The sequence below is a fragment of the Zea mays genome, chromosome 5 (genome assembly GCF_902167145.1).
Source record: "Zea mays cultivar B73 chromosome 5, Zm-B73-REFERENCE-NAM-5.0, whole genome shotgun sequence".
Lineage (NCBI taxonomy): Eukaryota > Viridiplantae > Streptophyta > Magnoliopsida > Poales > Poaceae > Zea > Zea mays.
In genome coordinates, this window is record NC_050100.1 from 193,751,089 (window position 1) to 193,823,177 (window position 72,089).

General features: G+C 49.8%; 1 pseudogene; it reads right to left on the minus strand.

Annotated features, from left to right (window-relative positions):
- Nucleotides 1-29,464: 29,464 nt before the first annotated feature.
- Nucleotides 29,465-42,322, minus strand: LOC109939846 (uncharacterized; annotated as a pseudogene).
- Between the last annotated feature and the right edge of the window lie 29,767 nt (nucleotides 42,323-72,089).

Consider the following 72,089-nt stretch of genomic DNA (forward strand, 5'->3'; position numbering starts at 1 on the left):
ACTTTACTTATGTGCATCTCGACTAGATATCATGCTTTCTGTATGCATGTGTGCAAGGTTCCAAGCCGATCCTAAGGAAGTTCACCTTAGGGCCGTGAAGAGAATCATGAGATATTTAGTTTATACTCCTAAGTTTGGGCTTTAGTACCCCAAGGGATCCACCTTTGATTTAATAGGATATTCCGATGCCGATTGGGCAGGGTGTAAAAATGATAGGAAGAGCACATCAGGGACTTGTCAGTTTCTGGGGAGATCCTTGGTGTCATGGGCTTCAATGAAACAAAACTCTGTAGCTCTTTCCACCGCTGAAGCCAAGTACATTGCCGCAGGCCATTGTTGTGCGCAATTACTTTGGATGAGGCAAACCCTCAGGGACTATGGCTACAAATTGAGCAAAGTCCCTCTCCTATGTGATAATGAGAGTGCAATCCGCATGGCGGATAATCCCGTTGAACACAGCCACACTAATCACATAGACATTCGGTATCACTTTCTAAGGAATCACCAACAAAGGGGGATATCGAAATAGCTTATGTCAACACCAAAGATCAATTAGCCGATATCTTTACCAAGCCATTAGATGAGAAAACCTTTAGCAAACTTAGGAATGAGCTAAATATTCTTGATTCTCGGAATTTTGATTGAATCATTGCACACATAGCTCATTTCTATACCTTTGATCATGTCTCTTTCGTTTGGTACATATGCATATTTTTTATTATTCATGTACCAAGGCTACGACTAATGTGTTTCCAAGTATATTTCTATACTAAGTCGTATATTGAAAGGGAAATGGAGTATTCGGCAAAGACAATGCTTCCACTCAACTCCATCGGTATTGTTTACCCCTTTTCCGGTATTCCAACATCACTCGCAATTGGTATAATTCTTCACTCTTATTTACTTGTACCAATGGGGAGAAAGTATTAAAGGGCTCTCAACGTCTCCGTTTTTGGCGATTAATGCCAAAGGGGGAGAAAATATTAAGCCCAAAGCAAAAGGACCGCACCACCGATTTCAAAAATTTCAAAATAAAGCTTTAATTGATATTTTTCATTGGTATTTATGTCATAACAATATATCAGTTGATATTCTTATCTTGAGAAAGCAAAATCTCAATTGCTATTGTTTTAAACTTCAATTGGTATCTTGTAATGACAATCTCTTCAATTTGTATTGTCGGAGAGGAAATTCTCTGGCCGGGTGGCGGAACGCACCCGCCCTAAATCCTTAGATGAGGAGGGGCCTAAGCGTTTTGCATGTCTACTAGGTGATCGATGAACACAAGAACACACAAGGGTTTAGAGTGGTTCAGGCCACCGGAGCGTAATACCCTACTCCACTGTGTATTGTATTGAGACTTGAGAGCCCGAGAGCTTGTATGAACTCATGAGTCTGAGTGAGTGTGAGAGCATCTAAGTCGGTCTATGTGAGCCTGCCTTGTAACGTCGTGTGCCCTCCCTTTTATAGCTCAAGGGGGACACGTACAAGGATACTGAGCCCCGACATGTGGGCCCAAGGGCAAAACGGAAGGAAATAGCTAATGCCTGTAACGCCTGGGCGATCTCTGAGCGCCATAATGTCCGTAGTGCATATAGTATTGGTATGTTGCGCTGCTTCCTCGGTAACGCGTGAGTCATGATGAGTGTAGTACACGCGGCAGCATGGGCGTACTGCCTGCTAACGGAATGGACAGGCACGCCACTTGCTGGATGGCCTGGTCGCCGCCCGTCAGCGGAGTGGACAGGGCTCATTAAATGCTGAGGCGGCACATCACCTGCCAGTGGAATGGACATGGCTCATTAAATGCCGAGGCGGCACATCACCTGCCAGTGGAATGGACAGGCGGCACGCCTTATCCACAATAAATGCAGAGGCCGCGCGGCCTAGAGGCCTTACGTCAGGCTCCGCTCGCTGGCTTACGTCACGGGCAGTAGGTCACGTGGCAGCATCGGGGCTTCGCCTGAGCGGGGAGCAGAGGCGTACACGGTATAGCCCAGACACGTGTCGGCTCCGGACCCCCGTCTGGCCTTGATTAAGGCCTGGGTATTCTTTGTCCCGGAATCCCGGGACCCTGCTGTGAGTGGCCTGGACCCCATACAGAGGGGTCCGGAACCCATCCTAGGGGTCTGGTTTGCACCCGTGGAGGTCCTGGACCTTACCCTAGGGTTTGGTCTGTATACACAGGGGTCCGACACTTTCCCATGGGGGTCCGGACCCACGGTTGATACCTTGGAGTATATCGTCTTCTCTGGCCACGTGGCGGCCCTGGAGCCGTCCACGTGGTGGGGTCGGGTGCTGTTCACCACGCGACTAGAGATAGCCGTGTGGGTACTGCGTCTTCATGCTGTAGTAAGGGGTACCCCTGTTTCAGTGTACCGACAGTGGCCCTGGGCCCACCTCAGGGGAGGATACGAGCCTGCAGGTGGGGCCAAAGCTTGATTGGCGATTGGCGCGCCGCTTCCGTGTGTTTGCTGACGTAATCACCGCCAACCCGCCTTCGGTCACGCCAACTGCCATGTCTGTCCCCACGGATGACTGACCCGCTGCCCCCACGCCTGATGGTTTCACTGGGCCACGCGCGAGGCGCCTCGATAACGCTGCATTGATTTAAAAATTCTCTTCTCTGTCTTCTGCGGTGGCCCCGAGGAGGCGCAGTACTGGCGCGAGCGGCGGTTCGCTCTTTCTGCACTCAGGAACCGACGCCCAAGGAGTATGACTTGTGGGCCTGGGCCCCCATGTCATAGATTGGGTCGTTGTTTTTGGCGGAGATGAAGAGGCGCACTACCGCAGGCGGCGGTTCGCTCCTCGTGTGGCGGTTCGCCTTCTCAGCACTCAGAGGCCCGCACACCAGCTGTATGACTTGTGGACCCGGGCCCCCATGTCATAGGCTGGGTTGCTTTGGTGCGCGTCGGGCGAGATTTTCTGCGGCGTCTCGGGGCGCGAGCGGGAGAGTCTTCCTTGAAAAGCGATTCACCCCGCGTGCAACAGTTACGCTTTCGCATTCTCTCCAACTATTGCGCCCTTTCGCCTTTGAGCTCTCCGTGCCCCTTTGCATTCCACCGCCGTAGTCGCCATGGCTTCGCTAGCTCATCCCGAGCGCTTCCAGTCCGAGGGGGCACTCAACCTAGTGCGCAACCTGCTCAGATGGGGCGCGTCGACGTTCGCCGGAAGGATCCGCGCCGGCGCCTCTCCCCTCGGCGATCTCGCCGCCGGGGAGTTTGTGCTCTTCGTCTCCTACCTCTCCTGCGGGTTGGCACTGCCGATCTCGCCTTTCTTCCTACTGCTGCTGGAGGAGCTCGGCCTCCAACTTCAGCACCTCATGCCCCACTCCATCCTCCAGGCATCCATCTTCGCCCACCTGTGCGAGATGTTCGTGGGGGTGGTGCCTAGCACCTCCCTTAAAGCGTCTCGATCCTTTGGGACTCAAATGTGATACAATTACTAGTCCTAGGAGGCTAGTAACCACATTCCTTACTTCAAATAGTACAAAGTCTGAGTAAATGTTATTACAATACTGGGGTACAAGCTCGAGAGTGAGCCGAAATTATAAAACACAATGGAAGATAAACTAGCCCAGGCCACAGGCAGAACTGGGTGAAGACACATCCCTCTCAATCAAGCATAGCAGAAAAGAAGTCTCCAGCTGCTGAAAAACATAAATAAATCTGGGTGAATACACTAGGTATTCCGCAAGCCCACCCGGCTCCCGTAAAGAGAAAGAGACATATAACATACATGCTTCATATGGTGGAGTTGAAGTCACTCTTCTTTTTCTCAGAGAAAGGCAGTACTTGTTCTTAGGGTTTTCCCGAAACAATAGAAATAACACTTGCTTAACCACCACTGAGCTTCCCGCTCCCGTGGCACCATTTTCTTTTCCAGAGACACACTTACACACACACATATTTCCCTGTTCCTGGTTGTTGTAGAAACACTAATTGTCATACCACACCAGACTTGTCCATACCAGTGGACACGGACTATTTGAATAGGTTTAAACTCTGTGCAGAGGGGTACACTTTACCCACTAGTCCGGCTCTGCGATCTCATGGCCAATAAGATTCGAATCCGAATCTCTTTCCTTCCTCGCACGTCCTAACCTTAACGGTTATACCGGAAGGAGTCAGGCCACCACCATGTCCAAACCGGACAAAACTTTCCCCCTCCTTATCCTCCCGGTGCTCCCCAGCCTTCATAACCCCGGGGTTGGACCGTACGAGTTCAGATCGAGTGACTGCCTACACAGCCTCGAGTGGTTGTACTTATCATGAGTACAGGTAGCGAAAAATGACAAACCAGTCCTTATACGAGGGGACAATCCTTCTGCTCACGCCTAAACCAGCTGAGCCATCACCTTAGGCCCTCCCCTAAACCAGGGAGTCCCTGGTCATCCCACTTGAGAGGACCTAGAGGGGGGTGAATAGGTGATCCTGTAAAAACTTAAACTTATAGCCACTAAACTTGGTTAAGTGTTAGCACAATGGAATCAAGTGGCTAAGGATCGAGATCTTGTGAAACACAATGGTTACAAAAAAAACAAGCACAAGAGACACGATGATTTATCCCGTGGTTCGGCCAAGTATAACACTTGCCTACTCCATGTTGTGGCGTCCCAATGGACGAGGGTTGCACTCAACCCCTTTCAAGTGATCCAATGATCCACTTGAATACCACGGTTGTTTTCTTTCTTATACTCTTTCCCGTTTGCGAGGAATCTCTACAACTTAGAGTCTCTCGCCCTTACAACAAAGATCAAAGTGAAAGCACTAGAGTAAGGGAGGGAAGCAACACACACAAATCCGCAGCAATACGCACACACACAGCCAAGACTTGAGCTCGAATGAATCGCAACAAGTTCACCACTAGAATAGAGCTCAAATCACTAAGAAAGTCAATCAAGTGCGCGGAAACGGAGTGTGGAAGATTTAGAATGCTCAAAGTATGCTTGGATGTCTCCTCCATTCACCTAGGGGTCCCTTTTATAGCCCCAAGGCAGCTAGGAGCCGTTGGAGGCATTCTTGGAAGGCAATTCTTGCCTTTTGTCGGGTGGCACAACGGACAGTCCGGTGCACCACTGGACATCCACTGTTCATTGTCTGGTGCGGATCTCCTTCCATTCCTGGCGCAGCCGACCATTGGATCTTCGGGCTGGTTGGCGCACCGGACATAGTCCGGTGCACACCGGACAGTCCGGTGCCCCCAGCCGACCGTTGGCGTGGGCCACGCGTCACGCCCGGATTGCGCGGCCGACCGTTGCTCTGGTGGCCGTTGGCTCACCGGACAGTCTGGTGAATTATAGCCGTACACCGCCGACGAATTCCCGAGAGTGGCCAGTTCGCCAGAGCTGGCCTGGCGCACCGGACACTGTCCGGTGCACCACCAGACAGTCTGGTGTGCCAGGCCGAGCTGAGTCTTGGCTGCTCCAGCCAAGTCCTTTTCCTATTTTTCTTTTCTCTGATTCTAGCACTTAGACAAATATATTTGTCGGGGACCATAATTAGGGGTACCCTCAAGGCTCCTAATTCTCAGCTGGTAACCCCCATCAGCACAAAGCTGCAAAGGCCTGATGGGTGCGATTAAGTCAGGGATCAGTCCAGTCAAGGGACTCGATCACGCCTCACCCGAGCCTAGCCTCGGACAAGGGCAGCCGACCCCGGAGGATTTCCGTCTCGCCCGAGGCCCCCCTTCAGTGGCGAACATGTTTTCGGCTCGCCCGAGGCCCTGCCTTCGCCAAGAAGCAACCCTGACCAAATCGCCGCACCGACCGACCAAATCGCAGGAGCATTTAATGCAAAGGTGGCCTGACACCTTTATCCTAACGCACGCCCCCCAGCCGGCAGAGCCGAAGTGACCGCCGTCACTTCGCCGCTCCACTGACCGGCCTGACCGAAGGACAGCGCCGCCTGCGCCACTCTGACTGCGGTGCCACTTGACAGAGCGAGACTGACAGGCAGTCAGGCCCTGCCGAAGGCACCATAGGAAGCTCCGCTTCGCCCGACCTAGGGCTCGGACTCGGGCTAAGTCCCGGAAGACGGCGAACTCCGCCCGACCCAGGGCTCGGACTCGGGCTAAGTCTCGAAAGACGGCGAACTCCGCCCGACCCAGGGCTCGGACTCGGGCTAAGTCCCGGAAGACGGCGAACTCCGCCTGACCCAGGGCTCGGACTCGGGCTAAGTCCCGGAAGACGGTGAACTCCGCCCGACCCAGGGCTCGGACTCGGGCTAAGTCCCAGAAGACGACGATCTCCGCCTCGCCCGACCCAGGGCTCAGACTTGGGCTCGGCCCCAGAAGACGACGAACTCCGCTTCGCCCGACCCTAGGGCTCGGACTCCGCCTCGGCACCAGCCGGCGATCTCTGCCTCGCCCGAACCTGGGGCTCGGACCCGACCTCGGCCACGGAAGACAGACTCGACCTCGGCTTCGGAGGAGCTTCCACATCGCCCAACCTAGGGCGTAGACCAGCCACGTCAACAGGAGGCGCCATCATCACCCTACCCCGAGCTGACTCGGGCCGCAGGGAACAAGACCGACATCCCATCTGGCTCGCCCCGCCAGATAGGCAATGATGGCGCCCTGCATACTCTGTGACGACGGCGGCTCTCAGCCCCCTTACGGAAGCAAGAGGACGTCAGCAAGGATTCAACCGCTCCGACAGCTGTCCCTCCGCAAGGCTCCATCGACGGCCACGACATCACACCAGCTGGGTGCCAAAATCTCTCCGGCTGCCACAACGGCATGTACTTAGGGAGCTAGCTCTCCTCCGCTAGACACGTAGCACTCTGCTACACCCCCCATTGTACACCTGGATCCTCTCCTTACGCCTATAAAAGGAAGGACCAGGGCCCTCTTAGAGAGGGTTGGCCGCGCGGGGACGAGGACGAGACAGGCGCTCGCTGGAGGCCGCTCGCTCCCTCTCCCGCGTGGACGCTTGTAACCCCCTACTGCAAGCGCACCCGACCTGGGCGCGGGACGAACACGAAGGCCGCGGGATTCCCACCTCTCTCACGCCGGTCTCCGGCCGCCTCGCTCTCCCCCCTTCGCGCTCGCCCTCGCGCTCGACCCATCTGGGCTGGGGCACGCGGTGACATTCACTCGTCGGCTCAGGGACCCCCCGGTCTCGGAACGCCGACAGTTGGCGTGCCAGATAGGGGCCTGCTGCGTGTTGACGAACAGCTTCTCGTCAAGCTCCAGATGGGCAGTCTCCAGCAACCTCTCCAACCCGGGACGGTGCTCCGTTTTGGGAGTCTTGAGTTCATGTCCCTCGACGGTAGCTACGATATGATACTCCTCCCACCGCCGTGCAACAACGACAGTGGCGGCCGACAACCTGCCCGCCGGCGGCGGAATCGGCGATGTCTTCCCTGCATGGTGGAAGAACAACCTTCGAGCTCACCCCGTCCTCTCCCCCGCTGACGGAGGAGGAAGCGAGGCAACCAAGGCCAAGCAGGAGACAGCGCCTCGTCGGCTGTCGAGCGAGTCGGTGGCCCCAGCGCCCCAACGGGGGGGGGGGGGGGGGGGCGCACCGGGCGTCGACCTCGCGTTTGAGACGAAGGCGAGCGCCATCTCCCCGTGACACGCCAATCCCGAGCAAGCGGACGACGCCAGCACGCTCGCGAAAAGCTTGCTGGACGTCACCCTCGTACCTGAGACGACGGCGCAGTCAGTCCCCGACGTGACCTTATCGCCACCCGTCGACCAAAAGGTACCGACCGATCCCCATCCCACGTCTTTCGGATTCAGCCTCAACCCACCTAGCGACTTCGCTTTGGTGGGCGCTCTCGTAGAGGCAAGTCCAAACCCTCTGGGGTTTCGTATGCGGTCACCTTGGGACCGGCTGACGGACGTCTCGACCTACGGGCCCTCTGGGTCCGAGGAAGACGACGAGCCCAGCATCTGTTGGGATTTCTCTGGACTTGGCAACCCCAGTGCTATGCGGGACTTCATGACCGCATGCGACTACTGCCTTTCCGACTGTTCCGACGGTAGCCATAGCCTCGACGACGAGGACTGCAGCCCAAGTCGCGAATGCTTCCACGTCGATCTAGGGGGTCCCCCCAAAGGCAACCATCTCGGCATGCCGGAGGACGGTGACCTCCCTAGGCCGGTGCCTCGCGTTGACATCCCACGGGAGCTAGTTGTGGTCCCCGTTCAGGCGGGGGGCCATGACCCACAGCTCGAGCAAATCCGCGGGGTGCAAGCCAGGCTCGACGAGGGAGCAGGAGTGCTTGAGCCGATCCGTCGGGACGTCGGGCAGGCATAGGCGGGCCAACCTCCGGCCGGAGAAATACGTCATCTATCCCAGGGCTTCTAGCACCGCATCACCGACGACGTCAGGGTCAGGCCACCACCCGCATCCAGTGGGGTCGGCCAGAACCTGGCGGCAGCAACAATGCTTCTTCGCGCGATGCCGGAGCCATCAACCACCGAGGGGCGGCGAATCTAGGGAGAGCTCAAGAATCTCCTAGAAGGCACCGCGGTCCGACAGGCCGAGAGCTCTGCCTCCCGAAGGCAGGGGTACCCCTCGGAACCTGATGCCGTGACTTCCCGATTCATGCGGGAAGCCTCGGTCTACACCGGGCGCACGCGCAACACCGCGCCTACGGCCCCGGGTCGCCTCGGCAACGAGCACCATCACCGCGACCGTCGGGCCCACCTCGATGAGAGGGTGCGCCGAGGCTACCACCCCAGGCGTGGGGGACGCTACGACAGCGGGGAGGATCGGAGTCCCTCGCCCGAACCACCCGGCCCGCAAGCCTTCAGCCGAGCCATCCGGCGGGCGCCGTTCCCGACCCAGTTCCGACCCCCGGCTACTATCACAAAGTACTCGGGGGAGACGAGACCGGAACTATGGCTCGCGGACTACCGTCTGGCCTGCCAACTGGGTGGAACGGACGATGACAACCTCATCATCTGCAACCTCCCCCTGTTTCTCTCCGACACCACTCGCGCCTGGTTGGAGCACCTGCCTCCGGGGCAGATCTCCAACTGGGACGACCTAGTCCGAGCTTTCGCCGGCAATTTCCAGGGCACGTATGTGCGCCCCGGGAATTCCTGGGACCTCCGAAGCTGCCGACAGCAGCCGAGAGAGTCTCTCCGGGACTACATCCAGCGATTCTCGAAGCAGCGCACCGAGCTGCCCAACATCACCGACTCGGATGTCATCGGCGCGTTCCTCGCTGGCACCACCTGCGGCGACCTGGTGAGCAAGCTGGGTCGCAAGACCCCCACCAGGGCGAGTGAACTGATGGACATCGCCACCAAGTTCGCCTTCGGCCAGGAGGCGGTCGAGGCTATCTTCTGAAAGGACAAGCAGCCCCAGGGCCGCCCATCGGAAGATACTCCCGAGGCGTCAACTCAGCGCGGCGCCAAGAAGAAGGGCAAGAAGAAGTCGCAAGCGAAACGCGACGCCGCCGACGCGGACCTTGTCGCCGCCGCCGAGTACAAGAACCCTCGGAAGCCCCCCAGAGGTGCCAACCTCTTCGACAAGATGCTCAAGGAGCCATGCCCCTATCACCAGGGACCCGTCAGGCACACCCTTGAGGAGTGCGTCATGCTTCGGCGCCACTTCCATAGGGCCGGGCCACCCGCGGAGGGTGGCAAGGCCCGCGACGACGACAAGAAGGAAGATCACCAGGCAGGAGAGTTCCCCGAGGTCCGCGACTGCTTCATGATCTATGGTGGGCAAGCGGCGAACACCTCGGCTCGGCACCGCAAGCAAGAGCGCCGGGAGGTCTGCTCGGTGAAGGTGGCGGCGCCAGTCTATCTAGACTGGTCCGACAAGCCCATCACCTTCGACCGAGACGATCACCCCGACCATGTGCCAAGCCCGGGGAAATACCCGCTCGTCGTCGACCCCATCATCGGCGACGTCAGGCTCACCAAGGTCCTCATGGACGGAGGCAGCAGCCTCAACATCATCTACGCCGAGACCCTCAGGCTCCTGCGTGTCGATCTGTCCTCTGTCCGGGCAGGCGCTGCACCCTTCCATGGGATCATTCCCGGGAAGCGTGTCCAACCCCTCGGACAGCTCGACCTTCCCGTCTGCTTCGGAACACCCTCCAACTTCCGAAGGGAGACCCTGACGTTCGAGGTGGTCGGGTTCCGAGGGACCTACCACGCGGTACTGGGGAGGCCATGCTACACGAAGTTCATGGCCGTCCCCAACTACACCTACCTGAAGCTCAAGATGCCGGGCCCCAACGGGGTCATCACCGTCGGCCCCACGTACAAACACGCGTTCGAATGCGACGTGGAGTGCGTGGAGTACGCCGAGGCCCTCGCCGAGTCCGAGTCCCTCATCGCCGACCTAGAGAGCCTCTCTAAGGAGGTGCCAGACATGAAGCGTCATGCCGGCAACTTTGAACCAGCAGAGACGGTTAAGTCCATCCCCCTCGACCCCAGCGGCGACACCTCCAAGCAGATCCGGATTGGCTCCGGGCTCGATCCCAAATAGGAAGCAGTGCTCGTCGACTTTCTCTGCGCGAACGCCGACGTCTTCGCGTGGAGTCCCTCGGACATGCCCGGCATACCGAGGGATGTCGCCGAGCACTCGCTGGACATCCGAGCCGGAGCCCGACTCGTCAAGCAGCCACTGCGCTGATTCGACGAGGAGAAGCGCAGAGCCATAGGCGAGGAGATCCACAAGCTAATGGCGGCAGGGTTCATCAAAGAGGTATTCCATCCCGAATGGCTTGCCAACCCTGTGCTTGCGAGAAAGAAAGGGGGGAAAAGGCGGATGTGTGTAGACTACACTGGTCTCAACAAAGCATGTCCGAAGGTTCCCTACCCTCTGCCTCGCATCGACCAAGTCGTGGATTCCACTGCTGGGTGCGAAACCCTGTCTTTCCTCGATGCCTACTCAGGGTATCATCAAATCAGGATGAAAGAGTCCGACCAGCTCGCGACTTCTTTCATCACACCCTTCGGCATGTACTGCTATGTCACCATGCCGTTCGGCTTGAGGAATGTGGGCGCGACGTACCAGCGGTGCATGAACCATGTGTTCGGCGAACACATTGGCCGCACGGTCGAGGCCTACGTCGATGACATCGTAGTCAAGACGAGGAAAGCCTCCGACCTCCTTTCCGACCTTGAAGCGACATTCCGATGTCACAAGGCGAAAGGCGTCAAGCTCAATCCCGAAAAGTGTGTTTTCGGAGTACCCCGAGGCATGCTCTTGGGGTTCATCGTCTCCGAGCGGGGCATCAAAGCCAACCCGGAGAAGATCGCAGCTATCACCAGCATGGGGCCCATCAAGGACTTGAAAGGCGTACAGAGGGTCATGGGATGCCTCGTGGCTCTGAGCCGCTTCATCTCACGCCTCGGCGAAAGAGGTCTACCTTTGTACCGCCTCTTAAGGAAGGCCGAGTGCTTCACTTGGACCCCTGAGGCCGAGGAAGCCCTCGGGAACCTGAAGGCGCTCCTCACAAAGGCACCTATCTTGGTTCCCCCAGCTGCCGGAGAAGCCCTCCTGGTCTACATCGCCGCGACCACTCAGGTGGTTAGCGCCGCGATTGTGGTCGAGAGGCAAGAAGAGGGGCATGCGTTGCCCGTTCAGAGGCCAGTCTACTTCGTCAGCGAGGTACTGTCCGAAACCAAGATCCGCTACCCACAAGTTCAGAAGCTGCTGTACGCGGTGATCCTGACGCGGCGGAAGCTGCGACACTACTTCGAGTCTCATCCGGTAACTGTGGTGTCATCCTTCCCCCTGGGGGAGATCATCCAGTGCCGAGAGGCCTCGGGTAGGATTGCAAAGTGGGCGGTGGAAATCATGGGCGAGACGATCTCGTTCTCTCCTCGGAAGGCCATCAAGTCCCAGGTCTTGGCGGACTTCGTAGCTGAATGGGTCGACACCCAGCTACCGACGGCTCCGATCCAACCGGAGCTCTGGACCATGTTCTTCGACGGGTTGCTGATGAAGACAGGAGCCGGCGCAGGCCTACTCTTCATCTCGCCCCTCGGGAAGCACCTACGCTACGTGCTACGCCTCCATTTTCCGGCATCCAACAATGTGGCTGAGTATGAAGCTCTGGTCAACGGGTTGCGGATCGCCATCGAGCTAGGGGTCCGACGCCTCGACGCTCGCGGTGACTCGCAGCTCGTCATCGACCAAGTCATGAAGAACTCCCACTGCCGTGACCCATAGATGGAGGCCTACTGCGATGAGGTTCGGTGCCTGGAAGACAAGTTCTACGGGCTCGAGCTCAACCACATCGCTCGGCGCTACAACGAGACTGCGGACGAGCTGGCTAAAATAGCCTCGGGGCGAACAACAGTTCCCCCGGACGTCTTCTCCCGGGATCTGCATCAACCCTCCGTCAAGATCGACGACACGCCCGAGCCCGAGGCACCCTCGGCCCAGCCCGAGGTACCCTCGGATCACCCTGAGGCACCCTCGGCTCGGCCCGAGGTATCCTCGACTCAACCCGAGGTACCCTCGGCCCCCGAGGGCGAGGCGCTGCACGTCGAGGGGGAGCAAAGCGGGGTCACGCCTGATCAAAACTGGCAGACCCCGTACCTGCAATATCTCCACCGAGGAGAGCTACCCTCCGACTGAGCCGAAGCTCGGCGGGTGGCGCGGCGCGCCAAGTCGTTTGTCTTGCTGGGTGATGAGAAGGAGCTCTACCACCGCAGCCCCTCCGGCATCCTCCAGCGATGCATCTCCATCGCCGAAGGTCGGGAACTCCTGCGAGAGATACACTCGGGGGCTTGCGGCCATCACGCAGCGCCTCGAGCCCTTATCGGGAATGCTTTCCGGCAAGGCTTCTACTGGCCGACGGCGGTGGCCGACGCCACTAGAATTGTCCGCACCTGCGAAGGGTGTCAGTTCTACGCAAGGCAGACCCACCTGCCCGCTCAGGCTCTGCAGACGATACCCATCACCTGGCCTTTTGCTGTGTGGGGTCTGGACCTCGTCGACCCCTTGCAGAAGGCACCCAGGGGCTACACGCACCTGTTGGTCGCCATCGACAAATTCTCCAAGTGGATCGAGGTCCGACCCCTAAACAGCATCAGGTCCGAGCAGGCGGTGGCGTTCTTCACCAACATCATCCATCGCTTCGGGGTCCCGAACTCCATCATCACCGACAACGGCACCCAGTTCACCGGCAGAAAGTTCCTGGACTTCTGCGAGGATCATCACATCCGGGTGTACTGGGCCGTCGTGGCTCACCCCATGTCAAATGGGCAAGTAGAGCGTGCCAACGGCATGATTCTACAAGGGCTCAAGCCTCGGATCTGCAACGACCTCAACAAGTTCGGCAAGCGATGGATGAAGGAACTCCCCTCAGTGGTCTGGAGTCTGAGGATAACACCAAGCTGAGCCACGGGCTTCACGCCGTTCTTCCTAGTCTACGGGGCCGAGGCTGTCTTGCCCACAGACCTGGAATACGACTCCCCGAGGGCGAGGGCCTACACCGACCAAAGCAACCAAACTAGCCGAGAAGACTCGCTGGACCAGCTGGAGGAGGCTCGGGACAAGGCCTTACTACACTCGGCGCGATACCAGCAGTCCCTGCGACGCTACCACGCCCGAGGGGTCCGGTCCTGAGACCTCCAGGTGGGCGACCTGGTGCTTCGGCTGCGACAAGACGCCCGAGGGCGGCACAAGCTCACACCTCCCTGGGAGGGGCCGTTCGTCATCGCCAAAGTTCTGAAGCCCGGAACGTACAAGCTGGCCAAAAGTCAAGGCGAGGTCTACGACAACGCTTGGAACATCCAACAGCTACGTCGCTTCTACCCTTAAGATGTTTTCAAGTTGTTCATATACCTCGCGCCCAGCGAAAGTTTAGTCGTCAAGGAAGGGTCGGCCTCGCCTCGGCAAAGCCCGACCCTCCCTCGGGGGCTAAAAGGGGGGAACCCCCTCTGCGTCGAAATTTTCCTCAAAAAAAAGATCTTTTCTGCCAGAAGGTCTTTCGGGCTGTTTGACTACTTCGAAAGTGGATCCTGAAAACAACGGAGTACACGTAAGCAGCCAAGGCTGACCGAGCCGAGGGACTCCTACGCCTCCGGGATACGGATACCTCGCTCATCACCTTCTGCGATAAGTAACTCACGTTCGGATAAGTGATCCCGCGGACCGAACAAGTCTTCACGTTCGGAAGCTCTTCTGCCGAAGCGATTTCTCGAGCCTTCTCGACTGCGTCGGGAACAGAGCCCTTTGGACGGGTAAGAGTGCGCGTAAGCGGCAAGGCCGACCGAGCCGAGGGACTCCTACGCCTCCGGGATATGGATACCTCACTCGTCACCTTCCACGAGAAGCAACTCTCCCTCGCACAAGCATTTCTGTTACCAACAAAAAGGTCCAGATACTCGAAACAAGAGGAAAGGAGACGCGGCTTTACAACACGGCGAGGGTGTGTCTTGGCCTCGGCGGCCGCAGGGAACACACGCTACAAGGCAATCCGATCCTGCAGGCTCGGGTCTTAACGCTGGAAGGGAGCAGCATCACCCTCGGCATCGACAACACCTTCGGCAAGGGCCGACCTAGCCTCGGACGGCGACGCGATCCAAAGATCTCCACTCTGAAGGACGACGTCATCGCCACGCCCAGGCCATCGCTGCCAAGGTCTTCTCGGGAATCCGGCCCGAGCAGGCGGCTCGGCCGGTCACCCCGGGGCCTCGGCCAGCTGTCCTCCAAGGACGTGAACCCGACCCGAGGCCTCGGCTGGTCAATTCCGGCGTCGGTCCCGCTAACGGACGACTCGGCCAGGCTCCGGCCAACCAGGTTTTCTTTTCGAGCCAACTCTGCCTCTATTCATGTTGACGCCGCTACCCCTAGCCTCGGCTCACCGAAGAGCGGCCGAGGAGTTCCTTTAATTAAGCTAGAGAAGCCTCGGACAACAAGGCCGACCGAGCCGAGGGACTCCTACGCCTCCGGGATACGGATACCTCACTCGTCACCTTTACACGGGGCGACTCACGCTTGGTGAAGCGGTTCAGACAACCAACAGGCGAGTCTTAGTGCTCGAAAATGAGGAAAAAACACGGCTCCGTGCCGAAAATACATACATGTTCAGGCCCCAACAGCCACAATGAACAAAAACACTGGCATCCAAGGTGCCATTACAAACGGAACTCCGGTTCCACCTCCGCAGGTACGAACAACCCCACTCGATGGGGGAGGGGCCTGCGGAGCAACAGAAGACCGACGAATGGCTCGCCTTCGCCCGCTCCAGCAGCAGCGACAACGACCCCCTCTACGGGTGGCCAAACTGCAGCGACGATGGCCTCAGGGCGAACGCTGCTGCAACCTTGCCCTCGCCCACGCCGACGCTCGAGGGGCGAGGACAAGTACAAAGAGCCGGAGGCCCGGAGCGCGGATGGTGGCGGTGATCCCGTCGGCGACGGGGACTTCTCGAGCCGCCTCCGCCTTGGCACTGACGACGGGGGCCGTCAGCCCGCCGGCAGATCCCCACTCGGATCCTCCCGGACGAGCAGGGCACCGACCTCCCCGTGGAGGCACCGTACCGGTGCAAAGGCAGGACCGCCCCAGAACACGAACGCCGCCCTAGCAGCGCGTGACATCTTGGGCGGTCCTCCCATGCACACGGCGCGGCAGCCACCTTCCGGCGGGAGGGGGCACCGGGGGCCAACCCGACGAGCCCGACGCGCTGGGGCTGATGACGCCTGCCGTCGACCGGCCCCGCGTTGTCGAAGTCCGACCCGCCCGCAGGGCCAGCGAGCGCCCTCTCCCTCGAACGCCGCAGGAGAGGGTGACCCACGAACCCGCGTGGGAGGTAGAGCTCCAGCTCAGCCCGGCCTCCACCCCAGCAAGGATGATGAACATCCTTGAAGCTGAGGGTGGGACCAAGATCGCAGCCTGGCTTGCTTCTCCCCACCTAGGGGCTGGTGGTCACCGTCTGGGGTGACCGCCGGTGGGGGGATGCAGCCGGGCTGCATGATGAAAATCCTTGAAGCCGAACGATGGCTGAAAGGTGCCAACTCCCACGGAGTTGTGTTCCCCCAACGACGAGGCGGAAAGACGGCGGATCTCCCCCATCCGGGGGCTTGGAAGGTGGAAAGACACGATGCATAAGGGAGCGCGAAGACATGGTCGCCTTCCAAGGGGGTCACCCTCCTTTTAAAGGCAGTTCTCCCTACTTGCGTCCCCAGCCGTCATGAGCTGAGTCTTCTCCAACACACTCCAAGGTCCTCCCCTACGGCGCGGGGGCTGGGTCCCACGTGTCATGCAAGCCAGCTCAGAGCAGAAGAGGCCGAACCGCCGTGCGCGGTGCGTACAACCGCCCAGCGGTTACAAGCGACTCTCCACTTTTGCCCAGACCAACGGGCGAAAGGGCGGGCAGCCGTGCAGGCGGCATGCAACCGCGCCAAGTGGGCGCACTTCTCTGACTCCCAACACGCCCGGCATGGAGGCCCAGGCCCACGCGTCATGCAACCGGTGCGCCGGTTGCTACGTGTGAGTAACTGCACCGCCACCTGCGCCGCCACCGCGCCTCCTCGACTACGGAACCAATACCGCGACTCGAGGCCACCCAGCGTACGACCCAGCGGCTCTAGCCTGGCACGACGGTCAATACGGCCGAAGACGGGCTGGCAGTAATGGCGGTGGCAGGCGGGCAGGTGCAGCGGTCACGTCGTCAGCCAAGCTTACGTCCCATCCGGGGGCAGCGAGAGAATCCTCTCTCACGGCGTGAAGACAACGCGCCCGTGACCCGTTCCTCGAACGGCTCACGCACGCGCAACGGCTACCCTGCGAACTACTCGCCCCGTCGCATCAACTCTGCGGCGGGACACGCGGCGCCTCTGGCAGGAGAAGCGGGCGACGCTTCGCCTTCGCCATGATGACCGCGTCAAAAAAGGTACGCCGCGTCGTTCGACTTCGTATCCTTTTCCTTTTTTCCTCTTTCTCTCTCTTGCAACAGGGACCGGGAAAGGGGGATACCCCGAAAAGGATCCTTCCCCGAGAAGGAACCAGGCTCCGAGCCCCCCTACTGATCAGAGGTTCGAAGGCTGGCCCCCCGGAAGGGTTCGACAGCCGCCTCAGATCGCGTGGGCCCTACACCCACTACTGGTCAGAGGTTCGAAGGCCGACCCCTCGAAAGGGTTCCACGGCCGCCTCAGGCTACTCGGGCTTCGCGCCCATTACTGATCAGGGGTTCGAAGGCTGGCCCCCGAAGGGTTCACAGCCGCCTCAGACGCCGAGCGAGGGATGACCATGGGTACGTTCGATACATAACCGAGGCTCGGGCTGCGCTCCCGAGGTACCCTAGGACATTTCCGAGACCAGCGGGAACGATCTTGTAACGGAATCCCATCAGAGGGAGGCATCGAGCCCTCGGACCCCGTCGCCAGGGGACCGGGTCCGGCAGATCACCCGCAGGTACTTTTGGGCGTGCCTCTGGGCCCCTAGCCGACCCCTAACGAACGGGGCACGGACGTCCACTCGGATTACCCGCTTGCAGCTCATCGGAGACACCATGTTCGGCGCCCATCGAGGGCAACATGGCGCTTTCCCCCCTCCTCCTTGCGGAAAGGCGACGCAGGGGCGTATGTAAAAAAGCCGAGTCTGCCCCTGACCGCCCTCTCGCTCTGTGCAGAGGCTCGGGGGCTGCTCTCGCGAACCCGGCTCCGGCCGAACCGTTGACAGCGTCAACATACCAGCCCGAGAACTTGGGACCCGACCGTGCACCTGGGCTACGACCAGCTCGCATGAGGGAACGACCAGACCAGCCGAAGCACTACGTGAGGCAGTAAGACCTCGAAGGAGTGAAACCACTCCTCCGAGGCCTCGGGGGCGACACCCGGCGGGTGCGCTCGCGCGCACCCACCGGAACAAAGCGCAACCGAGAAAGGCTGGTCCCCTTGCAAAAAGTGCGACGAAAGCCTCCAAGCGAGTGCAAACACTCCCTTCGAGGCTCGGGGGCTACTGTCGGGGACCATAATTAGGGGTACCCTCAAGGCTCCTAATTCTCAGCTGGTAACCCCCATCAGCACAAAGCTGCAAAGGCCTGATGGGTGCGATTAAGTCAGGGATCAGTCCAGTCAAGGGACTCGATCACGCCTCACCCGAGCCTAGCCTCGGACAAGGGCAGCCGACCCCGGAGGATTTCCGTCTCGCCCGAGGCCCCCCTTCAGCGGCGAACATGTTTCTGGCTCGCCCGAGGCCCTGCCTTCGCCAAGAAGCAACCCTGACCAAATCGCCGCACCGACCGACCAAATCGCAGGAGCATTTAATGCAAAGGTGGCCTGACACCTTTATCCTGACGCACGCCCCCCAGCCGGCAGAGCCGAAGTGACCGCCGTCACTTCGCCGCTCCACTGACCGGCCTGACAGAAGGACAGCGCCACCTGCGCCACTCCGACTGCGGTGCCACTTAACAGAGTGAGACTGACAGGCAGTCAGGCCCTGCCGAAGGCACCATAGGAAGCTCCGCTTCGCCCGACCCAGGGCTCGGACTCGGGCTAAGTCCCGGAAGACGGCGAACTCCGCCCGACCCAGGGCTTGGACTCGGGCTAAGTCCCGGAAGACGGCGAACTCCGCCCGACCCAGGGCTCGGACTCGGGCTAAGTCCCGGAAGACGGCGAACTCCGCCCGACCCAGGGCTCGGACTCGGGCTAAGTCCCAGAAGACGATGATCTCCGCCTCGCCTGACCCAGGGCTCGGACTTGGGCTCGGCCCCAGAAGACGACGAACTCCGCTTCGCCCGACCCCAGGGCTCGGACTCTGCCCCGGCACCAGCCGGCGATCTCCGCCTCGCCCGAACCTGGGGCTCGGACCCGACCTCGGCCACGGAAGACAGACTCGACCTCGGCTTCGGAGGAGCTTCCACATCGCCCAACCTAGGGCGTAGACCAGCCACGTCAACAAGAGGCACCATCATCACCCTACCCTGAGCTGACTCGGGTCGCAGGGAACAAGACCAGTGTCCCATCTGGCTCACCCCGCCAGATAGGCAATGATGGCGCCCTACATACTCTGTAACGACGGCGGCTCTCAGCCCCCTTACGGAAGCAAGAGGACGTCAGCAAGGATTCAACCGCTCCGACAGCTGTCCCTCCGCCAGGCTCCATCGCTCCTCCAACGGCCATGACATCACACCAGCTGGGTGCCAAAATCTCTCCGGCTGCCACAACGGCATGTACTTAGGGCGCTAGCTCTCCTCCGCTAGACACGTAGCACTCTGCTACACCCCCCCATTGTACACCTGGATCCTCTCCTTACGCCTATAAAAGGAAGGACTAGGGCCCTCTTAGAGAGGGTTGGCCGCGCGGGGACGAGGACAAGACAGGCGCTCGCTGGAGGCCGCTCGCTCCCTCTCCCGCGTGGACGCTTGTAACCCCCTACTGCAAGCGCACCCGACCTGGGCGCGGGACGAACACGAAGGCCGCGGGATTCCCACCTCTCTCACGCCGGTCTCCGGCCGCCTCGCTCTCCCCCCTTCGCGCTCGCCCTCGCGCTCGACCCATCTGGGCTGGGGCACGCGGCGACATTCACTCGTCGGCTCAGGGACCCCCCGGTCTCGGAACGCCGACAATATTAGTACACAGAAACCAATGTACTAAGTCTAGAATCATATCTTCTTATTGATTTGCACTTCATTCATCATTTGGCATATAATAACTCACTTAATAGGTGTTGGATACTTAATCACCAAAATATACTTGAAATGGCCCAAAGGCACATTTCCCTTTCACCACTGACCAGGTGATGAGGGTGAATACCCTTCATTGCACACTTTTGAAAACATCATTGGTTACCACCTTTTCCCATCCCATATCTTGTGATCAAAAGGTATTTGTTAATGCGGGCTCTCTCATGCTCACCATGCAATTAGATTCCATCCCTTAGTCCCAGCTTAGGTAGTGGTAGAGAGAATAGGTAAATTATGCATCAAGGGAAGGATGGACTTGCCTTCGTCGAAGCTTTCCTGGCACAAAAGATTTATCTTGGAGGGGTCGGGTTCCTGCCCTTCTTCCGGAGCTACAAATTCCGGAGGATCGGATCCCTCTTCCGCTAACAAACACAAATAAGAACAATACATCAATCATGGTGACTTTAGTGGGGTGTGCCATTTCTTATTTCTTATTATTTTTGTGCCCTATAATTTATTTAAACTATTTTTGGTGCATAAAATATCAGCATATAATTATATATAGGAAAATGGGAAAACGAAATGGGAAAAGAAAAAAGAAAAGGGAATTCCTGCTCGCTGGGCCGGGGGGAGATTTTGGCCCACCCGGGCGCGAGCGCGGCAGGCGGCCCACGCGGCCCATCAGCGGAGGAGACGGCGGGGAACGACACCATGGCGCGGGCCCACACGTCAGCGAGAGGAGGGGGGTTAACGGCGCGGAGCGGGCGACGGAGGGGGGGAGGTCGACCGAAGCCCGACCACCGGTGAAATCCTGTGGCGGTTCTCCGCCATGGGTCCGGTTCTGTGGCGGGGGAGCGATGGCGAGGCACGGGCGGGGGTAGGGGATCATAGGGGTGGGGTCAATTTGACCGGCGGGGACCTAGGGTGGCCGGTCCACGGCGCGATGGCGGGTGCTCGCGGCGGTGAGGTCGCCGACGAGGTAGCCAAGCGCAATAGGAGGTGGGAGAGGTGCCTTGCGATCGTGAGTGTGTGGTGGAGCTCAAGCACCAAAGTAATTCGACCAAAAGCTACCAGAGAGGCGAGAACGAAGCTCACCGGAGTGAAGGGGGAACGCGACGGCGCTAGCTCAATTAGGCTCAAGGAGGAGTGGAGAAGATGGCCGGGGCTGGTGTGGAGGAAACGGAGCTCGGGCGATCCCTTTTATAGGCGCCCAGGAGGGGGAAGGAAGGGAGGGGACGGCGAGCGCCGACGAGCTTGCCATGATGGCGGGGATGGAGCAAACGGCGACGAGATGGCTCGGGCAGGCGAGGGGTGAGGGGACGGCTCGGGTAAAGTGGCGGGGTGGTCGCTGAGGCCGGTGCGAGCGTTAATGGCGAAGCGACGGGGCGAGAGGTGGTCGGCAGCGAACGCGCCGGTGATGGCATGGGCGGGACGATGGTCCTTACAGGCGGGCCTGGGCTGCCAGTGGGAGAGCGGCGCGAGAGGGAGATGGGTGGAGTCGCTGACCGGTGGGGCCGGGCTGTCAGGCACGGCGCGGGCGCGTGCAGCTAGGCCGCTTGGGCCGTGGGAGGAGAGGGGGGAGAGAAGCGCGGCACGGCGCGGTTTGGGCCGAAAACAGCCCAGCCGAGGGGGGGAAGGGTTTTTCCTTTTTCTTTTTCTGTTTACTATTTCACTTTTCCATTTTCTATTTTTGTTTCTTTTTATTTCCTTTTCTTTTGAACCAACAATTTGCTAAATAATCTTAAGTGTTGAGAATAATCTATGTGAGGTGTTCCTAACAATCCAAGTGTATGCATATGATGAGATGACCTAAGGATGGAGTTGAGGGAGAAAATAGAAATAAGGGGGGTTTAGGAGATTAGGGTTCCAAACCTTGGGTTGAGATTTTTGGGATGTTACAAACCTACCCCACTTAAAGGAATCTCGCCCTCGAGATTTAGACTGAATTTGAGAAAAGATAAGGGTATTCCCTCCTAAAAGTTCCCTATGCCCGGGAATAGGATCTGGATGTCGCCTAGAGGGGGGTGAATAGGCGAATAATAATTATCACTTTAAAACTTAAATTCTTACTCTACTTGAAGGTTGGATCACAGTGGAATGAAAAACCCTTCGAGTAGGTTGTAGTGGAATAGAAGATCCTGTCTTAAAATTCCCTGCACTTCAAATATAACTTGTACCACAAATAAGTATTGAAGTGCAGATATAAAAAGTAAGAAAGACAGAGAATCAGCACACAACACAGAGCAGAGCACACAGACGCAGGGATTTATCCCGAGGTTCGGCCAAGCCTGAAATGCTTGCCTAGTCCTCGTTGGAGTTAGCCACACCTGGGCTTGGAGTCTATTTCAACTCCTTCCTCCGTTTGCTCAGATCTGTCAGTATGACAGATAGAGCCTTCCACTATGTTGATATTGGTTACAACAACGTCGTGGCTGCTTACAGTCTTCTTGACAACACTTCGGCAGAGTAACAATGCGCTCAAGACTTTGCTCTAGCTCTCAGCAGCACTTCTCCACTCTCTAAAGGTTTATAGCTTTGCCTCTACACAAACTAGAGAGATATACACGAGAGGGAGAGAGAGAATTGATCCAAATGATGTATACAATTGTTGGCTGCACTTCTGTGATTGTTGGAGGCGCCTAGGGGTACCTTTTATAGACCCAAGGGGCCTAGGAGCCGTTGGAATTCCTTTTGGAAGGCAATCCTTGCTTTTTGTCGGGTGGCGCACCGGACAGTCCGGTGCACCACCGGACATGAACAGTGCTTGTCTGGTGCCTGATCTCCTTCCTTTTCTGTCGAAGACGACCGTTGTGCCTTCGAACCGCTTGGCGCACCGGACACTGTCCGGTGCACACCGGACAGTTCAGTGCGCTAACTGACCGTTGGCTCAGGCCACGCGTCGCCCACTGATTTTGCTGCCGACCGTTGGCTTGGGCGGCTCAGACTCACCGGACAGTCCGGTGAATTTTAGCCACGACTCCCCGCAGATTCCCGAGAGCTGGCAGTTCACCGCCGAGTCAGGTGTCTGGTGCACCACCGGACAGTCCGGTGTGCCAGGCTGGTGCTGGTTTTGGCTATACAGAGCCATATCTTCTCCAACTCTTTTCTTCTTTTCTTGGCATTGTTTCTAGCACTTAGATAACCATGTTAGTAAACAAAAACAATTTACTGAGTCTAGAAACATACCTTGTTCACTTCTAGAGCTTGATCTTGAGCTATATGACTTACATCACATTATTGTAGATGTTACCTCATTGGTTGTAAGTCATGTCATTATGTAGTGATCCTTGATGCACCATAACTCTTCTTAACTCGATCAACCTTGACTTTGCAAGTCTTCTTCTTCACCCCTGGCTTTGGGTTCCTAGTCTCCTTGACCTTCTCCCGTGCACTCGATACTTCGAAGCTCTTCTTGCCTCCATCCTTGGCTTGATCGGTTGTCTCTGAATTACGCACATCAAGTCTCACTTAAGCAATGTCCATCTTACTTGTGATGTCCATTATCTAGATAATCTAGTCTTTTGGACTATCACACTTGTTCACTTGCGTTGAACCCTGTTAGCTTTGCATTAAGCACCTGTTCAACACTTAGCACACTTTTTAGTCCTTTAATTGGGTTGTCATCTAAACACCAAAACCCACAAGAGAGCTTTCAATCTCCCCCTTTTTGGTGATTGATGCCAACACAATTAAAGCTTACACAAGAATAAGATTTAAAGCACAAATTTTGAATTCTAAGTTTATAGAATGCTCCCCCTAAATATGTGCTTACATTAAAATCTCAACTTTGGCCTTATATGCCAAATTGCACATACTTAGGCTAATTCAAAGCATAACTACACCTTAGCACCTGTGGGATGCATTGACTCAAGAATTAAATTGTGATGCATATAACACACAAATGCACATAATAAGAGTTAAACACCAATTAAATGGATATACCATTGGAATATCAACCTACCACTATTCACCATTAAGTTACCAATTTAAAGCACCAGAACCATATGAATATCTATTACAAGACAAACACAATAGATACCAATTGATTCATATCAACGGAAGCACTAATTATGCATTATCACCATATAATACAACAATAAGCATATGATAAGTATTATCAACAAAACTAACACATTCTTCCTTAAGATCAAAGGAACTCAAGGAAACCCCTTTGGGTCCTTTAGCACACAAAAAATTAATCTTCACCTTCTTCACACTTAAGATAAGCTTTCCTCTCAGGTCGAGGTGAGCTTTAATGCACAAATTCTCCCCCTTTGACATCAAACACCAAAACCATATTCAAGCAAGAACATAGGATGATGTCAAGGGACATCAGGGTATTAAGCAGGTAAAATGCAACACACTAACATTACTTCCCCTTACACATTAAACATATGCAACACAAGCATTGGAGGAAAAAAGATACAAATACGCAAAAGGTCAATACCTCCTTTTGTACCTTTACCATGTTATGGTGTACTTTCCATCTAAGTAGGCGGAGTTTCTTTTGCCATCAATTTAAGATTTCCATCTTGAAAGTTTTATCTCTAGGGAGCTCCTTCACACTTGTGGCTGATCCTTTATCCTGACCTTTTCTTGTTGCTAAGACACCAAACTTAGAACAAGTTATAGTATTGTGGCACAAGATGAAGCTTCTATTCTAGTGATTACCAAAACATACCAATTGAAGCACACTACCAAGGCTACCGATTGAAAGATCATCACTGTCATAGCTCCATGATATTAAAGATAAGCATCTAGGATCACCAACTATTATAGAGCACGAGCAATCTTTAAATATGCAATTACTCACAACTTTAGATACCAATTACTTGACTTATGAAGGTACCCAGGTCCTGATTGCTCCATTTCTTGCTCATCTTCCCTTTTCCACCTTGAGACTATATAGGATTACTCAAGAAATAGTTAGTCTCAAAAGACACAAGTTATGTGTGCTCCCCCTAAAGTTGTGCATCAAGTATGTGAATGACTTGCACCTTGCACATTCTAGCGTCCTCAGAACTAGAGGGGATCACAACATACATTGGTCTAGGCATAATATATCAATTGCATCACAAAAAGATACCAATTGAATAGATGACATAATACAACTTATGACTAGTGGAAACAATGAATGCCTCAAGATATATAACATTTTAAAAGCAACCTAGGCACGCTTCACACATGATGATCATTGCAACACATATACCAATTGAAAAATGACAAGATCATGCATATAAAGCACAATGTCTAAGCACACCATGATTAAGAAGTATTTTCTTAGGCACACCAAAGGAAACAACATTTTAAAGCATAGAGCACCTAAGCCAAGATACTACTAATTGAAAGGCAAGAACATAGCTATGATCACAATCAACGAAACTTCAAGATATTTAATGAAATTGCATAGTTCCATTCTCCATACCTTTGCCTTTTACCTGAATGCCATGAGATTCATTCTTTTAGGTAGTGTGGAGTGAGAGCACCTGTTGTCACCAATTTAGAGCTCCTTTTGCTCATGCACCTCATAGCTCGAGAGAGTGCATTAGAGACACAACATGGATTTCTTGTTTTGGTATACACAAAGTAACAAAGTAATCATGTGAACATGGACTAAACAAAACTATCATGCTTGCACATAGGTTAATCATTAAAAACCACATAGCATGACTTACAAAAAGATCCGTGTTTATCCACATACACCAAGAGAGTTAGTCATGGTGGGCATATCAAATGAAAAGCTACCCATTGAATGATTCAAGATATATAACCTATAACGCACACAGTCACGATTGAGCAAGCATGATTATGATCTTTGGAAATCATGGATCATTAATTGAAAGATATTCAACACAAGCAATCTCAAAAGCATAACTACTCCAAGGATAGGTATAGCACGACAATCCAACTTAAAAGCAATGCTGATTAGAAATAATGCACGTAAGATACACGTGTATCGTCCTTTGGAGAGTGAGTTGCAGATTTTCATCAAGGTCCTTTGCTTGATTCACCAATAATGATTGAGGACCTCTACACTTTATGTAACTCAAGATGAACATGAGATTAGTATTGCACAATAATTCAACCTTGGGTCAATAAATAGACAATAAAATTGACAGCTTAAGCATAGAGTTTGAATTATCCATCTTAAGCTCTCCTAAGGTCTCCAGTCCATCTCAAGGCACCTGCATGGTCTAGTTGGCACAGTTTGGTATCCATCTCAGGATGGGTCCATAACGTTCATCTAGAAGATCCTTTGGTACCCAAATAGCAGTTGTGCTAGTTCTAGGTAATCTCATTACTGATCTAGCACAAGTGTATGATTTGGGTCTCCTAAGCGAATAAAATTGAGATAAATTTACTTGCTTAGGAACCTTACCCTTCTTACATACCTTAGGTAGATGACCATGCTCACCCCACATGTAGCAGAAGCGTCGCTTAACCTGACATGACACTTGTTGTTTGTCTTTTCTCTTAGTGAGGGTCTTCTTGGAGGGTGCACTTCTTTGATTCTTCATGAGCGGACATGAAGTGATCATATGGTCCTTATCATTGCATCCAAAACATCTCCTTATCCCTTCATCCTTGTCTTTATGTGGACAAGATGCAATGAAGTGACCTAATTCATTGCACTTGAAGCACCTTCTTTTTCCTCTTCTCTTTTTGCTCTTGGATGACTTAGAGAGATGATTAGTGCAAACGACATGACTAATTGAATCTTTACCTTTTTCCTTGTTCATGTTGATTGCTTCATTTATTGCTTGAGAAACATCCTTCTTATGGGTTTTAACACTGGCTGCAGTTTCTCCCATTTCAAGCTTCTTCACCACGCGTCCGTGGATATCTTGAGGAGGTTGAGCAATGCGTCTTCTCCTTAGTTGGTTTGCTTTCTTGTTCCTTTCTTTATTGATGAGCAACTTTTCTTTTGATCCTGCAGCTTGATGCTCATTCAAAAATTGTCTTTCTTTTGAGCAACAGGGGTTAGCACATGGTGATATAGTATCTAAATGCGCACGTGTGCAAGAATGAGGTTCACATGAATTTAAGTTCGCAATTACAACCTCATGAACAACATCAAGCATGATATGGTCATCAACTAATTCATTATGAGAATAAGATAGCATATCATATTTTTCACTTAAAGCAAATTTTTCTAAATTTATCATTTCTACTTGACTCTTAAGCATAAAATTCTCAGTTTTAAGTTGAGCAACATCAGATAATATATCATGATTATTTCTTTGCTCAAATAAAACAGATTCATACCGTTGGACCAAATTATCATGAGAGCACTTTAGCTCCTCATGTTCTTTGGTCATCTTCTCTAGGCTATCGTTGGTTTTGATGAGAGTCTCATCTAGCCTGAAAAGCGTCTCGCCTTGTTCCTTGTTCCTCCTCAATAGCTTAACCAAGAGCACTTTGTCTTCTTTGTTGAGATGGGTGTAGAACCGGCGAATATCCTCTTCTTCCACATCGCTAGTCTCATTTTCCCTGTCATTATTATCAGTGGAAGCAATACAGGAAAATGTACCTTGTGGTGATGAAGACTCATCCTCGCTATCATCCTCATATTCCTCCTCATCATCGCTTTCGTCTCCACTATCATTGTTAGCAATAAGACATTTATAACTAGTGGAAGACAAACCTGTCGGTGAGGTGGATTCATCGTTTGGTTGTCATCGTTTTTCTTCTCCCTTTGAAAGGTTAGTACCACAAGCAACATAGGGAGTAGAAGTAGTACAATTGGACTCAGAATATTTTATTTTAATTCTAGTCCATAGATCATGAGCATCAACAAATAAACCACTATCACTACTCATGATGGCAAAATAAGCACCTCTAGAAAGAGAGTCAACTAAGATGTTGCAAGCATGGTGATTGAGAGATAGACATCTTAGTTCATCATTAGAAGGTTTTTTACTAATATCAGAGGAAAAAATACTTCTACTAAAGATCTGTCTCAAATCAGTATCAATATGCATGAAAGAATTATAAATAGAGACAGACCAAGATTTATAATTAGAACCATCGCCTAGAAGAAGTTCTAGAGTTACCTCTTGCGACGACATCGTCATCTCCGGACGGCTAAGCCCACACTGGAGAGGCCTAGCTCTGATACCAATTGAAAGTTCCCTATGCCTGGGAACAGGATCTGGATGTCGCCTAGAGGGGGGTGAATAAGCGAATAATAATTATCACTTTAAAACTTAAATTCTTACTCTACTCGAAGGTTGGATCGCAGTGGAATGAAAAACCCTTCGAGTAGGTTGCAGCGGAATAGAAGATCCTGTCTTAAAATGCCCTGCACTTCAAATATAACTTGTACCACAAATAAGTATTGAAGTGCAGATATAAAGAGTAAGAAAGACAGAGAATCAGCACACATCACAGAGCAGAGCACACAGACGTAGGGAATTATCCCGAGGTTCGGCCAAGCCTGAAATGCTTGCCTAGTCCTCGTTGGAGTTAGCCACACCTGGGCTTGGAGTCTATTTCAACTCCTTCCTCCGTTTGCTTAGATCTGTCAGTATGACAGATAGAGACTTCCACTATGTTGATATTGGTTACAACAATACCATGGCTGCTTACAGTCTTCTTGACAGCACTCCGGCAGAGTAACAATGCGCTCAAAACTTTGCTCTAGCTCTCAGCAGCACTTCTCCACTCTCTAAAGGCTTATAGCTTTGCCTCTACACAAACTAGAGAGATATACACGAGAGGGAGAGAGAGAATTGATCCAAATGATGTATACAATTGTTGGTTGTACTTCTGTGATTGTTGGAGGTGCCTAGGGGTCCCTTTTATAGACCCAAAGGGCCTAGGAGCCGTTGGAATTCCTTTTGGAAGGCAATCCTTGCTTTCTGTCGGGTGGCGCACCGGACAGTCCGGTGCACCACCGGACATGAACACTGCTTGTCCGGTGCTCGATCTCCTTCATTTTCTGTCGAAGCCGACCGTTGCGCCTTCAGACCGCTTGGCACACCGGACAGTCCAGTGCGCCAACTGACCGTTGGCTCAGGCCACACGTCGCCCACTGATTTCGCTGCCGACCGTTGGCTTGGGTGGCTCAGACTCACCGGACAGTCCGGTGCACCACCGGACAGTCCGGTGAATTTTAGCCACGACTCCCCGCAGATTCCCGAGAGCTGGCAGTTCACCGCCGAGTCACACTACAACCTTCTATGTCTTCTGTGACATTAAAATTACGTCACAAACAACAGTATTTTTGTCATACCTTACATGTTGGTGACGTCAATGTGACAAAAAGTACATCGTCACAGAAGGTGCGTGTTAAATGGAGTATTGTGACGGATAACAAAAAAACGTCATAGTAGTTTATGACGCAAACTGTAAACGCCACTGATTCTATGACGCTCTAATTCGTCATTAACTATGTATAAATACGTCACAATTTGTGCAGTTGTGCCTTGCCACGTGGCTGATTACGTGGCAAGATGACATGACAGTTGACGTGGTAGGTGATGTGGCGAAAATGTTGTGACGAATTCATTCGTCACAGATGTTATGACGTGGCATGCCACATGGCAGCTGATGTGGCAAAATGTTGTGACAAAGATATTTGTCATAAATATTGATGAGGTGGCAATATATTTGTGACGATTTTTTCATCACAAAGTACGATGACGTGGTATTATATTTGTGACGAATTTTTCATCATAAGACTTGATGAATTCATATCATCATGTAATATTATGAAATCACATGCTAATAACCAAAACAATGCATTAATTAGCTCAACATTCACACAATTCATCCAAGAGATAATTCTATAACATAAAATTGTATGCCTATAGATCCTGTAATTTTCAATCCAAAGAAAATCCTAAAACTTCAATTCAAAGTATGAAACTTCAAACATATTTCAAATTTATAAAACTCTAGTAGACTTAAGATGGATGCACTTGGCTTCGATTGAAGCTTAACAGTTGGCGGAGGAGAACATTATTTTCTTCCATCGATCTCTTCATACTGTCCATAGTCTCCTTTGAGGCCTGCGTCTGAGCCTTTAAGGTTTCGACTTCCTCCCAAAGTCCATCTTTTTCTTGCCTCTCATACTCCAATTGATCCTGAAGTTCTTGAACCTTTGCAGAAACAGTTGTGAAGCTTTTCTTGGAGGTAGCTTGCAGACCAACATTCCGTTGGAACAAACTTGAGCCTGATAGCACTTTAGAAACAACTTCCATAGGAGACATCTGCTGTTGTCCATCCTCAGCTGGTGTTGTCACCATTGCTTCCATGTCAACCTATTATAATACTATTTGTTAGTATAACATAGTCCTAGTTGCAAGTTTTCAGTACAAATGTAAAAACAAAATGAGTACTCACAATTGCTTTCTGAACATTTTCAGAAAAATCATTCTTCATGCTCCAAAGCATGTCCTTGAAAAGATCTATTGCACTCGGTTCAATATCCTTATATTTCTCTTGCTTCTGAAATGAAAAAAGAATCTGGTGAGAATATAGACATGATATACAAGTTGTATTTTTACACCAATTTGGTTTGGTGTTGACAGTATCCCTAGTGCTCCAAAAGAAATTCTTCAAAAGAAATCTCTGCAGTGGTGAAGCAACATTGCAGTAGAAGCATATTCAATTCTTCAAAAGAAACACTACAACAACAGCATTGTAGCAGTAGCGACCTTGCAGCAGCAACAACAACCTTGCAGTAGTAGCAGCACCAATATTGTAGCATATATTAAAATTCTTCAAAAGAAGCAACATTGCAGCTACTGAAAGTCGCCTAGAGGGGGGTGAATAGGCGAAACCTGAAAATTAAAACTTTATCCCCCAACTAGATCCCTTGATTAGTGGTTAGAACAAGATATACAAATATAGGAGTATACAAACTAAGTTCTTGCTTGAAAAGAATATTGCTAAATAATGCGGGAGTGATGAATCAAATAATAACAAAGCAAGAAGCCTTAGATGAGAAGAGCACTAGGACAAGTTCTTTCTTGCAACGTGTTGCTTCACTAAATGGAAATTTAACTTGAAGCAACACCAAATGATATTGGCAAAGAATGGAGCAAGAAAAACTTAGAACACAAACAAATCACAAGCGATAAACACAATGGACACGGGTGATTTGTTTTACCGAGGTTCGGCCCTCGAAGGCCTAGTCCCCGTTGAGGAGTCCACTTAAGGACGGGTCTTTTTCAACCCTTTCCCTCTCTCCCCTGATCACACAAGGATCGGCGAGCTCTTCTTCTTCTCAAGGATCACTCTCGATCCCGCAAGGACCACCACACACTTTGGTGTCTCTTGCTAGCTTTTACAAGCCTCCAAAACTTTGGAGGAAGTTCAATGGGAGTCAAAACTCCACGCGCAAATGAACACAAAGATGTAGCACACACTATCTCTCAATGAATCTCACAAGGCGCTAGGGCTAAACTCAATTGAGTAGCTCTCAATTGCTTGCTATCTCTTTTGTGGCACTTGTGTTGGTTGTAGTGGACTAAATCTTGTGTATAGGATGGATCAATGAATATATGTGGTTGGGAGGGCTTGAGTATGTCAACTAGATGACTTGGAATGTTGCTTGGGCTCCCACACCTTGAAGTGGGCGGTTGGGGTGGTATTTATAGCCACCAACCAAAATCTAGCCGTTGGTGAAGGCTGTCTGTTCGATGGTGCACCGGACAGTCCGGTGCACACCGGACATGTCCGGTGCGACAACCACGTCACCCGGCCGTTGGGGTTTCGACCGTTGGAGCTCTGACACTGGGCCCGCCTGGATGTCCGGTGGCGCACCGGACATGTACTGTAGAGTGTCCGGTGCGCCACTACGCGCGTGCCTGCCTTCTGCGTGCTCTGGCGCGCATTAATTGCTGTTGGAGGTGACCGTTGGCGCGAAGTAGCCGTTGCCCCGCAGTTACACCGGACAGTCCGGTGTACACCGGACATGTCCGGTGAATTATAGCGGAGCAGGCGTTCTGAAATCCCGAGACTGGCGAGTTCCGGAGGCCACCCTTCCTTGGAGCACCGGACATGTCCGGTGTACACCGGATAGTCCGGTGAATTATAGTGGAGTTGCCTCTGGAATTTCCCGAAGGTGACGGGTTTGGAGTTGGAGTCCTCTGGTGCACCGGACATGTCCGGTGGCACACCGGACAGTCCGGTGCGCCAGACCAGAGGTGCCTTCGGTTGTCCCTTTGCTCTTTTGTTGAACCCAACACTTGGTCTTTTTATTGGCTAAGTGTGAACCTTTGGCACCTGTATAACTTATACACTAGAGCAAACTAGTTAGTCCAATTATTTGTGTTGGGCAATTCAACCACCAAAATTAATTAGGGACTAGGTGTAAGCCTAATTCCCTTTCAATCTCCCCCTTTTTGGTGATTGATGCCAACACAAACCAAAGCAAATATAAAAGTGCATAATTGAACTAGTTTGCATAATGTAAGTGCAAAGGTTGCTTGGATTTGAGCCAATATAAATACTTACAAGATATGCATGGATTGTTTCTTTATAATTAACATTTTGGACCACGCTTGCACCACAAATTTTGTTTTTGCAAATTCTTTTTTTTGTAAATTCTTTTCAAAGGCTTTTTGCAAGATAGTCAAAGGTAAATGAGTAAGATTTTTGCGAAGCATTATCAAGTTTGAAATTTTCTCCCTTTGTTTCAAATGCTTTTCCTTTGACTAAAACAAAACTCCCCCTCAAATAAATTCTCCTCTTAATGTTCAAGAGGGTTTTAAGATATCAATTTTGAACGTACTACTTTCTCCCCCTTTAGAACACAAAGAGATACCAATTTGAAATTTATCAATTGAAAATCATCAATTTTTAAAATTAGGGTGGTGGAGCGGTCCTTTTGCTTTGGGCCAATACTTTCTCCCCCTTTGGCATGAATCGCCAAAAACGGATACTTAGAATGAAATATAGGCCCTTTGACAACTATTTTCTCCCCTTTGGCAAATAAAACATATGAGTGAAGATTATACCAAAGATGGAGAGAGAAGCGGAGCGACGACGAAGGATGAGTAGTAGAGTGGAGTGGAAGCCTTTGTCTTCGCCGAAGACTCCAATTCCCTTTCAATATACCTATGACTTGGTTTGAAATACACTTGAGAACACATTAGTCATAGACATAAAAGAGATATGATCAAAAAGGATATATCAAATTTAGCATGATCATAGTTCTATATAATATAAATTGCTCCCCCTAAGTATGTGCATGGAGAGGAACACATATTTTGGTCTTAAATGCCAATTGCACATAATTAGGTTAAATGAGAACATATGTATATCATACAGATTGTGAAGTGCATTGTGTCATAGTATAAGTGTGATGCTCATGACAATTTATGCACTTATGAAAGCATGTTGTAAACAATTTAAGCATTTTCCCTTAAGGATTTCAAAGAGACTTAAGGACCATCCACCTTTGAAACAAAGGCAGCTTATCCTCGTTACAAGGTTAAGCTTTAAGCTCTTTGACAATAAAAGTACTTCATCTAGTTTTACCAGAGATGCACTAAAGCAGGAATGAATTTTGGGAAATTAAACTAGGTATGAAGCAGGGATAATACATGGACATGCTTTCTCTTCCTTTTATACAAGATATGCAAAGAATGTATAGAAAAGGAAGAGTTAGGTACAAGTTTTAAATGAAAGGAGATAGTTTTACCCTTTTGTACCTTCACATAGAGATGCTCTTCTTCATTGTGCTTTGTCTAAAGTCTTTAGATGCTTAAGACCTATATTCAATGACAATATATGGAAATATTTTGCACAAGAGAGAGTTCTACAACTAGTGATCCTTTTCCAAGTTGTTGTAAACATATATCAAATGGATCACCAATTGTATGAATCATGAATTCTCCTTTTAACTTAGTGCATATCAAGAGAGATATTGATTGAAAAAATATGAGGCACTAAGAGGCATGGTTGTTAATGAAAGTCATTCAATGATCAAACAAATAACACATGTGATCAAAAGAACAACATACGCATTAGATTATCAATTAAGCTTAGGATAGGAGAATCCAGCAAATACTTCATGAGAAACTCATTCTCATGCAGGAGACTATATGAAATTACTAAGATAAAGTGATAGTCTCAACATAATCAAGATATAGAAAGAGGCTCCCCCTAAAGATATGCATCAAGTCTTTGAATGAATTGAATGGATGCATTTACTTTAAGGACAAATAGAGAGAAGCATTATACATCTTGATCAAGGCTCATTAAATTTGTAATAAACAACTTGAGCCTAGTATTCTCATTATAAAAGGATTTAGAATACTCACAACCACACCATTGATTGTTTCGTAGAAGTAGGTGGTGTTGTTCTTGATGTTCTCCTCTTTCATTTGAGAGTCCTCCCTTTGCAGTGGCTTCTTTTTCCTTTCAAACTTATTGAAAATACTCAAGAAGGATGTTAGTAATGCAAGGGAGTATACAATGATGGATGATTTCTTTTAGATAGGAAATAAGCATAATTCATCATCCATAAGTCACACAGACATGAAGTAAAATCCTTAACATTAGTGCACTTTTACTTGAAAAGAGGAACATGCACTATTTAACAATTTGATTACTCATAGGAATTTTACTTCTTTATATTGAACTTTATTAATCATTACATAAAACAGGTCGATATGTGAGGGATATAGCAAAGGTATGAATAGATTCTAATGGATAAGTGTATTAATGAGAATGAGACTGAATGCACAATTTAGTCAATTTAAATTTAATAAAGAATCTTTTCTTCACAAAGACATAATTTAGAGTAAACAATCATTGATGGGAACTATATTAATGAGATGAGTTCCCATACCTCTGCTTTTTACCTTTCTTCCTTTAGGTGAAGAGCAACCCATGAGGCTTGTGCACTTTCTTTTGTAGATATTCAAAAGTGAGCTCAAGAGATGCTTTGTTAGTAACACAAGCACTAGTTTCCATTTTTGTAATCATTTTGATAAGGAGTGAAAAGTGAATTACTAAAGCATGGAAACTTTATAATATGAACTAGATCATTCCTTGAAATATGCTTAGATTTAACTAATGGAACAAGCATAGTAAGTTCATTAGGATTATGGAAATAAATCTAATTCACAACATGGAGAGCGATGAATGTGAAAGAATCAAATCCAATTTAAGCAAGTAGAAATACATCATAAGACATTGGATTGATTTTTCTTTTCATGTTAGATTACACGCTTCCAAAGAGAAACTTATTCTCTACAAGTGAGACTACTTGGGTTACTTAAATAAAATCAATAGTCTCACTATTCTAGTTATAGAGAGAGTTTTCCTTTTATAAGTGTTCTAAGGATTTGAATTCCTTACATGACACCTTAGTCTTTTAAGAACTTGAAATATCTCTCTATATCTAGAATCATGGCAATAATAGAATAACTTAGCGAAGAAACATGCCATGAGATACTTGCAGCAAATTAAAGCATGTAGATTACCATAGGATGGAAATGATGGGTATGCAATCTACCATATGAGAGGAAATTCTTCAAAGAATGGTGATATGAATTTTAAAGACATTTGAAGCGCTACACATTTCTTATGTGACTACACAAGACACATGATAAAATACTTGCACTTTAAAAGCATAGAGGTTACCATCCTTTGACTTTCCTCCATGTTGTAGGCCTTGATTTTTCCGCATAAGATAATTCTTTATTTCCTACAACATCAATATCTTCCTCGAGATAATATGAGTTTAAGATGTAGTAGTTTGAAGAATAACCTTGGGTCAATCACGGATAAAGATCATTGAAGATTTGATAGCTTGAGTTAAATTGAATTAACTTTCTCAAGCCCCCCAAGGCTTCATATCATCTCCTTCTCCTACAAAGCTTGTCAAGCATATTTTGGTACCCATCTCTTGATGGGTCCTTCATGGTTAGTCAACAAAGATCTAGGAACCCAAGAGTCCTTTGTGTTAGCACTTGGTAAACTCATTACCTTTCTAACACAAGTTGCAATTTTGGGTTGCCTAGTTACATAAGAATCAATTGACAAGTTAGGAGTGAGATTGTTACCAATGGGACAATCCTTGCATTGATGTCCCTTCTTTCGGCATGTGTAGCATAGGCGTTTTTCAAGTTTTGAAGATTTCTTCTTTCCTTGTTTGTTGCTTGCTACATGGTTAGTAAAAACTTTCTTTTCTAACCCTATGCCTCTTTGTTTTAAATGGGGACAAGATCTAAGTAAGTGTCCCTTCTTGGAGCATTTAAAACAAAGTCTATCATCCTTGTTAATAATCAAGCCTTTTTTAATGTAGGGACATGACCTAATCAAGTGCCCCTTTTCAAAGCATTCACTACACCTCTTAATGTGAAGTGTGGCTTGATCATTACCTTGGATGTTACCTTTTGTGGAGGCGTGGTTGAGGCTTTTGGAAGAGGTGTTGATTTTCTTCTTTTGTTCCTTCCTCTTTGCAATCCTCAATTCCTTGATATTTTCTTCAAGGAATTTAGTGTATGCCACGGTTGTTCCCGTCTCAAGCTTCTTCACCATGTGATCACGGTTATCTTGAGAAGGTTGAGCAATGCACTTCCCTTTAAGAAGTGTCAAGCTCATGTTCAGCCTCTCATTTTCTTCCTTGAGCTTTTGATATGAATCATCGTTTGTTCCTGCATATTCTAGCTCAAAGGAAGATTTGCTTGTCGACAAACAACAAGCATTAGCACATGGTAATATAGTATCAATTTGAATACATGTGCATGAGTGAGGTTGTTGGGATTTTAAGTTTTCTATCACAACCTCATGAGCAATGTTTAATATGATATGATCATCTCTAAGATTTTCATGAGAGCATAGGAGCATATCATATTTTTCTTGAAAAGCTAGATTTTCAATTTTTAGCTTTTCTACTTGGTCCTTAAGCAAGGTATTCCTATTTACTAATTGAGCGATACAATGTAAAGCGTTATCTTGTTCAATTGAAATAGTTTCATACCTTTGGACCAAATCAACATGAGAGCATTTTAGCTCCTCATGTTCTTTAGTCAACTCGTCAAAGCATTGCATCTTCATTGAGAGAATACTTTCTAGCCTTTGACGAGCTTCGCCTTGCTCTCTCGCTCTTTCAAGAAGCTTGAGCATGACCGCCTTATCTTCTTGGCTTAGGCGAGCGTAGAGTTGCATGAAGCTTCTTTCTTCCTCCTCATCCTCATTTGTGCTTCCGCTATCATTTTCATTAGCCACACAACATATGTGGGAATCGAAATGGGAAGACAAACCTCTTGGAGAGGTGGATTCATCATTTGGTCTCCACCGTTCATTTTCTTCTTCTTCCTTGCAAGGGTTAGTATCACAAATACCAAAGGAAGTAGAAGCATAAAATGAACTATTATGTTTGGACTCATTAAATTTGCTTTTAATTCTAGTCCAAATATCATGCGCATCATGGATTGATTCGTCATAATTTGATATGAAGGCACGATAATCTTCTTTGCTAAGAGAATTGCTTAAGATGTCAAAAGCTAGGTAGTTTAAGCGAAAACATCTTTGATCCTCCTCGGAGACAATTTTTCCGTTATAACTAGGAGGGAAGATACTCTTGTCTAAAATTTGTTCTAAATGTGGATCTACCGTTCTAAAAGCATTTATCACTCTAGTAGACCATGAATCATAATTAGAACAATCGGAAAATAATATCTCAAGAGTTACCTCCTTGTTCTCTTGGGTCTTCTTGTTCTTTTGGGATCTTCTATGAGCCATCACTTCGAGTTGTTAGACTCAAGATGAAGTGCCTAGCTTTGATACCAATTGAAAGTCGCCTAGAGGGGGGGTGAATAGGCGAAACCTGAAAATTAAAACTTTATCCCCCAACTAGATCCCTTGATTAGTGGTTAGAACAAGATATACAAATATAGGAGTATACAAACTAAGTTCTTGCTTGAAAAGAATATTGCTAAATAATGCGGGAGTGATGAATCAAATAATAACAAAGCAAGAAGCCTTAGATGAGAAGAGCACTAGGACAAGTTCTTTCTTGCAACGTGTTGCTTCACTAAATGGAAATTTAACTTGAAGCAACACCAAATGATATTGGCAAAGAATGGAGCAAGAAAAACTTAGAACACAAACAAATCACAAGCGATAAACACAATGGACACGGGTGATTTGTTTTACCGAGGTTCGGCCCTCGAAGGCCTAGTCCCCGTTGAGGAGTCCACTTAAGGACGGGTCTTTTTAAACCCTTTCCCTCTCTCCCCCGATCACACAAGGATCGGCGAGCTCTTCTTCTTCTCAAGGATCACTCTCGATCCCGCAAGGACCACCACACACTTTGGTGTCTCTTGCTAGCTTTTACAAGCCTCCAAAACTTTGGAGGAAGTTCAATGGGAGTCAAAACTCCACGCGCAAATGAACACAAAGATGTAGCACACACTATCTCTCAATGAATCTCACAAGGCGCTAGGGCTAAACTCAATTGAGTAGCTCTCAATTGCTTGCTATCTCTTTTGTGGCACTTGTGTTGGTTGTAGTGGACTAAATCTTGTGTATAGGATGGATCAATGAATATATGTGGTTGGGAGGGCTTGAGTATGTCAACTAGATGACTTGGAATGTTGCTTGGGCTCCCACACCTTGAAGTGGCCGGTTGGGGTGGTATTTATAGCCACCAACCAAAATCTAGCCGTTGGTGAAGGCTGTCTGTTCGATGGTGCACCGGACAGTCCGGTGCACACCGGACATGTCCGGTGCGACAGCCACATCACCCGGCCGTTGGGGTTTCGACCGTTGGAGCTCTGACACTGGGCCCGCCTGGATGTCCGGTGGCGCACCGGACATGTACTGTAGAGTGTCCGGTGCGCCACTACGCGTGTGCCTGCCTTCTGCGTGCTCTGGCGCGCATTAATTGCTGTTGCAGGTGACCGTTGGCGCGAAGTAGCCGTTGCCCCGCAGTTACACCGGACATGTCCGGTGAATTATAGCGGAGCAGGCGTTCTGAAATCCCGAGACTGGCGAGTTCCGGAGGCCACCCTTCCTTTGAGCACCGGACAGTCCGGTGAATTATAGTGGAGTTGCCTCTGGAATTTCCCGAAGGTGACGGGTTTGGAGTTGGAGTCCTCTGGTGCACCGGACATGTCTGGTGGCACACCGGACAGTCCGGTGCGCCAGACCAGAGGTGCCTTCGGTTGTCCCTTTGCTCTTCTGTTGAACCCAACACTTGGTCTTTTTATTGGCTAAGTGTGAACCTTTGGCACCTGTATAACTTATACACTAGAGCAAACTAGTTAGTCCAATTATTTGTGTTGGGCAATTCAACCACCAAAATTAATTAGGGACTAGGTGTAAGCCTAATTCCCTTCAGCTACAACAAGAGATATTTTAATTGTAGGAGCAGCAAGACAATTTGAATTCCCTTTGGATGTTTGGTGGACTTAATCAGAGATTTAGTTCCTCCATAGCAGCAACAAGTCAAATTTTCATTGTACTACACCTTATCTCCTAGACAGATTCAATTCATTTTTGTTACTATGGAACCTGAGTATTAGAACTTACCAAATAATACATCTAGAACATATATATATGTAGCATATATTAAATTTTTTTCAAAAGAAGCAATGATCAAATTGAGAATAGAATGTTTTCCCACACAGAAAAATGTATATTCTTACAACAAGTTGCTAAGCTCTGCTATTTTTAATATACTACACATCCACCTGGTCACAGAACCCATGAAGAAATCAATTTCTTTTGCATTTCAACACTGGGTACTACTACAACATGATTCCAAATTAACTTACCAATAGATAAGCTTTTGCAATGTAGAACTGGGATCCTGTGCATTGTTGATACTGTACGTTTTCACGATTAAGTTTATTCCGTACGTTTTCACGATTAAGTTTATTCTTCGTACAAGTATCATGTATATCAAATCGACATGTTATAAATAATATAGACAATCAGTAGTGTGAAATAGTATAGCAGTTTTTAGAGTGTAAATTAGTTGATTATTACATTGGTTTTCGCTAAGTGTCTCTTTAAAATGATACATGAGCATGTCAAATACCTTGTGTTTTGTGGTAGACCACTTCTCCACCAACTTTCTCCAGTCCTCATCAGACATGCTTGGAATAGGCGATGAAGTCCTGACTTCATTAGCAGGTATCCCATTGAAATATTTTTGTTTCAGTCTATACCTCATTTGGCGTTGTCCACCCTTTAGCATATCTAGACATGCATCTTCCACTGCCTTGCTTTAATTGTACATGGTGAATTGAGCCTAGTAAAGAAATAATTTCATGAGCCATTGAAAATGTAAATTAACTCTAACTTGACAAATGAGTAAAAGTAACTTACAATAACTTTTCCAATATAGTTTCTTATTGTAGGTTCATTCTGTTTCTTCTTGTACTCCTAGTGGTGAAATATTGGAACGTGTTGCCTCAATGTGATTCCCTTGTCTGATGCAAACTTAGCAGCTTGAGTAGGTGGCTCTGGCCTTTTGTTCCCTTCAGTAATCTGGATTGGAGTCTTCATTCCCAGTCCTCTGCTTAACGATTCAAGTTGCTTGCCCATACTTTTTCTCCTTGGTATGATTTCTATTGTTCCTAGTCATGACAAAAAAATGTTGTTGATGTAAGTGATGTTGCATATAGCTAAGCATTAGTTGTCATAAAAAGACTACAACATATGAGTAATTTTGTTCAAATTTAAGCTATACTAGATACCTAAACTCATTCAGGAAAATATAAAAAATATTTTCAAAAGGATAGCTCAATGTCTAAACAGTTAAGATGCCCACTTGCCTTCAACAACATTGTGGTTATCATCCTCCTCCTGTAACAAAGAATTATGCTCTGTAGCAATATCTATGTTGTGGGTTGGGTCATGATCTGCGGTAGCATTTGAACTAGGATGCGAAGAAGCAACAAGAGCTTCGATCGATTCATGGTTTGTAGCAGGACATGAATTGGGTTGCGTAGGAACAGACAAGCTATGGGTAGTTTCTTGGTTTATTTCAGCAATTCTTTGCCTAGTAACTCTAATTGTTCGCTCCTGTGGAGGTGCCGCAATTCTTTTATTTCCTCTTGTTACTTTTGTTGAGATTTGATCACCATCGTTGGAGATGTTGGCACGAACACCCTTACGACTTTGGAATTCCTGAATATGTAGAATACAATAAGGATATGCAAATCAAATTGATTGTGAACCCAAATTTAAAGACAGATAATTGAGATGCTAAGAATTAATAAGTACCACGGGTGACCTCTTCATTAGAACCATCGGTGTCTTCACCATCATATAAACTCCCTGATTGCTGAGGACAGTATTGTATGTTGTTTGCTATTGTAGCAGTCATCAATGATTTCAATTGTGCAAGGCCTAGTCGTTGAAATAATTGATTGTTCTTCATCATATTCATAGCCCTTATTTTCTCATAATCAGCTAGTGTGGGTTCTGCGCATTTAAAAAAGTTAAATAAGACAAACAATAGTGAAATAGAATAAATAAAGAATATATTGTCAGCATGATAGATAATAGTAATGGCGCTAATTATTTTAGAAGAGATAAGTTATATTTTCAGATAAGGTAACAGTTATAATTCAGAAAGTATAAATTAATTTAGACCATAACTTTTCTTATTTGTAATAGTTCGAGTTCACTTATCTAGAGATACAATCCAACATATGAAGAAATGAATGAAACACATGCACGTGAGGTTGGAAGCCTATAAAATAAAACTATAGATTAAAACTGTAAAATATGGAGAAGAACTAAAAATTAAAACTGCAGACTGCAAGTTGGAAGCCTGTTACCATTTTGGACTGCAGCAGACATGTTTGGACTGAATTTAGTATTGAACACTGAAAAGCAAAATTTAGACCACACAATTCTAGCAGACAAGTTTGGAGCTAGTCTTTAGTTTTTCAGAAATGATAACAATTGGTCTGATAGTATTGACTGAAAAATAAAACTACAGAAATAGAATGTTTAAATGTTCCAACCAACCGTGATTAGTTCTTTCTGTTTGTTTCAAACACACTACGGACTTGGAGCTATGTGAAACAGCAGTAGATCGACATGGATTTAACCAAACTTCATATGTAGTGTTTCATCAATATTGATTATTCTTTCTTACGTCTGTAAGTGTTAGGGGAAGGAATCACAATATAACAGAGAGGAAGCCAGTCACTAAGCATTCCTAAATTAGATCCATTGACTCTATCTAGATGAACAGAGAGGAGATCAATTCATAAATGGTAAATACCTTCCAGTGTCTATAAGGTCCGTGTGGACCTCTTCCCTGGAGCCATGGTGGACCTGCCATGGGGAGGCTGGATCAACAGTCACCGGATTCGATGCGGAAGATGAAATCGCCGTTGATGGATCCACTATTGAGGTTGGGAGGACGGAAGGGAAACCGTGAGTAGGTGAGGGTGGTTACCGATAGAAAGTGCAAAAATTATGGAGGTGAGAGAGAAAAATGTGGAAGGTCAGGGAAGGGGGCGGGTGATATGTTTTTTGGGTGACGGCTGTTTTTATGGAGTATTGGCGCCAAATTTTACAAGTTAAATTTTCATAATAATGCTGACTAATTTATTATTAGGTATTTGAGTGAGTTTCCGGTTTAACAAGAATAATAATGATGATGAACTCACGTTTGTGGTGGCAATTGGGTCCAATAATGTGGTGCTTAACTTTATAATTAGCAGCGCTGTGAGGAGGGAGTGATATATACCTGGATGTCTTGGATTGTGATGAACAAGTAATAAAATAACATAACTCCAGTTCCCACCTCTGTTTCCTTCCACCCTCTCCATACCGTGCTCCTTCTTTCTCTCTCGTCTGCCTCCAATCAGTAGCTAACAGCCTCCCAATGTATAAATGTAGCACCTTGTTGTCTACTATGATTAGGCGACCACCAACTGTGGCGGCGACGGCAGCCAAGGGAAAGCAATCGTATCTGCGTTTGGAAGAATGTGAGCGTGACCTAATGTTGTGCAATGAAGTAATACAAGAATACACAATTTATCGTACTACCGTGTAAAAAAAGTCACATAAATGGCATTGGCGTGGTGGGTTAAAAGATTTGGACCAAAAAGGTATGTCTTACGTTCGATTTACCTCCTTGTATTTTTTATTTTTCCCATATTAAGCTAATAGTGCGGACGCCCGCCATGCCAAAAAATAAATGGAACAAAGGAATCGAAACCTATAACTTGGAAAGGAGATGTACAACACTACACCACCGTACCAAATACCTGTACATTATAGATAGGAGAGACATTATATATATATATATATATATATATATATATATATATATATATATATATATATATATATATATATATATAATTCGAGGTCTACTTGTACTATATAAAACCCCGCATTAAGACACGACCATCTAACTACTAAAGTTAACATAATACTATATAATTGCTGGCAGTGGGTCCATCTTGGTGTTCCACGTGTTCTATCATAGAAAATTTAACAATCTTTTTTTATTTAGATAAGTTATAAATCTATGAAAATGTACATTGTCATACAATATCAGTTCCAACCGATGTGGCAATAAAGTTAACATATATACTAATATTGCCAGTAGATATGGCAATGAGTCCATCTTAACTGTGTTCCACGTGCTCTATCATAAAAAAATTAACATTCTTTTTTATTTAGATAAGTTATAAATATATGACAAATGTGCATTGTCATGCAATATCATCACAATTATAACAAAGAGCAAATTTATGACAATTTACACCTATGACAATTTAATATTGTTATATAATATCGTCACAAAGATGATTTTATAGCAATTCATGACGATTTTAATGACAGAAGTAAAATTTTCGTCACTAAACAGGATTACTTCATAGAAAACGTCATAAAACGAAAGAAATTGTGACGAATATCTCTATTGTCATTGAATATTTGTCATAGAAGGCCTAAAAGGTTGTAGTGTCAGGTGTCCGGTGCACCACCGAACAGTCCGGTGTGCCAGGCTGGTGCTGGTTTTGGCTATACAGAGCCATATCTTCTCCAACTCTTTTCTTCTTTTCTTGGCACTGTTTCTAGCACTTAGATAACCATGTTAGTGAACAAAAACAATTTACTGAGTCCAGAAACAAGCTTGACCTTGAGCTATATGACTTACATCACATTATTGTAGATGTTACCTCATTGGTTGTAAGTCATGTCATTATGTAGTGATCCTTGATGCACCATAACTCTTCTTAACTCGATCAACCTTGACTTTGCAAGTCTTCTTCTTCACCCCTGGCTTTGGGTTCCTGGTCTCCTTGACCTTCTCCTGTGCACTCGATACTTCGAAGCTCTTCTTGCCTCCATCCTTGGCTTGATCGGTTGTCTCTGAATTACGCACATCAAGTCTCACTTAAGCAATGTCCATCTTACTTGTGATGTCCATTATCTAGATAATCTAGTCTTTTGGACTATCACACTTGTTCACTTGCGTTGAACCCTGTTAGCTTTGCATTACGCACCTGTTCAACACTTAGCACACTTTTTAGTCCTTTAATTGGGTTGTCATCTAAACACCAAAACCCACAAGAGAGCTTTCACCTCCTCAAAGAGTCCTCACTCTCCCAGATAGCTTCCTCTTCTCCTTCTCTGCTCCACTGAACTTTATAGAGTTTCATTTCTGAGGTGCGGGTCTTCCGGACTGCTGAATCAAGGATCTTTACTGGCTTCTCACGGTACTGAAGATCTTTCTGAATCTGTATTGCCTCTTCTTCAACGTGACTTTCTGGTGCTTCTAGGCATTTGCGGAGCTGGGGCACGTGAAACACATTGTGGATGTCAGACATGGATTCTAGTAGTTCAAGACGGTATGCTGCGGGTTCCACTCTGTCAATGATGGGATAGGGGCCGACGAATCGCGGTGCTAGCTTTCCTTTCACTTGGAACCTTATGACACCATGCATCGGGGAGACCTTGAGGTAGACGAAGTCTCCTTCCTCAAATCTGAGTTCTCTCCGTCTGTTGTCCGCATAACTCTTTTGCCGACTCTGAGCTTCAAGTAATCTCCTGCGGATCAGGGCAACTTTCTCCTCATCCTCTTTGACAAAGGCAGGTCCTTCTAGTGCCTTTTCCCCTACGTTGGACCACATGAGAGGGGTCTGGCATTTTCGGCCATACAATGCTTCGAATGGTGACATCTTGATGCTAGCCTGATGGCTGTTATTATACGAGAACTTTGTAAAGGGCAAACTGGATTCCCAACTTCTATCGAATGTTAACACACAGGCTCTTAATAGATCTTCGAGGACCTTGTTGACTCTTTCTGTTTGCCCGTCTGTCTGAGGGTGATAGGCGGTGCTGAAGTCTAGCCTGGTGCCCATAGCTTTCTGAAGGCTTGTCCAGAATTTGGAGGTGAACTGGGTTCCTCTGTCTGACACTATCTTTCTTGGAATGCCATGGAGTCTGACTATTTCTTTGAGATAAATTCGGGCAAGGGTGGCTCCTCCAAAGGTAGTTTTCACTGGGATGAAATGGGCTACCTTGGTAAGATGATCTATTATTACCCAGATAGAGTCATTCCCTTTTTGTGTCCGGGGTAGTCCAGTTACAAAATCCATGCCTATTTCATCCCACTTCCATTCAGGCACTGGGAGGGGTTGCAATAGGCCTACAGGCTTTTGGTGCTCGGCCTTCGTTCATTGGCAGGTGTCACACCGGGCCACATACTGTGCTATCTCTTTCTTCATCCCTCTCCACCATTATCTGGTTTTGAGGTCTAGGTACATCTTGGTAGTTCCTGGGTGGATGGAGTAGGTTGAGTTGTGAGCTTCCTCGAGCAGGACTTCTCGTGCCTCTCCTTTTGGTACATGTTGGGGACTTGTTCTTAAATGCTAAGAGTTAAGAACAAGGCAACATAAAAGTGTTAAATGTTAAAGTCCTTCGTCCTTCGAAATATTATCTCCCTTCGGATATAATGAATTTCGGACGAAGGTCATGAAAGACAAACCTTTATGAGTACAATAAATGATAAAGAAGGATCCATACACAAGATATGAAAAATGATATAAACACTTTAAAGGTTATTATTAACTTATTTTAAATTACATTGCTATATTTACAATGACAAATTATGAATGTACCTTTGGCTTGAAGAAAAGCAAGGGTACAAGCGTGACGTGAGAACAAACGTCAAGTCAACGTGAACAGTACGGGAATACTGTTCATCTATTTATAGGCAAGGGACGCAGCCCATGTAAAATTACATCTATGCCCTTTATATTTGCCAATAACACTATAGTATTCCTTCGAGGTCTAATTTGCCTTTTCATCTTTAAGTCGGTTCTCCTTTTCTACTGTCATGCCGAAGCTTTCTTGTGTACAGCTTCGTGATCACCTTGTCCTTTCGTCATAATCACCCTTCGTCTCGTCCAGGCTTCGTCCTAACCATGCTCTGTATGCTCATGATCTGGATCCGAAGATACCTGTTCACATATTTCACTTGGAAAACATTATCAAATCATGTTTTTGAGGACCTTCGGAAGCCGAAGGCCCCCAACAGTAGCCCCTCGCAATATTAATTTGCTAGAATAATAAATTCAGATTGCGATATGGACGAAGGCCTTAAGCCGAAGGTCCAAAAAAACACCTTCCCTTTGCTAGAATAGCAATAGTCGATGACAAGTAGGGCCCTGCCACTTGCAACGTATTGGGCGTATAAATAAGAACGCACCGCTAGCACTTTTAGCACGCTTTCTTGCTACCGGCTCCTGCCTTCCTAATTTTTAGCTCTTTGCACACCAACGCCTGCTTGGCTCTTTACATTTTTAAGCTTCGTCTTTGAGAGCATTTTTCCTAGCATTTTCGAAGATGTCTGAAGACAAGAAAACTGTCGCTGAGTCGAAGCTAAGCCTTTCCGAAGAGATGAATCTCGGCTTCCTTGAATCAATAGCAAAGACAAATACAGAGAAGATTACTAGGGAGATTTTAGAGGGTTTGTCTGAAGACACTGGTGATAGTGACAGTTATGATGTGGAAAGTGGCAGTGAAGATTCCGAAGATCGACCTTGGCGACCAAGCCATGCAGTTTTTGGAAAATCAAGCATTAAACAAAGCCATCTTGTCAATATGAGGGGCAGATATTTTCGAGATTTATCTATTGTGAGAGCTGACGAAGGAGAGAAAACTTGTCCGACTCCTGAGGAAAATGAAGTCGTAATATTCTGAAGCTTCTTTAAAGCTGGACTTCGGTTTCCTTTGAGCAGTTTCGTGGTAGAAGTTTTGAAGATATTTGAAATCTACCTTCATCAAATTACTCCCGAAGCAATCATAAGGATGGGAATCTTCGTGTGGGCCGTAAAGAGCCAAGGTTTGGAACCAAATGCAAAAAGTTTCTGCAATATGCATGAGTTATTGTATGAAACGAAACCATGGGGTAAGGAGCAGTATCACAACAATTTTGGCTGTTATAGCTTCGGTGCCCGCTCTAGGTCAAGCTGTCCCATGCCAACTTTTCAGAAAAGATGGCCTGGGGAGTGGATGAAGGAATGGTTTTATGTGAAAAACGACTTGACAACGCGAGAAGATATTAAAGGTATCATTATGCGCCCTATCTGGCAGCGCTTCGGCCTTCGAAAGCCGAAGGTGGAAGTTGACGAAGCAACCGAAGAATGCCAGAGAGCCTTCGAAGTAGTTTGCTCTTTCATCGGAACAAGGGATTTGATCCAAGAACACATTGCCTTCAGAGTATGGCCACTTGCAGATAAGTGGGAAATGCCAAAGGAAACCGTCAGCGAACCTAACGAAGGCGGACTAGTTAGGTTAAAATTCACCTTCAAATATGGAGATAAGTTCGTCGAGCCAGATGACGACTGGCTGAAAAGTATTGAGGTCGTAAGCGATGAGTTGCTTGGGTCATACTCGAAGGCAGAAGATACTGCTCTATCCGCAGCCTTCGGAGGCCGGAAAAAGAAAAGGCTCAACCGAGTTTTTGATGCCATCGGGTTCGTATATCCTAACTACCGTTATCCAACACGGGGTCAAAAAAGGAAAGATACGGCGTCTACGAAGGAAGCTGCCTCAGCCGCTCTTAGTGAGCCAGCGCCGAAGAAGAAAAAGATAAAGGTTCTTACACACCGTCCACTGTATTGAACCGGCCACAGTGCCCGAGTTTGTCGATGAATCCTCTTCGGCCCCCGAAGCTAAAGAGGCGACTCCCCTGAAGAATATTGAAGAGCCGGTCACAATGCCGGAAACAAAGAAAATAGAAGAACCGAAGGCTGAAGAAACAAGGACATCTGAAATTTTAAGTCCTTCAGCAAAAGTTGAAATACCGAAAAGCCAAAAGGGGCCAGCATTGACCCCCAAAAGAAAAAGGATGGTTAATGTACTGGATGTATTGGAGACAATAAAGTCTTCAAGCAGCACTCCGAAGAAAATTGCTGAAACTCCTAAAGTGCAAATCGAAGCCTTTGAGGCAAAAGCTTCAAAACACCAAGCGGAATCTGAAGCTGGGCCCTCAGAGCCTGCCAAGGTACAATTCTTGGAAACCAAACGGACAGAAACAACAGAACAAATCTTTGTTGAAGAAAGCGGCACTGCCGCCCCCGAAGCCTTTTCTGAAGCTTCCGATTATATTTTACGACATGCTTCGGGAAAGAAATTGACTGAAAAAGAGAAGCAGGAGGCTCAGTTCTATGCCCGAAGACTGAAATATCCCAAGGGAGCGTTGATATTCAATGGCAGTGGAGAAGAAGACTTTTTGTATTGTCTCCCTGACAGCAAGGAGATTTCAGTCTGTCGGGAGATGAGCAAAAGCTTTGGATTCCCAACACTAGAAGACGGGCTCTCAGTGTTGTCAAAGAACGAGCTGGCTGACAGCTTAGCGTACAATAGTTTAAAGGTGAAACAATGAAATCTTTGCATTATTTATTGAAACCAAAAAAATTTTATTTCCTTAAACTTATTTAACAAACATTTTTCTCCAGGGTCTTATACTTAGCAATGCCCTCAGGGCACAAAAAGATGTTGAAGACGAAGGGTATACCATAGCCTTGAGCAACCTTCGTTCTGAAGTAATTGAACTAAGGAACGAAGGTCTCGAAAAAGATAAAATATTGCACTCGCTATTGAATAAAATAAAAGAAGACGAAGCTGTTTTCAAAACTCAAGCCGAAGCTTAGAAGCGCGAAATCTAAGATCTTCGAAAACAACTAGTCAGAGCTAAAGAAGAATGCACACTTGAAGAAACAAAACGAGAGATTAGTGAACAATGTGCCAATCATTTAGAAAGAAACGTTGAAGAGCTTCGTGCGTCCAAGAAAAAGTGTTATGAAAAATCTATAGAATGTGTTAAGAAAATAAGAACCAGCTTCGCCAGCGTCGGCGCATTCTCAAGTGAGGAGGACTTCATAAGGGGTGACCCCGAAGGCCCAATTGGATGGATCAGCCACAAAGCTGAAGCTTTTGAAGAAGTTTTGAATAGTCGTGGAGACATATGTGCTTTTACGGGTGCCAGGGGGATTGCCACTATTTTGGAGAGGAAAGGCTGTGACCATGTAAAATTTTTGGCACAATCTGAAGCCGCATTATCCTCTGAAGATATAAAAGACCCCTCGGCCGAAGCGAGCTTGGTTGGTGGAAAATTTTTCACCGATATCTGGGACAATGGTGGCCGGGAGATGGCCCAAGAAATTATACAAAAGAGCAAAAAAGGTATTCATGACACTAGAAAAGTAGCAGAGACCGTTGAGAAGAGTGCAGATGTCGAAGTGCCAATAGGTACTGACTAGCAGTTTTTGGCTCTGTTGTAATTTTTGATTTCGAACTTGTTTACACTTTGTAACACAGCCGCACTTTCTCGCCCCTCAGAGCGTGCTAAGCCATCAGCGGACCCCCACGCGAAGGGGGACGACGAAATTAGAAAAATGGCTGAAGCTATCATGGATAAAGTTGTTGATCAACTACTGAACGAAGCTGCAGAAGTTGTTTTAAGGGAAGACTAGATGTTATTGCAAAAACATTTGAAATGTAATATTCATTGAACACATGTAATATTTTGTAACTTTGAATGTAATATATAAGCTATTTGTGGTTCAATTATTTACGATGCATGAAACTTTATATACATACCGTTTTTTGAGCCTTCAGCGAAAAAAAACACCTTCCCTTCTTTTCATGCTTCGTAAATAATATCCGTATTTTCATAAAAATGTCCAATCTTCGTAAAATCAATAGCCGATAAATCTTTTCATTTCGGAGTTTGACGAAGGTATGCTTCTTCAAAATTTACTTTTTTTGTGCCTTGGCACTGTTTCTTCGAAACAATCTTCAAATATCAACATTGATTCCCTTCTTACGTCATTGATGCAGTATGATGTATGATGTTATGCTATGCAAATGATGTAATGATGTGAAGTTATGCAAAATGATATTTGCCGAAGATCGACGTTTATTTTTCACTTTAAGCCTCCCTTAGGAGCTTCTTCGCCTTTTACTTCAGCGGAATCAGCGTTTATTTTTCGTTGTAAGCCTCCCTTAGGAGCTTCTTCGCCTTTTACTTTCAGCGGTATCAGCGTTTATTTTTCGCTATAAGCCTCCCTTAGGAGCTTCTTTGCCTTTTACTTTCAGCGGTATCAGCGTTTATTTTTTGCTGTAGGCTCTGCATTCCCTTCGGAACGACTTTTGAGCAGAAAACTTACGCTGCGCTCCCTTAGGAACAACTTTTTGTTATTTCGGAAATTCCCCTTGCAATCATAAATCTTATGTTTCGGCAACTCCGCTACTCTGTGGAGAAGGTATACTTTTATTGTGGCAAAAAACAAAACTATTACAAGAGGTTTGAAAAACGGCAAAAATACTTAGGCTTTCAATAATTGTTCCTTATTAAAAAAGAAAATGATACTGAATGAAAAAACTGCTGCCGAAGTAGGATATTTGTTAGTAAATATGCTTCGATTCTGGCACAGTACTATTGACTGTGCGAGCTTCGGACTCTTCTCTGAAGTCCCGTTGGAGGTGGGGATGTTGACTCCCTTCTGGCTGCTGGCCTTGTTGCATTGGCGGTGGAGGGGGAAGCTGTTGCCAGGATGCCTGAGGTTGGCTTGCCGAAGCGACAGAAACTGCAGGGTGGTTGCCTACATACTCTGGAATGTATGGCGAATGGTACGAAGCAGTGTGCATAACTTGCTTTGGCTCGCTCTGTTGGGCCGTAGCTTCTGCTATCTCCTTTTGTTTCTGGATGGTAACATGGCACATCCTGGTGGTATGGCCCTTGTCCTCACCGCAGAATAGGCAATAGATTTTCCTGGGCTGATCCCCAAACCTCCCTCCGAAGCCCCTGGCGCCTCTACCCCTTGGAGCTGGAGGTCGAGGATAGCTCTGCTGCTGCCCCGAAGCCTGAGAGGAATATTGCGGCCACTGCTGTTGGCTTCCCTTGTCATCATTCTGAGTGGAATGAATCAATCTGACATGTCCGGGATGAAATCTCCCTCCAAAGCCCCTGGCTATTTCGGAGAACCTGTAAGCTTCCTCCCTTCTCTGTCGGAAATCATTGTCAGCGCGGATGTATTCATCCATCTTTTGAAGCAATTTCTCCAGAGTCTGAGGGGGCTTTCTGGCAAAGTATTGGGCTGAAGGTCCCGGCCGAAGCCCCTTAATCATGGCCTCAATGACAATTTCATTGGGCACTGTTGGCGCTTGTGCCCTTAGGCGTAAGAATCTTCGGACATACGCCTGAAGATACTCTTCGTGATCTTGGGTGCACTGGAATAAAGCTTGAGCGGTAACCGGCTTCGTTTGGAACCCTTGGAAGCTGGTGATCAGCATATCCTTCAGCTTCTGCCATGATGTGATTGTTCCTGGCCGAAGGGAGGAGTACCAAGTTTGTGCAACATTCCTGACAGCCATGACGAAAGACTTCGCCATGACTACAGTATTGCCACCGTAGGAAGATATTGTTGCTTCGTAACTCATCAGAAACTGCTTTGGGTCTGAATGGTCGTCGTACATGGGGAGTTGAGGTGGCTTGTAAGACGGGGGCCAAGGTGTAGCCTGCAGTTCTGCTGATAGAGGAGAAGCATCATCAAATGCAAAATTTCCATGATGGAAATTCTCATACCAGTCATCTTCGTTGAAGAAGCCCTCTTGATGAAGCTCTCTATGCTGAGGCCTTCGGTTCTGCTCATCTTGAGTAAGATGGCGAACTTCTTCAGAGGCTTCGTCTATCTGTCTTTGCAGCTCAGCCAGCCTAGCCATCTTTTCCTTCTTCCTTTGCACCTGCTGGTGAAGCATCTCCATATTTCTGATCTCTTGGTCCAGGTCGTCCTCCTGAGGCGTTGGACTGATGGCCTTCCTTTTCTGGCTTCGGGCCTACCGAAGAGAGAGAGTGTCCTGGTTGGGGTCTAGCGGCTGCAGAGCGGCAGCCCCTGTTGCTGAAGCTTTCTTTGGCAGCATGACGAAGGTCTACGCTTGCCGAAGGTGTTCGAAACTCAGAAAGTGGAAGTGAGTTCACCGAAGGTGGGCACCAATGTTGGGGACTTGTTCTTAAATGCTAAGAGTTAGGAACAAGGCAACATAAAAGTGTTAAATGTTAAAGTCCTTCGTCCTTTGAAATATTATCTCCCTTCGGATATAATGGATTTCGGACGAAGGTCATGAAAGACAAACATTTATGAGTACAATAAATGATAAAGAAGGATCCATACACAAGATATGAAAAAATGATATAAACACTTTAAAGGTTATTATTAACTTATTTTAAATTACATTGCTGTATTTACAATGACAAATTATGAATGTACCTTTGGCTTGAAGAAAAGCAAGGGTACAAGCGTGACGTGAGAGCAAACGCCAAGTCAACGTGAACAGTATGGGAATACTGTTCATCTATTTATAGGCAAGGGACGCAGCCCATGTAAAATTACATCTATGCCCTTTATATTTGCCAATAACACTATAGTATTCCTTCGAGGTCTAATTTGCCTTTTCATCTTTAAGTCGGTTCTCCTTTTCTACTGTCATGCCGAAGCTTTCTTGTGTACAGCTTCGTGATCACCTTGTCCTTCGTCATAATCACCCTTTGTCTCATCCAGGCTTCGTCCTAACCATGCTTTGTATGCTCATGATCCGGATCCGAAGATACCTATTCACATATTTCACTTGGAAAACATTATCAAATCATGTTTTTGAGGACCTTCGGAAGCCAAAGGCCCCCAACAGTACACACAGACAATTCTTGAACCAAAGGGCTCCTTGTTCATCGATCCTGAGGTTCGGAAGTTGTTCCTTGCGAGCTTTTTCCACCAGTCTTGATGTCTCTGAGTCTAGGCGTTGAGCTTTGCATATGAGGTCTTCTAGCATTGGTTTGACTTCGAGACTGTCGTTGTTTCCTAAACATGCATTCAGTTGAGCTGATTCCTTCTTCCAATCTTCTAGGAAGTTGGTTCCCTTTATTCCAAAAGGTTTTCGGCTGAGGGCGTCTGCTACCACGTTGGCCTTCCCGAGGTGATAATGAATCTCAAGGTCATAATCTTTGATCAGTTCCAACCATCTTCGCTGACAGAGGTTGAGATCTGGTTGAGTGAAAATATACCTCAGACTCTTGTGATCGGTGAAGATGTGACATTTGTTCCTAATTAGGTAATGCCTCCATATCTTCAAAGCATGCACTATGGCTGCCAATTCCAAATCATGGGTGGGATAATTCTGTTCATGCGGCTTAAGTAGGCGTGATGCATAAGCAATGACTTTCTTGTTTTGCATCAGCACACACCCTAAGCCTTGCCTCGAGGCATCATAGAAGACGACGAAGTCCTGATGTATATCCGGTAGTGTCAAAACAGGTGCGGTCGTGAGCTTCTCCTTTATGATCTAGAAACTTCCTTCACATTTTGGGGTCCATACGAACTTATGGTCTTTCTTGAGGAGCTCGGTCATAGGTCTTGCTATGCTGGAGAATCCCTTGATAAAGCGATGGTAATACCCTGCCATTCCTAGAAAGCTTCGAACCTCACTGACGTTGGATGGCTGCCTCCATTTTGATACTGCTTCCACCTTGGAAGGGTCTACCTCTATTCCTTCTACGGTTAAGATATGCCCAAGGAAGGCGATCTTTTCCAACCAGAATTCACATTTACTGAGTTTAGCATAAAGTTGGTGTGCCCTGAGTTTTCCGAGGACGGTCCGAAGGTGACGCTTATGGTCTTCGCGGTTCTTGGAGTAGATAAGGATGTCGTCAATGAAGACCACGACAAACTTATCCAGCTCTTCCATAAACACTTTGTTCATGAGGTTCATGAAGAAGGCAGGTGCGTTTGTCAGTCCGAAAGGCATCACTGTGAATTCATATTGTCCGTACCGGGTGACAAATGCAGTCTTCTGGATATCTACTTCCTTGATTCTCAATTGGTGATAACCAGACCTTAGGTCTATCTTGGAGAAGTATTTGGCCCCTTGAAGCTGATCGAAGAGGTCATCGATCCGAGGAAGTGGATACTTGTTCTTGATGGTGACTTCATTTAACGATCGATAATCAATACACATCCTCATACTTCCATCTTTCTTAGAGACGAAAAGGACTGGTGGTCCCCAAGGGGATGAGCTGGGACGAATGTACCCCTTTTGTTGAAGATCTGCGATTTGGAGCTTCAATTCTACTAACTCGGTAGGAGCCATGTGGTATGGTCTCTTTGCGATGGGTGTCGTTCCAGGAATCAGATCTATGTAGAATTCCACTTCTCTTTCTGGTGGCATTCCTGGCAACTCTTCTAGGAACACATCCATGAATTCTTCTACCACTGATATGTTTTCTATTGCTAGATTAAACATCATTGGATCATTGGCGGGCGGCTGAGCCTGACAAGAGACTGACTTTCCTTGGTGATCTGTGAGAAGGACTATCTTGTTTGCGCAACCGATGATACCTTTGTGCTTGGTCAACCAATCCATCCCTAAGATCACATCAATCCCTTGGGATGGCAAGACGGTTAAGTCTGCCAAGAACACTACCCCACTTAAAAGGATTCTGACTTGGGAGCATTTGTGCTGGCATAGAAGGTCTGACCCTAGGGTTCGGGTGACCAAGGGAATCTCTAGAGGGGTAGAGGGAATACCATGCTTTTCCACAAAACTAGACAACTAGTGGCTATAAAAGAATGGGATGCTCCTGATTCAAAAAGTATAGTAGCAGGAGTAAATTCAATAAGGAACTCACCGAGCACTACTCCTGGAGCTTGCTGAGCCTCCTGAGCATCGACGTGATTTACTCGAGCCCTTCCTTGATACGGGGTCTTGTTCTACTGGCTGAAGGAGGAGGGCGCCTTGGGGGCGGATGTTGAGGTATTCTTAGGGCCATTCACTGAGTTGGAGTAGGCAGGTCCTGATGGCTTCAACTGGGGACAGTTGTTCTTGAAGTGACTGGGATCTCCACAGTGCCAACACGCATTCGTCGGTGGTTGGTTTCTTGCAACTGAGGGGCATGAAAGGAGCTCTGACTCTGCTGACTGAACCATGACGGGGTGGGTCCAGCTGGTCTACTGAAGCTTGGTCCCTTGGGTGGGAATCCAAAGGATCGAGTTCTCTGGTGCCGATCTTGCTGTTGAGCTCGGAGGACTTGGAATTTCCTCTTAAGATGGCCTTTTTCTTCTTCCTTTGCCCTTTCCACTTGCATGGCTTTGTTGGAGAGGTGCGAGAAACTGAGGAAGTCTTGGCTGGCCAGGATGGTCTTGAGTTCTGGTCTGAGCCCCTTTAGGAAGCGGGCCATCTTCTTGACTTCGGTGCTGACGTCATCCGGCACGTAGCGGGCCAACTCCGTGAACTTGTGCACATATTCACTGACAGATCTTCTGTCTTGAGTCAGTTCCTGGAATTCATCTTGCTTGAGCTGAACGATCCCTTGGGGCACATGGTGCTCCCGGAAGGCTGTTTCAAACTCTGCCCAGGTAGCATCTCTGATGGTGACATTGAAGGTATCCCACCAAGCTAAGGCCATTCCGGAAAGTTGATGAGTTGCCAGTTGAACACGCTGATTTTTTGGGCATCCGATGGCTTCCTGCTTTCTTGTAATCGTGCGCAGCCAATCGTCAGCATCGAGGGGATTGCTAGATCCGGCAAACGTGGGAGGCTTGAGCCTCAGGAAATCTCCCATCCTGTCTTGTGGTCTTCCACCATTCGGACGTTGATTTTCCAGACTTCGAGTGAGGACCTCGATGAGTCGGGTTTGGTTGGCTAGAACTTGGGCTAGATCTAAGGGTAGTTCTGGAGGTGCGGGGAGGTGGGTCTCACTTTCCTCTCTAGCGGCTTCCCTTTCAGCTCTCAGTGGAAACCCTGCTCCAATCCTGGAGGCGGTAGGCGTGGTTTTATCCGAAGCCATCTGCCAGGGGGAGATAATCACTATTATGCACATGCCAATTGTTTTCAACCAAGTTATTTTATTCATTACACCAATACATTACAAGCATATGGCTACTACAAGTTGTACTACACGCGAGCGTTCTCAGAGGTACTCCCGAACTCTTTTTCTAAGGTGTCCCCAAAATCCTTGAGAAGGTCATCAAGGCTAGCTAGGGACATATCCTCGATGTCGGACAAATTCTCTATCCTGGCGGGAGTTGGTGCCGGAGGGGCCTTCGTCCTTCACTCAGCTTGGCCTCCTTGGTTCTTGGTCTTCTTTTGGATTTTCTTCATGGGGCAAGCTTCTTCAGCTTCTTATCATAATCCATCTTTAGGGTTCGGTAGGCTTCACGGGTGTTGGCCTCCTCGCCTTCTGCTATGTCGAGACACTCTTGGAGGGATGCCTTCTCCTTCTTAAGTTCCTTGATTTGCTGCTCCAAGCTTTCCACCCGGGAGTTTAGGTGGGTACAGTGGGAGGAGAGATCATCGTAGTGGTTATCGAGAGTGTGGAGGTATCCGGCCATGTAGACAATGGTGGGGTCATCCTCGGTGGGGTCTCTCCCTTACAGGGCCTGAAGTCTTTTCCTCCAGGTGGGGGCATTTTTGTTGCTAGGTGGAAAGTAACGAAGTGGGGTTTCAAAGATCTCTCTGCTGTAGTTTTGGCATAGCTGTTTAAGGGCTTTTCGGGCAACACTTTGGCAAGTGTCTGGGAAGCGGTGCCCGATGAAGGTGACTTGGAAGGGAGGGTGGTTTGGGTAGCTTCGGCTTTCTCCCAGGTAGACCGCCATAGAGCACTTCTCTATTCCATTTTCGTGATATTCCTTCCAGACATATTCGGGCTTCTTGCGGATCCCCATGCGTAGTCCGCAACTCCGTAGAAGGTGAGGAAATCCTTCCTCCTCTGAGCAGTAGGATGTCCTAATGACCCAAGCGCCTTCCATCTGGTAGGAGAAAAGAAGGGTCTGTTAATATCGGGGAAAGGAGAGAAGGTGTTTCTTGGGGGTAAGAGGTGTTTTCTTGTTAAGGCAACTTTTAAGGTCAGGGTTGCGGTCTACGGCCAGTCCTATAGGCTCTGATACCACCTGAAGCGTCCCGATCCTTTGGGACTCAAATGTGATACAATTACTAGTCCTAGGAGGCTAGTAACCACATTCCTTACTTCAAATAGTACAAAGTCTGAGTAAATGTTATTACAATACCGGGGTACAAGCTCGAGAGTGAGCCAGAATTATAAAACGCAGTGGAAGATAAACTAGCCCAGGCCACAGGCAGAACTGGGTGAAGACACAGCCCTCTCAATCAAGCATAGCAGAAAAGAAGTCTCCAGCTGCTGAAAAACATAAATAAATCTGGGTGAATACACTAGGTATTCCGCAAGCCCACCCGGCTCCTGTAAAGAGAAAGAGACCTATATCATACATGCTTCATATGGTGGAGTTGAAGTCACTCTTCTTTTTCTCATAGAAAGGCAGTACTTGTTCTTAGGGTTTTCCCGAAACAATAGAAATAACACTTGCTTAACCACCACAGAGCTTCCCGCTCCCGTGGCACCATTTTCTTTTCCAGAGACACACTTACACACACACATATTTCCCTGTTTCCTGTTGTTGTAGAAACAGTAATTGTCATACCACACCAGACTCTTCCATACCAGTGGACACAGACTATTCGAATAGGTTTAAACTCTGCGCAGAGGGGTACACTTTACCCACTAGTCTGGCTCTGCGATCTCATGACCAATGAGATCCGAATCTGAATCTCTTTCCTTCCTCGCACGTCCTAACCTTAACGGTTATACCGGAAGGAGTCAGGCCACCGCCATGTCCAAACCGGACAAAACTTCCCCCTCCTTATCCTCCCGATGCTCCCCAGCCTTCATAACCCTGGGGTTGGACCGTACGAGTTCAGATCGAGTGACTGCCCACACAGCCTCGAGTGGTTGTACTTATCATGAGTACAGGTAGCGAAAGATGACAAACCGGTCCTTATATGATGGGACAATCCTTCTGCTCATGCCTAAACCAGCTGAGCCATCACCTTAGGCCCTCCCCTAAACCAGGGAGTCCCTGATCATCCCACTCACCAGGTGATGAGGGTTAATACCCTTCATCGCACACTTTTGAAAACATCGTTGGTTACCAGCTTTTCCCATCCCATATCTTGTGATCAAAAGGTATTTGTTAATGCGGGCTCTCTCATGCTCACCATGCAATTAGATTCCATCCCTTAGTCCCGGCTTAGGTAGTGGTAGAGAGAATAGGTAAATTATGCATCAAGGGAAGGATGGACTTGCCTTCGTCGAAGCTTTCCTGGCACAAAAGATTTATCCCGAAGGGGTCGGGTTCCTGCCCTTCTTCTGGAGCTACAAATTCTGGAGGATCGGATCCCTCTTCTGCTAACAAACACAGATAAGAACAATACATCAATCATGGTGACTTTAGTGGGGTGTGCCATTTCTTATTTCTAATTATTTTTGTGCCCTATAATTTATTTAAACTATTTTTGGTGCATAAAATATCAGCATATAATTATATATAGGAAAATGAGAAAAAGAAATGGGAAAAGTAAAAGAAAAGGGAATTCCTGTTTGCTGGGCCGAGAGGGAGATTTTGGCCCACCCGGGCGCGAGCGCGCGCGCGGGGGCGCGGCAGGCAGCCCACGCGGCCCATCAGCGGAGGAGACAGCGGGGAACGGTGCCATGGCGCGGGCCCACACGTCAGCGAGAGGAGGGGGTTAACGGCGCGGAGCGGACGACAGAGGGGGGAGGTCGACCGGAGCCCGACCGCCGGTGAAATCCCGTGGCGGTTCTCCGCTGTGGGTCCGGTTCTGTGGCGAGGGAGCGGTGGCGAGGCAAGGGCGGGGGTAGGGGATCATAGGGGTGGGGTCAATTTGACCGGCGGGGACCTAGGGTGGCCGGTCCACGGCGCGGTGGCGGGTGCTCGCGGCGGTGAGGTCGCCGGCGAGGCAGCCGAGCGCAATAGGAGGTGGGGAGAGGTGCCTTGTGATCGTGAGTGTGTGGCGGAGCTCAAGCACCAAAGTAATTCGACCGAAAGCTACCAGAGAGGCGAGAACGAAGCTCACCGGAGTGAAGGGGGAACGCGGCGGCGCTAGCTCAATTGGGCTCGGGGAGGAGTGGAGGAGATGGCCAGGGCTGGTGTGGAGGAAACGGAGCTCGGGCGGTCCCTTTTATAGGCGCCCGGGAGGGGGAAGGAAGGGAGGGGACGGCGAGCGCCGACGAGCTTGCCATGATGGCGGGGATGGAGCAAACGGCGACGAGATGGCTCGGGCAGGCGAGGGTTGAGGGGACGGCTTGGGTACAGTGGCGGGGTGGTCGCTGAGGCCGGTGCGAGCGTTAATGGCAAAGCGACGGGGCGAGAGGTGGTCGACGGCGAACGCGCCGGTGATGGCATGGGCAGGACGATGGTCCTGACAGGCGGGCCCGGGCTACCAGTGGGAGAGCGGCGCGAGAGGGAGATGGGTGGAGCCGCTTACAGGTGGGGCCAGGCTGTCAGGCGCGGCGCGGGCGCGCGCATCTTGGCCGCTTGGGCCGTGGGAGGAGAGGGGGGAGAGAAGCGGGCGCGGCGCGGTTTGGGCCGATAACGGCCCAGCCGAGGGGAGAAGGGTTTTTCCTTTTTCTTTTTTTGTTTTCTATTTCACTTTTCCATTTTATATTTTTATTTCTTTTTATTTCCTTTTCTTTTGAACCAACAATTTGCTAAATAATCTTAAGTGTTGAGAATAATCTATGTGAGGTGTTCCTAACAATCCAAGTGTATGCATATGATGAGATGACCTAAGGATGGAGTTTAGGGAGAAAATAGAAATAAGGGGGGGTTTAGGAGATTAGGGTTCCAAACCTTGGGTTGAGATTTTTGGGATGTTACATCCCTCTTCCGCCATTTCTTCGTGCTGGTGAAGTCTGGGAAGGCTAAGGACCACCTTGGCGCCTACTACTTCCAGACAAGGTCGGATTCAGCCGTGGCCTACATCCCCACCCTTGGCGACGCAAGGTGGGAGAACTGGTGCGGCGACTGGGTGATCGCCAGCGCGGAGGCCAACGACCGCCTCGCCCTGTCGAGCAACGGGCCAAGACTCGACCGGAAGCAGTGGAGGGCCAAGCCATCCTGGCGCCGGAGTTTCAACTCGTACTGGACAGGATCAAGAGCTTGGCGGCGGGCCGCCTGACGTCGATGCACGTGGTCGGAGACTTCTTGAAGCGCCGCATCGCGCCGCTGCAGCAGAGGGCGCGCCTGTGCTGCTGGTTCACCGGCTCAAACGACATCGGTCAGATCCAGCGCGTGCCGGGGACCGACCTGACCTGGGACAAGCTGGAAGTCCTGGTGAAGGGGATTACCGGTGAGTCCTTCATTCCTAAGTCCCTAATCCTCCCCCAGGGCATCTCTACGCTCTGCGACGATCCAGGGCTGAGGACGGCGATCTTGGCCACGCTGTCGACCCTCGACGAGAGCAGTGTGGCGGTTCGCCAGACCGGCGGCCGGGACCCTCAACGCGGGATCCGGATCTTCGATGCGTTGGCTAGAGGCCCCCAGACTGTCGGTGTGGCTCCCGGCACCCCCGTCGCGGCCCCCGCCCCTTGGACAAGGGCTAAGGGGCTGCAGGCAGTTCTTCCTTCCCGGGAGGCACTAGGGGGTCAGAGGAAGAGAGGCGGCGCCGACTGCGCCGCACCGACGGGTCATTCATCTCGGACCCCCCCCAGAAGTGTCAGCGGACTGCTGGTGGGGCCGAGGAAGCTGGCTCCTAGGCCCAGGCCACGCAGAGGCGCGTCAGTCCGCCGCCACCACCACCATCGGGTCCGCCGCCACCACAACACCACCGCCATCGGTCCCGCCGCCGACAACAGCACTTGGGGATGATCTCCCCTAGGGGCACCAGCAGCAGCAATAATAGCAGCAGCAACAACAGCAGCAGAAGCAGCGGTTGCCCCGCTTCCAGGGTTGCTGGAAGGTCCAGGGCCCCAAGTGAGTGGAGCCCCTTTCTTTTTGATTAGTCTACTTATCATGCTAACAGGTCTTAACTCATCCTTTGCTTGTTAGGGCTTCCTCCCCCTCTGCTCCTAAGGTTGTGCCTCCCCCGCCCCCGGCTGTTGCTGCCAAGACAGCGCCACCGGACCCCCAGGCTCCCGCTGGGGGTCCGGCAGCAGCGGCACCAACGCCAAGCGGTGCCACAGCGGTGGAGGGGGTCCCCACTGCTTCGACGACTGCCACAGCCTCAACGATGGCAATGCCGTCGAATACACCGTCGGCAGCAGCAGAGGAGGCTCCAGCTGCGCCCGCCCCCGCCATCGAGTCGACGCGGGGGGTGCGTCCAGCTCCATCCCGCCACCCACTCCGGAGGAGACGGAGGTGATTTTTGGGCGGCGGCTCCGGTCTGGAGCCGAGCCAGAAACGGCGCTGGTTCCCCTCCCCCGAGTGTTGTCTCGCGCCCATCAGGCTCTTCATGAGACTGAGGCGGCGATCCTGCGGGAGTGGGAGGCGCTCAAGGCCGAACACCAGCGCATCAGCGACTGGCGTACCCAGTTGGAGGAGCACACCAAGGCAGCATCCCGCCAGTTCGCCTTCGAGCGGTTCGAGCTTGAGCGGGACCGCAAGGACTACAAGAAGGACCTCCAAAAGGTGTACGCCCGGGAGCTGGAGGTGGCACGGAAGGAGAAGAGGCTGGTCAAGAAGGAGAAGCATTTGAACCAGAGGGAGGAGGTCGTCACAGAGCTCCAGGCCAAGCTGAATGCCTTCAACCAAATCCTGGAGGAGCAGCGGGTCCAGCAGACCGCGATTGTGGAGAGCCTGCAAAGGCTGCAACAGGAGCTGGATGACAAGGCTAGCAGCATTGCCCTAGCCGAGGAGAACCTCAAGGAGAAGGATGCTTCCCTAGATAAGAGGGCGACTGATCTCGCCTGATGGGAGAAGGACCTCGCCTTCAGGGAGGAAATGTTTGAAAGGCGAGAGAAGTTGCTGGCCGTTCATGAGCTCGAGGCGGAGGAGAAGGAGTGGGCGCTGGAGGAGCGGGTCCACCAGTTCGAGGCGGCGCAGACGACACAGGCAGCACCGGGCCCCCAGGCGGTGGAGGCGATGCAGAAGACACTTGAAGATCTTTAGGCGGAGCATCGCGCCGGGGTCCAGCGCATCACCGCATGGGCCGGCGAGGCAAGTACGGCTCTGGTGCCGCTAGGGATGAGTCCCATCCCGGTGTCGCAGCTGCCGACGTCCATCTCCGCCGCGCTCCCGATGCTGGACTCCACCGCTGACCGCCTTCAACGCCTGGACCAGGTCCTTGACGCCCGCCTGGAGGCCGAGGGTGGCAGGCTCTACCAGGCGGTGATTGAGTACATCTTGACGTGCTTCCAGAGCCACGACCCGGCCATCTCCTTGGAGCTGGTGATTGCTGGTCCGGTGGCCGACACCGAAGACGCCGCTCGGGAGGGCGTACAAGATACTGTGGAGGTGGTGGCCGAGCGCTTCTAGCGGGATCCTGCCGATGATTAGTAGCTAGATCTGCAGAAACAGGGCAAGGGTTCCACTGGGGTGCGGCTTGTAATGTTTTCTAGTTTTGTAAGATACTTTTGGGAAGTATTAATCTAACAGTGATAGAACTTATATGTATGCTATTTGTCTTTGTTGTGTGCGTCGTTACCAACTTCTCCTTGGTACTTGGCTCCCCTGGGATGTAGGCTCGACGTGTCGAGGCTGGATGCCAGTACACATTAAGAAAGAATTGGTGACCTGGCCCCTAGGAGGTAGTCTTGACTGGGACCTGGACCTGCACACAGCCTTGGCTAGGAAGCTTTAGTAGTGCACCCATAGGACCCACTAACCGGTATCTTTTATCCTTTGATTCACACAACAGGGCCTGCAGGATTTAGACCGGGAAGCCAATCCGTGTGTCCAGACCCCCTAGATCACAGCTCCAAATACTAGGGCACCCGTCGCAGAGTGGTGGAGCGTGTAGGCTTAGGGTACGGGACCAGGCTAAGCGGCTACACAGCTCCGGACCACCCCAGGGGACGTGTGTCCGTACTCTAGAACCGGACCCCAGGTTGCTAGACCCATAGGACTATAGTTCCAAATACTAGGGTACCCGTCACAGAGTGGTGGAGCGTGCAGGCTTAGGGTACGGAACCAAGCTAAACGGCTACACAGCTCCGGACCACCCTAGGAGACAAGTACCCGTTCTCTAGAACTAGCCCCCAGGCTGCCGGACCCCCCCTACCGAGGGATCCCAAACTGCAATCCTGGATACTCAATTCAGATGTCATTATACCAGCAAGGGTGGGAACTGTATGAGTGGGTTAGATAAAAATGATACTCGTAAATTGAAGCAAAAATAAGACCATCACAAAAACAAATCTGGGGGTGAATCTTTTCTTTATAACTTGATAATCGTGAGTGTAGGCCAACAGACCGGGTTTATGAGGGCGGACCTCACCGGGCTGGCGTACATATATGCGCAACTTAGTTACAAAGGAAGAAAGCTGAATCCTGTCGGCGTTCCGAGACCGGGGGGTCCCTGAGCCGACGAGTGAATGTCGCCGTGTGCCCCAGCCCAGATGGGTCGAGCGCGAGGGCGAGCGCGAAGGGGGGAGAGCGAGGCGGCCGGAGACCAGCGTGAGAGAGGTGGGAATCCCGCGGCCTTCGTGTTCGTCCCGCGCCCAGGTCGGGTGCGCTTGCAGTAGGGGGTTACAAGCGTCCACGCGGGAGAGGGAGCGAGCGGCTTCAAGCGAGCGCGTGTCTCGTCCTCGTCCCCGCGCGGCCAACCCTCTCTAAGAGGGCCCTGGTCCTCCCTTTTATAGGCGCAAGGAGAGGATCCAGGTGTACAATGGGGGGTGTAGCAGAGTGCTACGTGTCTAGCGGAGGAGAGCTAGCGCCCTAAGTACATGCCGTTGTGGCAGCCGGAGAGATTTTGGCACCCAGCTGGTGTGATGTCGTGGCCATCGGAGGAGCGATGGAGCCTGGCGGAGGGATAGCTGTCGGAGCGGTTGAATCCTTGCTGACGTCCTCTTGCTTCCGTAAGGGGGCTGAGAGCCGCCGTCGTCACAGAGTATGTAGGGCACCATCATTGCCTATCTGGCGGGGCGAGCCAGATGGGACGCCGGTCTTGTTCCCTGCGGCCCGAGTCAGCTCGGGGTAGGGTGATGATGGCGCCTCCTGTTGACGTGGCTGGTCTACGCCCTAGGTTGGGCGATGTGGAAGCTCCTCCGAAGCCGAGGTCGAGTCTGTCTTCCGTGGCCGAGGTCGGGTCCGAGCCCCAGGTTCGGGCGAGGCGGAGATCGCCGGCTGGTGCTGGGGCGGAGTCCGAACCCTAGGGTCGGGCGAAGCGGAGTTCGTCGTCTTCTGGGGCCGAGCCCAAGTCCGAGCCCTGGGTCGGGCGAGGCGGAGATCGTCGTCTTCTGGGACTTAGCCCGAGTCCGAGCCCTGGGTCAGGCGAGGCGGAGGTCGTCGTCTTCTGGGACTTAGCCCGAGTCCGAGCCCTGGGTCGGGCGGAGTTCGCCGTCTTCCGGGACTTAGCCCGAGTCCGAGCCCTGGGTCGGGCGGAGTTCGCCGTCTTCCGGGTCTTAGCCCGAGTCCGAGCCCTGGGTCGGGTGGAGTTCGCCGTCTTCCGGGACTTAGCCCGAGTCCGAGCCCTGGGTCGGGCGGAGTTCGCCGTCTTCCGGGACTTAGCCCGAGTCCGAGCCCTGGGTCGGGCGGAGCGGAGCTTCCTATGGTGCCTTTGGCCGGGCCTGACTGCCTGTCAGTCTCACTCTGTCAAGTGGCACCGTAGTCGGAGTGGCACAGGCGGCGCTGTCCTTCTGTCAGGCCGGTCAGTGGAGCAGCGAAGTGACGGCGGTCACTTCGGCTCTGCCGGCTGGGGGGCGCACGTCAGGATAAAGGTGTCAGGCCACCTTTGCATTAAATGCTCCTGCGACTTGGTCGGTCGGTGCAGCGATTTGGTCAGGGTTGCTTCTTAGCGAAGACAGGACCTCGGGCGAGCCGGAAATATGTTCGCCACTGAAGGGGGACCTCGGGCGAGACGGAAATCCTCCGGGGTCGGCTGCCCTTGTCCGAGGCTAGGCTCGGGCGAGACGTGATCGAGTCCCTCGAATGGACTGATCCCTGACTTATTCGCACCCATCAGGCCTTTGCAGCTTTGTGCTGATGGGGGTTACCAGCTGAGAATTAGGAGCCTTGAGGGTACCCCTAATTATGGTCCCCGACAGTAGCCCCCGAGCCTCGAAGGGAGTGTTTGCACTCGCTTGGAGGCTTTCGTCGCACTTTTTTGCAAGGGGACCAGCCTTCCTCGGTTGCGTTTTGTTCCGGTGGGTGCGCGCGAGCGCACCCGCCGGGTGTAGCCCCCGAGGCCTCGGAGGAGTGGTTTCACTCCTTCAAGGTCTTAATGCCTTGCGTAGTGCTTCGGCTGGTCTGGTCGTTCCCTCATGCGAGCTGGCCATAGCCCAGGTGTACGGTCGGGTCCCAAGTTCTCGGGCTGGTATGTTGACGCTGTCAACGGTTCGGCCGGAGCCGGGTTTGCGAGAGCAGCCCCCGAGCCTCTGCACAGAGCGAGAGGGCGGTCAGGGGTAGACTTGGCTTTTTTACATACGCCCATGCGTCGCCTTTCCGCAAGGAGGAGGGGGAAAGCGCCATGTTGCCCTCGATGGGCGCCGAACATTGTGTCTCTGATGAGCTGCAAGCGGGTAATCCGAGTGGACGTCCGTGCCCCGTTCGTTAGGGGTCGGCTAGGGGCCCAGAGGCACGCCCAAAAGTACCTGCGGGTGATCTGCCGGACCCGGTCCCCTGGCGACGGGGTCCGAGGGCTCGATGCCTCCCTCTGATGGGATTCTGTTACAAGATCGTTCCTACTGGTCTCGGAAATGTCCTAGGGTACCTCGGGAGCGCAGCCCGAGCCTTGGTTATGTATCGAACGTACCCATGGTCATCCCTCGCTCGGCGTCTGAGGCGGCTGTGAACCCTTTGGGGGCCAGCCTTCGAACCCCTGATCAGTAATGGGCGCGGAGCCCGAGTAGCCTGAGGCGGCCGTGGAACCCTTTCGAGGGGTCGGCCTTCGAACCTCTGACCAATAGTGGGTGTAGGGCCCACGCGATCTGAGGCGGCTGTTGAACCCTTCCGGGGGCCAGCCTTCGAACCTCTGATCAGTAGGGGGGCTCGGAGCCTGGTTCCTTCTCGGGGAAGGATCCTTTTCGGGGTATCCCCCTTTCCCGGTCCCTGTTGCAAGAGAGAGAAAGAGGAAAAACGGAAAAGGATACGAAATCGAACGATGCGGCGTACCTTTTTTTGACGCGGTCATTACGGCGAAGGGAAGCGTCGCTCGCTTCTCCTGCCAGAGGCGCCACGTGTCCCGCCGCGGAGTTGATGCGACGGGGCGAGTAGTTCGCAGGGTAGCCGTTGTGCATGCGTGAGCCATTCGAGGAACGGGTCACGGGCGCGTTGTCTTCACGCCGTGAGAGAGGGTTCTCTCGCTGCCCCCGGATGGGACGTAAGCTTGGCTGACGACGTGACCGCTGCACCTGCCCGCCTGCCACCGCCATTACTGCCGGCCCGTCTTCGGCCGTATTGACCGTCGCGCCAGGCTGGAGCCACTGGGTCGTACGCTGGGTGGCCTCGAGTCGCGGTATTGGTTCCGCAGTCGAGGAGGCGCGGTGGTGGCGCAGGTACTCACACGTAGCAACCGGCGCACCGGTTGCATGACGCGAGGGCCTGGGCCTCCATGCCGGGCGTGTTGGGAGTCGGAGAAGTGCGCCCACTTGGCGCGGTTGCATGCCGCCTGCACGGCTGCCCGCCCTTTCGCCTGTTGGTCTGGGCAAAAGTGGAGAGTCGCTTGTAACCGCTGGGCGGTTGTACGCACCGCACACGACGGTTTGGCCTCTTCTGCTCTGAGCCGGCTTGCATGACACGTGGGACCCAGCCCCCGCGCCGTAGGGGAGGACCTTGGAGTGTGTTGGAGAAGACTCAGCCCGTGACGGCTGGGGACGCAAGTAGGGAGAACCACCTTTAAAAGGAGGGTGACTCCCTTGGAAGGCGACCATGTCTTCGCGCTCCCTTATGCATCGTGTCTTTCCACCTTCCAAGCCCCCGGATGGGGGAGATCCGCCGTCTTTCCGCCTCGTCGTTGGAGGAACACAACTCCGTGGGAGTTGGTACCTTTCAGCCATCGTTCGGCTTCAAGGATTTTCATCACACAGCCCGGTTGCACCTCTCCGCTGGTGGTCACCCAAGACAGTGACCTCCAGCCCCTGGACGGGGAGAGGCAAGCCGGGCTGTGATCTTGGACCCGCCCTCAGCCTCGAGGGTGTTCGTCATCCTCGCTGGGCCAGGGAGCGAGGCGAGCCGGGGCTCTACCTCCCGCGCGGGCCGACGGGCCACCTCTTCTTCCAGCTTCTGGTGGTGGCAAACACCCTCCAGCTCTGCGGAGGAGACATCCTCCAGCCATGCCGGGGAAGGCGAACTTTTGCTGCCCAGCTAGGATGCAACATTCCGCCCTCTTCCTTGCATTCGAGGCAAGGACGGCAGCGAGGACCTGCCGGCGCGCTTGGGAGCGGCCCGCTCTTTGGCTTTAATAGCTGGTTCGCGTCCCTTGAGCGAGAACGCGAACGAGAGCCCTCCGATGGCCGCGTCCGTCCTGGGACCATGGCTGCTGCTGCAGAGGTCGCTGGCGGGTCCCCTGGTGTTCGTCGCCCCACAGGCTCCCTACTATGCACGAACCATTGGTGGTAGCGCCTGAGCGCTTGGTTGTACCGTGCATTTCGGATCGCCACTCGCCATCTGCGCTCGTCGATGAAGTCCACGTCCTCACGTCGTAGCTGTTCCTGCATAGACTCATCGAAAGCCTGGACCCGCGGGGAGCCCATAATGATTTCCGGGGGAAGGCAGGCTTCGGCCCCGTAGACCAGGAAGAACAGGGTCTCCCCAGTAGCTCGGCTGGGTGTGGTCCGGTTCCCCCACAGCACAGATGGAAGCTCGTTGACCCAATTTACACCATGCTTTTTCAAGCAGTCGTAGGTGAGTGTCTTGAGTCCCCTGAGGATCTCTGCGTTTTCCCTCTCCACTTGGCCGTTGCTCCTTGGATGAGCCACGGACGCAAAGCAGAGCTGGGTGCCAATGTCCTCACAATACTCCTGGAAGATCCGACTTGTAACCTAGGTCCTGTTGTCCATAATGATACGGCTTGGGACCCCAAATCTATAGACGATCGACTTGAAGAAAGCGATAGCAGCACCCTAGGTGATATTGACCATAGGGGTGGCCTCTGGCTACCTTGTGAACTTGTCGATGGCGACGAAGAGGAACTGGTACCCGCCGATGGCCCTGGGGAATGGTCCCAGGATATCCACCCCCCATACGGCGAATGGCCAGGAGGGTGGAATCATCTGCATAGCCTGAGCTGGTGTGTGTTTCTACTTTACATGGAACTGGCATGCCTTGCAGGACTTTACCATCTCAGCTGCATCCTGGAGAGCGGTTGGCCAGTAAAAGCCATGCCGGAAGGTGAGAGCACCTAGAGGGGGGGTGAATAGGTGATCCTGTAAAAACTTAACTTATAGCCACAAAAACTTGTTATGGGTTAGCACAATAATTGCCAAGTGGCTAAAGAGAAGATCTTGCACAATACGACAATCACAGAGAATTCAACACAGAGGAGACACGGTGATTTATCCCGTGGTTCGGCCAAGTATAAAACTTGCCTACTTCCACGTTGTGGCGTCCCAACGGACGAGGGTTGCAATCAACCCCTCTCAAGCGGTCCAAAGACCCACTTGAATACCACGGTGTTTTTTTCTTGCTTATCTTTATCCCACTTGCGAGGAATCTCCATAAATTGGAGTCTCTCGCCCTTACACTTAAGATTTACAAAGAAGCACAGAGTAAGGGAGGGAAGCAACACACACAAATCCACAGCGAAAACGCGCACACACACGGCCAAGATTCGAGCTCAAGGACTATCTCACAGTTTCTCACAAGAACGGAGCTCGAATCACTTAGAATCACAAACAAATGCGCAAAGACTTAGTGTGGATGATCAAGAATGCTCAAGAGTTGCTTGGTATACTCCTCCATGCGCCTAGGGGTCCCTTTTATAGCCCCAAGGCAGCTAGGTGCCGTTGAGAACAAATCTGGAAGGCCATCTTTGCCTTCTGTCGTCGGGCGCACCGGACAGTCCGGTGCACACCGGACAGTGTCCGGTGCCCGATTTCTTTCCTTAAACAGCGCGGTCGACCGTTGCAGATGCGGGAGCCGTTGGCGCACCGGACATGTCCGGTGCACACCGGACAGTCCGGTGCCCCCTTCCGACCGTTGGCTCGACCACGTGTCCCGCGCTGATCGCGCGGCCGACCGTTGGCCCTGGCCGACCGTTGGCTCACCGGACAGTCCGGTGCACACCGGACAGTCCGGTGAATTTTAGCCGTACGCCGTCAGCAATTTCCCGAGAGCGGCCTCTTCGGCCGAGGCAGCCTGGCGCACCGGACACTGTCCGGTGCACCACCGGACAGTCCGGTGCCCCAGACCGAAACAGCCCCTTGGCTGTACACAGCCAAGTCTTCTCTTCTCTTCTTCTTTCTGTTTCTAACACTTAGACAAATATATTAGTACACAAAACCAATGTACTAAGACTTAGAAACATACCTTTGTTGAAGATTTGCACTTTGTTCATCCATGGACATTGATTCACATTGAAGCACTTGTGTTGACATTCAATCACCAAAATACTTAGAAATGGCCCAAAGGCACATTTCCCTTTCAATCTCCCCCTTTTTGGTGATTTATGCCAACACAACATAAAGTAACTAGAACAAGTGCAAAATCACTTCAAATAAAAACTCAAATTGGTTTTGATTCAATTTTGGCATATATGGATCATCCTTTGCCACCACTTGGTTTGTTTTTGCAAATCAAACTCAAATCTCTACTTCTATGTCAAACACACATGTTGAGGCATAAAGAGAGTCATTCCAAAAGAGATTGATCAAAGATAACAAAAACTCCCCCTATTTCCCATAATCAACACTTCTCCCCACAAGAAGCCAACTTTTGACAATAGAGACAATATGAAACAACAAAAACTCTTATTCTACTATTTTCAAAATCTCTCAAGTGGTAGCTGATCCATTTATCACTTTGGCCTTTATTTTCTCCCCCTTTGGCATCAAGCACCAAAACGGGATCAATCTTGGCCCTTTAACCCCATTGCCTCACAAAGATCTTCAATAAGAATACAAAGGCAATAAGATTGCATGAGATGAACTTGGAAGAAGTTACCCTCTCATCGGAGTGCAGTGGAAGTCTTTCATGGTCCAAGTCCATCTTTTCCCTTTCAATCCTCCTTCGAGACTAAATCATCAAACTCAAGCACATGGTTAGTCTCAAAGGGTCAAATTGTAACACATCTCCCCCTAAACATGTGCATCACTTTGCAACGGACTTGTGAGGTCCAGGGAGTGTTTGTACAACTTGAGCACCATAATAAGCAACAAAATGCAAAAAAGGAACATGATCAAAAGCATAAATACATGTATGCTACAATTCAATCCAGGTTCCGCGAATCTATGACATTTAGCTCACTACGCAACCTGCAAAAGGTCTTCTCATCTAGAGGCTTAGTGAAGATATCGGCTAGCTGGTTCTCGGTGCTAACATGAAACACTTCGATATCTCCCTTTTGCTGGTGGTCTCTCAAAAAGTGATGCCGGATGTCTATGTGCTTTGTGCGGCTGTGCTCAACAGGATTCTCCGCCATGCGGATAGCACTCTCATTATCACATAGGAGTGGGACTTTGCTCAGATTGTAGCCAAAGTCCCGGAGGGTTTGCCTCATCCAAAGTAGTTGCGCGCAACACTGACCTGCGGCAACGTACTCGGCCTCAGCGGTGGATAGGGCAACGGAGGTTTGTTTCTTAGAATTCCATGACACCAGGGACCTTCCTAAGAATTGGCATGTCCCCGATGTACTCTTCCTATCGACCTTACATCCGGCATAGTCGGAGTCTGAGTATCCAACTAAGTCAAAGGTAGACCCCTTTGGATACCAGAGCCCGAAGCAAGGCGTAGCAACCAAATATCTAAGAATTCGCTTCACCGCCACTAAGTGACACTCCTTAGGATCGGATTGAAATCTAGCACACATGCATACGCTAAGCATAATATCCGGTCTACTAGCACATAAGTAAAGCAAAGAACCTATCATTGACCGGTATGCTTTTTGATCAACGGACTTACCTCCTTTGTTGAGGTCGGTGTGTCCGTCGGTCCCCATCGGAGTCTTTGCGGGCTTGGCGTCCTTCATCCCAAACCGCTTTAGCAGATCTTGCGTGTACTTCGTTTGGGAGATGAAGGTGCCGTCCTTGAGTTGCTTCACTTGGAACCCAAGGAAGTAGTTCAACTCGCCCATCATCGACATCTCGAATTTCTGCGTCATCACCCTGCTAAACTCTTCACAAGACTTTTGGTTAGTAGAACCAAATATTATGTCATCGACATAAATTTGGCACACAAACAAATCACCATCACATGTCTTAGTGAAAAGAGTTGGATCGGCTTTCCCAACCTTGAAAGCATTAGCAATTAAAAAGTCTCTAAGGCATTCATACCATGCTCTTGGGGCTTGCTTAAGTCCATAGAGCGCCTTAGAGAGCTTACACACGTGGTCGGGGTACCGTTCATCCTCGAAGCCAGGGGGTTGCTCCACGTACACCTCCTCCTTGATTGGCCCGTTGAGGAAAGCGCTCTTCACATCCATTTGGTACAGCCTGAAAGAATGGTGAGCGGCATATGCTAGCAAGATACGAATTGATTCTAGCCTAGCCACAGGAGCAAACGTCTCCTCAAAGTCCAAACCTGCGACTTGGGCATAACCTTTTGCCACAAGTCGAGCCTTGTTCCTCGTCACCACCCCGTGCTCGTCCTGTTTGTTGCGGAACACCCACTTGGTTCCCACAACATTTTGCTTCGGACGAGGCACCAGTGTCCAAACTTCATTGCGCTTGAAGTTGTTGAGTTCCTCCTGCATGGCCAACACCCAGTCCGGATCTAGCAAGGCCTCCTCTACCCTGAAAGGCTCAATAGAAGAGACAAAGGAGTAATGCTCACAGAAATTAGCTAATCGAGATCGAGTAGTTACTCCCTTGCTAATGTCACCCAGAATTTGATCGACGGGATGATCCCTTTGAATCATCGCTCGAACTTGGGTTGGAGGTGCCGGTTGCGCTTCTTCCTC